Source organism: Anthonomus grandis, chromosome 11 (genome assembly GCF_022605725.1).
Source record: "Anthonomus grandis grandis chromosome 11, icAntGran1.3, whole genome shotgun sequence".
NCBI lineage: Eukaryota > Metazoa > Arthropoda > Insecta > Coleoptera > Curculionidae > Anthonomus > Anthonomus grandis.
In genome coordinates this window covers 4,777,982-4,850,070 of record NC_065556.1, presented here as the reverse complement: position 1 = coordinate 4,850,070, position 72,089 = coordinate 4,777,982, and the positions used below count along the sequence as shown (strand labels likewise).

Here is a 72,089-nt window from a genome sequence, read left to right as displayed (position 1 = left end):
TATCTGAGTAACAAGAAAAAGACGCGTCCTCTGGGGAAAAATTGTTGCTTAACACTCTAGGTTCTTCAGAATTCATAATTTTTCTTTTAATAGCAGAAGCGGTTTTTGCCTTTACGCTTTAATTATCTAAAATTTTTCAGTCAAAAAATATTGATTTATTTCATGCCATTACTCTTGCTGAAAATTGTATAGAAAAACTTAAGAAAGAAAGAAAGAAAGAAAGAAAATGTGCTATATTACGTAAGAATAATGTACGAAAATTACGAAAGAATAATCTTGTGTACAAGCATCCTACAAGCTAAAAAAAACAAAACAAAAATACAATTTCAAAAGTTGACAAAACAATAAACAAAATTAAACACAAGAAGACAAAACTTTTTGAACATACTTGAATAAAAGATAACTAAATAAAATAATCAATTACTAAATAAAGGTAAACTTGTTGACAAAACTAGAGAAGAAAAAGGAAAAAAAAACTTTCCAACATGTCCAAGGTTAAAACCTATCATTAAAAAAGTCATTCAGGTTATAATATGCCTTAGCTAATAAAAGCGTCTTTAATTCTCTTTTTAATTTCTTAACAACCCATATATGTCTAACACATAGAGGGACATGATTGTAAATTTTTTTACTTATGTAAATTAATGAGTTTTTAATAAGGGAAGACGTAGGAATAGGTAGGGGAACATCATTTACACAACGAGTTAAATGGCCAGTGTCAGAGGGTAGTTTGGGAATTTTGTGAATAAGAGCAGCTGTTTCTAAGATAAAGAGTGAAAAAAGAGTTAGGATTTTTTCAGAAATGAAGAGGGGTTTGCAAGAATCTCTTAACTCAGCAGAACACAGGTATCTAACTGCTTTTTTTGAATAACAAAGACAATGTTCTGCAAGAGGGAATTTTCGTCAAACATCAGACTTCAAGGATACAAGTCTTAATATAATCAGAATTTTTATGGCTTCATAGTATGGTGGTATCATCAGCAAACTGAACCCCCTTGCCTTGCAGTTTCAATGAACTCAAGTCATCCACATACAGTAAAAATAACAGTGATCCCAACACTGAACCCTGGGGAACGCCGCATTTTAGGGATCTAAAAGCAGACAAACGCCTAGACACTGTAACCTTCTGAGTACGATTTGATGGATAGGACTCAAGCCATCGCAACACTACGCCCCTAAAACCATATTTATCGAGCTTAGATAACAGTATTCCATGATCCACACAGTCAAATGCTTTGGATAGATCACAAAACACTGCTGCCGATGACTCTCCAGAATTCAAGGACACATAGACGCTCTCCAAAAAGCTAAAAACAGCATCATGAGTCCCTTTACCGGCTTGAAATCCAAACTGATTTGCAGACAAAATGCCACTATGATGTAAAAAGGACAAAATTCTGCTTTTTGCAAGTTTTTCAACAATCTTAGAGAGGTTAGACAAAATAGAAATGGGACGGAAATTACAAGGCTGATCCAAATCTCCACCCTTATGAAGAGGGATAACCACTACCTCTTTTAAACATGAAGGAAAAATGCCAATATGTAAAGAATTGTTTATGGCAGAAACTAAAGCATTTAAGCAATAAGCCTGAATCAGGCAAAAAGAGTAACTACCTCGAAGATATCCCATCAGCTCCAGATAATTTATGGTTTTTTAGGCGTTTGATTTCATTTTTTACTTTGGTAAGATCGACAGGATGAAAGAAAAATTAATGCTCAACCGACACTTGTTGAAGATAGTATAAGGGATCAATGTTACTACGAATGCCCTTGAGCAAGATATTAGGTATATCACAATAATAGTCGTTTAAAATTTCAGGTCTTAACTCCGGTTCAGATACTTTTCTATGGCAATATCTAAAATCTTTAATAATCCAACACTCTGTTTGCCTATTTGATGACATATTTAAGGGATCCCTATAATAATTAGATTTTGCTGTTTTAATTGTCTTTCTGTACAGACTACGGTATTTCTGATGATATACAAGGATATTTTTATTTGTGGTATATTTGCACAATTTAGTCAAAAAACGGAGGTTTTTAGCTGAAATTCTACGGCCTCTTGTAACCCACAATTTTCGTTTCTTAGTTTTAAGATTCATTTTAGGAAAGCTGATTGATCTTATCACACAGAACTCGAAAAAATAAAGTTAGTGGGTCAGAAGCCGTTTCAAGTGCATTCCAATTTACCGAACAGCAGAAAAAGCATTGAAATTTCTCCTACTGAAAATTCTTCCCGTATAATGAGATGAAAATAATACAGTATTATATGGCATTTTAGCAGGAATAGCTTCATGGTCGGAAATACCAGATGGGAGTACTGTGCATAAAACGTCATCAAAATTTGTACAGAACTAGTCAATTGTAGTTGCAGATAAAGAAGTTATTCGTATGGAAGAAAGAACGTGCATTTTCAAGTCGTAAGAATTTAAAATACTTAAAAGAGAAGTAAGTGGCAACGTTTCATCAGTGTAGTTGATATTAAAGTCACCAGCCAATATAACCTTAGAGTGTAGGGACAACTGGGATAAAAGAGAATCAAGTTTGTCCAGAAACATAGCAATATCTCCTGTAAGTGGCCTATAAACACAAAGAATATATAAATTAAAACGCTTACAAAAAGAAAGAGAGAATTCAAAAACATTCTCTAACAGAAGATTATGATACTTATCAATATTACAAAAAATCGTTTCAATTGTTTGCCTAGCCAAGATCATGATTCCTCCATGTATAGATTGTTGACGACAAAAATTTGATATAGGAACATAATTAGATATAAAAAAACATTCACTAGGCTTCAACCAGTGCTCAGTCAGAAGTACAATATCAGGAAAATTACATGTGTCCAGCAAAAGATGAAGCTCACCCATCTTGTTTCTTAGGGATTGTATATTAAGAATAAAGATACTTAAGCTTTTCGAAGAGCTAATTTCAATCTTACTAGTAGAATATGAAAATGAATGAGATTCAACCTTCGTGGACATGTCTATAAAAAAGAAGAATTCAATTCACGATCAGTAATCAGTTCAGACTCATTAATTGTCCATGTCTATTATATAAGTCTATGAGAAAAACGCCAGATGTGTTATTTCCTAGTATTTTTAAGGAAGCACAGAAGACTATAGAAGAATATGTTCAAACTGAGTTGAAAAAGCCAAGGTTAGCAAAATCTCAAAGAACTAGAGCAAGTTATGAAGCCGAAACACCGCAAGACTACTATAAAGTTTATATATTTATTCCATTTTAAGATGGTACTATTACTCAATTATAAGATAGGTTTCTTAAACATAAGGATATTTTAATAACTTCCCTTATCCCTGTGCAAAACAAAATCTCTAATGACGGGCTACAGCGATTTGCTCGTTTAGTGGAATTCTACAAAGTTGATTTAGGTAATCCTGGTTCGTCAATAACGTCTGCGGAATAGGCTTTAACTCCCTTGGAAATGTGCGACAAAAACCGTTTATCCAAACATTTATACTTTATTACAAATTTTTTGCACATTACCTGTAAGCACAGCAACGCCAGAGAGGCAATTTTCAACTTTGAAGTTGTTAAAATCTTATTGACGTAATACAATGGATGAGTATGGACTCAATGTATCGACACTTTTATACATAGATATATCCAACTGTATCAATAATACCGGAGGAAGTTCTGACGGAAATGCAAAAAAATAAAAGAAAAATTGACATTATTATTTAAAAAATGTACACCTACATATCCTCACTTCCATTTATTTTTTGTCTGCTTAAAATCTATTAATCTATTTTCTTACGCTTATTGCGGCTTAGAAATAATTATTTTGTTTTATATTTACTTCATGTATTACAATCTATTTTCTGTTTTTACTTATTTAACATAAATCTTTTTTACAAATATACTCAACCTAGAACTAAAGAGTAATGAGTTGATTAAAATATATATATATATAAACTTCGTTTAAATATTTAGTTATAATGTTACATAAATATTTGAATATATTTTTTCGTTTTTTTTACAGTTTATTATTTTATCCTCTACAAAATACGATTAATGTTTACGATTTGGTAGCAAAAAAAATTATGGGCCACAAAAATTTCTACATAATTTAATTTTTGTACTCTTCCAAATTCCTAAAAACTTAGGAATTTGGAAGAGTACAAAAACTGATTTGGCTAAAAACTGATTTGCTCCCTTCAGGACCTCAGTCTGGATACGCCACTGCATACGACGTCTCGGAAGACGCGTAAAAGCTCTTAGCAAATCTCCCGGTATCATGGTCAGCCTAGTATATAAGGAGCCGCTAGGAGTCGGTTGACAATTCAGTCAAAGTTCGGCTCAGAATATTGTAGAATATAATATGTGGACGCGAGAGTTGTGGGACATAAATAGCAATTTTTTTTACAAGTGCAATTCAACTTGTATCTAAAAATTATGTTAATTTATGTGCTTTTAAATTAAGGAGGAGAGTGTGTGATATACCCTGAATATTAAGCAACATAAAAACTTATTGTAACACATTCACAGGAATGTAAAATGCAAATACCGCGCTTCTCTAGTTAATCTTGAAATTGAAATTAGCGGTGTACATTTAGCTATGATAAGGGTCATCATAATTATTATTAGTAGTATTTCTTTAGGATTTAATAAGTCGATAGTATGAAAAGTCATATTCAGTTTTTCATTTATTTAAGTATATTACAGTTACATATTTTGATAAAACTTTAGTGAGTAAAATTAAATGATCAATAGCATTGAAGGCCTAATTATTATCCCAAGGTAAAAAAATAGCCAATAATTAGTACAATAGTATCATAAATAACTACGAAAAACTAGATTAATGCACAAGAAGGACACAACTACTTATGTATAGGATTACCTGCTTACGTTATAAAGAAGTTACGAATTTCATGTGTAATCCTCTTGATTTCCTTATTTTACTTTGGATATGATTTTATAATTAATGACTAAAGCGAAAGAAGGCTTGTGGATGGGGGATCTACCGTAATCAGACCGGCCAGACCTTTCTTATTGACTGACTGAGGTAAATTCAATACCGTACTCTACTTTACCAGCTTTTTAGATCCACTTCTTTTGCAAATATAGAAGTAAAGTAACTAAGGAGATAAACATTCCTTCTTCTAATTCATCCGCTGGATAAACAGCGCTATGTGTTGGATCATCTTACGAGATCTATTCTTTCAAAAGTTATACAGGGGATTGTGTATGGTATAACCAGATAATGCTCTACATCTGATGTTATGCCCATTATCCTTAAAGATTAAAGTGATAGAATTTATGCATTAATATGTCCCCCTGAAAACAAAGGTATACAGGTCTAATGATTAATATAAACGATAGATTAATATAGGCGATAAACTATGCTACCTTGTGTTTAAAGAGCCTGTATATCTTGGTTTAAAATTCAGTAAAACAACTGACTTTTACAATAATACAAAAAAGAATGGCTTGTTAAATATTTAGAGTATTCAAGTATAAAAGATTAAATTCTTTTTTAAATTAAACTTAAACTTAGATCCGCCTGTGCGCGGCCTTAACTCAACCCTTGAGAATAATACATCTGTGAATGGAATTTTAAGTAGTGCAGCCCATGCATTTCCGAATAAATTTTTGTAGCAAATTAGAAGTTCGGTACGTTCCCGCGATTACATATTCATGGAAAATTTATCAAACTCGAGAAAATTCTGAATCGGGAATATATTTTACGAAAACGCCGAGTGTGTGTAAAGTTATTGAACAAATTTTAAAAATCTTTAAGTAAGAATTATGCAGAAAGCGACACTTTACATAATCACTGTTTTCACTATCCAAATATTAAGATAAATAAATTTAAAATATGTTTATTATATACCAATAGAATGAATCGGTGTATTTAGATTTTCTTTTTGAATAATGTTCACAACGCAATAAGCTCTAAACGCTTAGCCTTTAGGGGCTGGCTTATTTATTTACTGCTTATCATAGCTATGTAGTGTAAGAGTCTGATAATGATAAGTGAACTCATTACAATGTATTGGCAACAAGATTGGCATTTTGTATAAATGTGCGCAGCACAAGGTCAATAAATTAAAAAAAAAAAAAAACGATCATTATTCAATCTTTCGAAAGATGACGTTACCAAGGAATTTCAATTTGAAAAAACTTTCCGACAGAAATTGACAGTGGAAGCAAGAAAAAGAATTTTTATCTGAGTTAGAGGAAATCCCAGTAGAAGTTACAAAGACTGCTTGAAAACCATTAACGGAGTAGATGGGTATCTTTCGAACGGAAATATATCATCACAAGATGAGCAGATATGATCCTTAAGAAAAACTACCTTAGACTACCTTAGACTTACCTATTTACTATTTTCTGAGTTAGTCAAATTTGTTATTGAACTTAATGAGATAGAAAAGAAAATCAGTATTAACCTAAAGTTGACAAGAAAAATATCAAGTTCTCAGGAGAAGGATTTTGCTGCACCATCACTCTTACGCCTCCGCTTCCAATGCACGATTTTCCCTCGCCTTACTTTAGAGCCGTCAAGACCTGGCATCTTCTCCTTAACCTGTTCACATCCTTATGTCTTTCTTCGATTCCTCCTTTTTTCCAGGAATAATTATTAAGTTCCAAGGAAAATTCTCTGTTACCAAGATTGGTCCCGCTGAGCACCTGCAAACGGGCTAATAGAACCTTATCTTGCTACTTTGTCAGCCCATTTATTGTCCTTAATACCCTGGGAGCCACCTATATCTCACTTCCTTGTATGCTGCTAGTAATTCCAATGCGTCTCTTCAGTCCTGGATAAACGCTGAGCTGATTCTGGGTTTTTGGATCGTCTGGAGGGTAGCTTGACTATTAGAGTAGATACAGTAGTTTCTTTACTACCTTAAGTATACCAAATAATTCGGCTTGCAAAAGTGTGGTCTGCTTTCCTAACAGAAAAGATTCTTCTGTGTTTGTTTCCATCCCGTATTCTCCGGCTTCGGCAGACTTGGTACATTTCATCCATGACTTATCTCTGTACCATGCCTGAAAATCGTTAAGCTCCTTGTTTTGATTTGTTGACCATTCTTCCCTTATCGCGATTTTCATCTAAAAGCCTTTCTTTGACCTTAATTTGCCACTCGCTGTAGTATAACTGAATGCCAGAATTAGTATGTTCTTTGTGCGGCCTTTCAACCCACACTGGGAGTTTCGGTAGCCCAAGAACAATGTTCAAAGATGTTGTTCTCATGGCTCCAATAATTCCCAAACCGCTTGGACTTTGTAGTCTAGCCAGTTTTTGAGAATCCGGTCTTCTCTAGGTTAACCGATAGCCCTATCTTCTGACTTCACTCTTCCACCATCTTAGACTGTGTTCACGAATCTACTTTACTATCCCACTAGTCCATTGTTCGCGTGCATCGAATCCATCATATTTTAGCTTCCTAAGAAGACGGTCAGACTCCATCATCGGACACAGGAGGAGTGGCAAAAGGCATCTGCTTTTTGGGCCTTCCTTCACCTTGGTCTTGACATGACAATCTCCTAGTGTAGCACTAATCTTTCAGTCTTTCAGCGCCGTTTGGCCGGCTCACCTAACCAGGTGAGCCGGAGTAACTATAAGGCGTGGCAGATGGTATCTGTTTTGACCTTATAGAATGCTACTTACTCGTCAAAGAAAAGGGGAAGTGCTAGAGAGCGCGGTGGTTTAACATTCTTACGTCTTTTTTAAAATGATCCAGAGTGTCATTCCAGTAGAGCAACCTCTTGCTGCTTAATCTCCTAAAAAAACATGCTTTCTTTTAGGATTTGATTATTATATTGTTTCACCTTACTACCTCTATATCTAGTTTCTCTTTGGAAGAGATGGTTCAACCTAGAGTACCCATGGACTCACTTAGGCCCTCTATAAATGTGGTCCAGTCGGTGGTCTCAGGTTTCTCTTGACGAGCGCTTTATCCTTAACCGAAGCTTTGGAAGCGGATCATCCTATGATCGGACATAGTTATGTCCCGTGAAATCCACTAGTTTTTTAAACCCTATCCGCAAATGACCATGTTACCCGCGTTATGTCGATAATCTCTTATCTAATTCGATTAACAAAAGTACGCTATACATTTACATTTACTACCTAAAGGTTTTTCGATACTACTTATTCTAATAATGCCGTACCCCTCGCGTTAGTGAATGTTCTTAGTATATGTACTAAAAAAAATACTAGTACTTTCCCAAAGAGCGTTATGCGCCTTTTGCGTCACACGCCGCGATTAGTGGCCAACCGCTGTCTCTACTATATTTTATTAATGTCTAAACCTGCATCATAGGCAAGAGGCTAATTCTTTTTTTTTGTCGGTGAAGAAATTTCTTATAAACACTGGTAGTTTGTTGAACTTCCGGAAGTGTGGAACTCCGTGACCGGTTACCCAATAAAACTTCCTCGCTTGCTGGTACCACTTGATTTCCTAAACTGCCGCCTGTCTGTTATAGTACTATTATGCTCCATAGATTTACTAGATTTACGTACCATCAGAATGAACGAAACCATTCAGGGGAGACCAAGGCGACAGCCCTGGTGAATGGTTCGCAGAAGCATAGAACTTGAAGAAAGCGTTTGTCCTCTTCCTTACAGTATCTGCACAGTGTATCTATTATAAATATGTATCTAATTTTCCGAATCTGTGTAGATGTTTCTTGCAAGGTTCATGGCCTGTGAGCAGCTCTGCTTTCTTTCGCAGTTGTTGCCTTGAGTGGCTCAGTATGTTCTCCCCCTTCCCGAAGATCAGGCTGCCCAAAAGTTGTTTGGAGAGTTCCAGCTTTGGCAGTTATTCCTAGTTGTTTTTATGCTCCAGGTCCAACCAGTGTCTAATACTCCTTTTTCAGGTTTTATCGCTGACGCAAAATGCTGGTTCTGGGCCTATGAGTCTGTTGCTGACCCCATGCATTGCAAGTTGACTGCCTTTTTGCAACACCATGGTTCTATGCTGGATTTATTTCTGGCCTCTTTTGATTTTTGGATAAGTCTGCGAAATCCTCCCAGCAGTTTTGTACAGTCTTTAACGTAGTCTCAAACTGCCCTAAAGCGTTTGTTGCTGCCTGGTCTCATGTAATGATTACGAAGGTTTGACCCCTTGGCGCCCCTTCCCTCATAAATTGGATATAAGATTGGTTTCCTATTATGTTCGCATATAAGTCTGTTGCTTCCAGACCCAGCTTCAATGTGAGTTGCCTGCATTCTCTAGCACGGCTACTTCTAACCCGATCTGCGATCATGTCGCCGCAATCTACCATACTAAGTAGTCGCCTTGCCTAAGTCGGGCGTTTAATTACAAAGGGTCTGTCTACTTGCGTGATCTTGGTTTTGTCCGTCCTTCGTGCCATACGCATAAGATCCTGTGTCTTGTCGAATAGGGCATTGTATCCAACTTTCGTTATGATCATTGTGCCATTTGATAGTAGCCTTTTGGCCCTGATATTGCTTCAGCCCGAATTACTAAGTGTAGTAGGCTTAGCCCTGTCAGCTTTTCTAGGGCAGCGGTTGGTGTTGTTGACATCGCTTCTGCTATTCCCCAGATGCGCTATTATTTGTGTTGCGTTAAGTGTCTGACTAACAGTCCTCTTTTTTGCTGCACCATATTGGTGCTGCATATGTACTGATAAGTCTCACTATTATTGTATAAGCCCAGTGTATAATTTTTGTTGATAGTCCGATGATCTGCCGAACATTCTCTTACAGTATATAAGAATTTTTTTTGGCCTTGTTTGTGTTGTTTGTTAAATGCATCTTTTAACAGAATTTCTTATCCAGGATCACCCCTAGATATTTAACCTCATCTTCGAGTCGCCGATATCGACCAAAGAGCACTATATCTATAATGGGCTCCAGTTTCCTCCTTTTTATTCTCTTGTTTTTGCCGCGCTTATTTTTAGTTGTTCTTTTATCTACCAATGCTCGACAACGTTCAGAGCTCTTTGTATTTTTTACATAAGCCTCGTTGCCTCCTAGTGGTAGAAGAACGAAGTCCCCTGCGTATCCCACAGAGAATATATGTTGTCTCTTTAGATGTAAGGTTCCACAGCAGCGGTGAGACTATTTCTTTTGTGGTGTTGCCTGCATACGTTGGCTTCTACCGCGGTACTCTTCAGACTCGTTATCACCTTCCTATGATTTAACATTGGGTTGACTCAACCGCCTATCCTAGGATCTCATGCCGCTATGGCACGATTGATTCAGTCATATGACGTGCTGTGCCGTCAAATGCTTCCTAAATATCTAAGAAGGCTCTTAGCGCGATTTCTTTGTCGTTTAAAGATTGTTCGACCCTCTGAGTTATCTCGTGGATCGCTGAATTCACGAAGATTTATCTATTTGATAGGCATATTGGTGTCCAACTCTTTGGTATATGAGCCGAAGCTAAACTGCCTCGCATTATTTTGCATAACGCGGGTAGCAGTAGTTTTTGCCCTACTGTAGCATGATAGTTATAATTAAATAAAATACTAAGATGTTTGTATAACGTGTATATTTTTTTAAAAAAATCTTATAGCAAAGCGCTTAAATAAAACGAATATTCCTATTCGGCCTGTGATTAGTTTTACTAATACACCACTGTCAATTATATCAAAATTTGTTCTTAACCTTGTTCAAGGCCTTACAGAATTGACACTTAAACATGCAATAAAAAACACGATAAAACTGACCACGGGTGTTAAGGATATTTTAATCGCATCTAGTAACATAAGGATTTCGTTCGATGTATGTAACCTGTTCACTTCAATATCAAAAAGTGAAACGGTTATGCTAGTGGGGAACATTCTTAGGTCGAAGTCTATATCAGAGGGCAAAGTAACCCAAGTTTTATATTTATTAAATTTTTGCCAATTTTACCAACAACCTGAAGGTCTTGCCATGGGAAGCTGTTTATCGCTGTTGTTAGTAGATGTGTTTATAGACAACTTAGAATGCATCCACATTATTAATAACTCAGAAATTAAATATTACAAAAGATATAATGATGATTGTTATCTTCTAATAGATGGAGACGCAAATGCATCTAATGTAGGGATCCGCTCTGTAAAACATCGCTATCCTCGTTTAATTATGTTTTCCTCTCTCTGCTGACGTGATGTTAGAATCTGTTAAGTTGAGTAGACAGTAGTGACAGATTGTACTCTGGCACTCTAGTACTTTTCTCTGGTCTTCCGTTTTGATCTCTCATCCCGTTGGATGAACACGATATTTTAATTCTCGGTTCTAAAAACCGTATTTCCATGAGTAATTAAAGTTGTTTTAAGCTAAATGAGTGCCTTTAATTTACCCGCGTTCAGTGAGTCCCAAGAGTGAACGCTTATGACGAAGTAGGCCGTCTTTTGGGTACGATTAGTGTTGCCACTTGACATAACCTCAACAGGTACATGTGGTGACTTTCTCCCTAAATTGGTGCCCCTGCCTATACTAACAACCTGCTTTATAAAATCAACCAGATACATCCTAACATCAAATTCACACTTAAACAGGAAAACAACAATTTTTAAAATTTTTTAGACTTTATAATTAAACGAAAACACAATGAATTAAACTTTAGTATATATGGACAGCCCACACAAACCGATTACACAATTCACTTTTTGGAACAAACCATTTCAACACAAAATGGCAATTTTTAACTCTGACATACGCAGGTTACCTAATGTACCACTTTCCCCAAAATATTACTCCACAAAGGTTATTACAATTAAACAAATTGTTAGCAATAATGGTTACAATCCAGATTTAATTAAGAAAAAAATAAACAAAATTAAAACTATAAATCTTGTAGTCCTAACTTTAAATTCAAATTCCAAATATATTTGTATACCCTTTATTAGTAATAATCTAATAAACAGCATTTCTCATATATTTAAACAACACATCCCTAATATCTAAGTTTCCCATAAAATTACAAACAATATTAGTAAGGCTCTAGTAACCTCAAAAGACAAGGTTAGTAAACTTAAAAAAACGGCGTATATAAATTAAACTGTTCAGAGTGTGAAACTTCCTATATAGGAAGGACTTGCAGACCTCTGAACACTTGCATTGAGGAACAGTTAAAAAACCGGAATAAGTCGCCCTTTGGGCATCATTTAAAAACATCAAAGCATAAATTTGACCCTGATAAGGATTATAAATTATTAATTAATGTTTCTAATAGAAATTTTATGAGGTTGGATTTTTTGAAGGACATCGAAATTAATAAAGAGATGAGAAATAATGATAAAAGCTTAAACACAAGTAGAATGACATTCTTTTTAGGTAACACTGGCACATATTAATGGCTTAGCAGCTGAAAGCGCATTGCTAGTTTTTTAAATATACACGTTATACAAACATCTTAGTCTTTTATTTAGACTTCACCTGTACGCAGCTAAAACTTCAAATTGATAGTTATAATACCACCTGTTCCGAGAGACTTAAATGGTTTCAAGTTTTTTATCGCCTATTTAACTTTCTCGTAGTTTACAACCTTTTTTACCAGTTCCCAGTTTTCTTTTTGCCCCTGTTTCGAATAACGGGAGCCGGGTATTGAGCCTGTGTTCATTGGGAAAACTCGAAATTTTTAATTCTTATTTTGTCTTTTTTATGACATCATTGTATCTAGTTAAGCTTTGTCTGTATTGATTTTACTTAACAGTTCTTCTTGCTCTATTAAAGAGTTTTCTTACTTTTTGTCTAAGCTCACTCAGTTCTTGGTTCCACCAGGAGGTATTCCCTGTCTAACAGTTTGCTTGGGGAACATGATTTTTTAAATCCATCTCTGTAACTGTTTAGAACTCTTTATTTTATTTTATTTTTTCTTAGTAAATGATTAGAGACTATTGAATGAATAGAGCATAGAAAATAAATGCATTTCAACCTCATATTAAATATTAATTTCAGCACATATTTATATTCAAAATATTTATGTAAAATAATCTTACTTTTTTATCGCATCTAAAATATAGTATCGCTCTGTATAATTTCTTTTAAATATACACACAGATCATCTCCTTCGCATCGAGCATGCCCATAAGTGATAAATTCGGCAAGCCCAATTTATGTGGCAAAAGAGAACGAGAACGGACTCCGGTGTGATAAGTGAGTTTCTTGCGTTGAGATTCCGAAACCACTAATTTCTGGATTCAACCCAAATACTTGATTAATCGTGTGCAGGTGATGAATTGACTAATCGCCATTCCAGTACCCAAGTCCGATTTAGAATCCTTATCAGGTAAGAGACTCGTGCGTATCGCGTCGCGCCGATTAAATCCAATTTTTCTTACTTTATATTTACTCATTCAATTTCATTATCTATTTCCTACATTTCAGTAACTATCAGCATTTCGTTCTCCAGGTTACTTTTAGCCTCCGTTGAACAGTTATTCAGGTTGCGTCCTATGTCTCTTTATAGATTATAGATTCCAGTTTGTTTTTCTCAGATTCCTATAATCCGCCACCTGGAGAGGCACTTCACAGGTTGCGCACAGATGTATACTGCGATGTCGGGAGTATAAAACTTAGTTGAGGAAATTTAGGAAACCCGAAGAAATCCCAAAGAATACCTCTGAAAGGAGAACGTCTTTCAGTTTCGTCGAAGTTCAGTTAAGACAGTCCAGGATATTCCTTGAAACCATTAATACTTAAAGGTCTAAAGGTCAAGTATATTTGGATAAAACTAACAATCAATTTTTACAGGTCATTGTCTTTTGCGAGAACACCATAGAAAATTAAAATAAACTGCCAAATGCAGACTCTGTTGGAAAGAGAATGAAGCTTCAGAACACCTACTTTCTAAATTTCTATTAGCCTTTATCAGCTTCCATCAATCCAGTAATACCATATAACTTGCAAATTATTATATTGAGAATTGTTTCGGGGCATTAATAGCTGCTAAAAAATATATATTTTAAATTACAGGTAACTTAAAAGTAATTTTAGCTGGAAGAACCGGTCTCTGACAAACATAAACCAAATAAACATTTTTAAGGGGCAGCATTAATATTATATCCGCACCCCATTAGAAATTTCAACACCAAGTTCTTGGAAAAATCGCTGATAAAGCTTTAGACAATTTATTACAGCAAGTAGCTGCTAGCCACAAACACTTTATTAGCCTAAAGGAAGTTTATTATAATAAAATGTAATTCCGAAAGAGACTAATCTCGGTAAAATGTCTGTTCTAGTCACCGAAGTGCTTTAAAATTTGTAAGGAAATGTGCTATTAAATTATACATTATTTATTAATGAGGGGGTTATAAAATTCGAAGGCTTTGCATTAATAAGTTGCGATCGGTTCTGTAAATATACAAAATTTTAGTTCTCGCTTTAGATTTTTTTTTATTTCCTATTATATTTAAGAAAAGCTTTCAACAGCTATTAGATTCCAAATTTGGCTCGATACTCTTTGTTTACAATATCTGCGGAACTATTCAGACTTTAAATTTTTTTTATTGATATATTGGATCTCTTAAATATGCAAAATCTTCTATATAGTTTATAGCCGAACAGCCTAAGTAATAATGCATTTTAAATTCTTATATAAATTTACAAGAAAGTTTCTAAATTTGTCCTAAAAAAAGGCTATCAATATAAATGAGAAAATTTTAAAAATATACGTCGTATCATAATAGGTTATGCATAAGAGAATAATTATTTTTAAAATTCGATTTTATTTTAACTTTAAAGGCTCCAAACTGATATCAGTGAATTATCATTTCAGTATTTCCAGTCCACAGTTAAAAAACTTTTTTATACTAAATTAATAAGTTATTTACCCGTTGGATTGAATATTGTTTAAATGTTTATTAGAAAAAAAGTGCATCATGTTCTATCTTAGAAATAGTTCGGTAGAGGGCAATTCTATTTTACAACTTTCCTTAGTAGAAAGATTTTGAGTTTTGAGTGCAGGCTCATGGTTAAATTTTTTACTGTACTTTGCGGTTTTGCAATGAACTAATTTTGGTAATTATTGCGATTATATTTAGATCGGCTTTTGGGGATATTTTATTTAAGATAATAAAATATATGATACAGTGAAAGTAAGACCATTACCAAAAGATTTTTTAGGTATATTTGATTTAATTTAAGATGAAATTCATTAACTGCAGTACTAATTTCAGTTTTGTTACCTCAGACATTATTGATAATTAATGTCTGGAGCCACCACAATACTGGTGGCAATGCTAGGTTTGAGTTTTGAGAGACTTATTAAGTATGGTAAATATTTATATTGTTTTTACAATAATGCCGAGTGTTTTTATAATATTAAAACTGAGTGAGTCATATATATATATATATATATATATATTTGTATATATGTTGGGCGCAAAGCCCGAAAACCTGTTTTTTTTGCTCAATCTTAGGATTGGCTTAATTAAAACGACCAAAGCCCGAATTTTATTCCAATTTCAGGCTTTGATCGTCTCCAACCAGCCAAACCTAGGATTCTGCAATTACGAAATGACCAAAGCTTAATAAGTGGCGGCATGAAGTGGTTCCATGGAACTCACGTTTCGCCGCCATGTCGATGTGTCCGGTTTCCAAAGGGGAAATGGAAAATAAAAATAAATGCATGATGGCGCCCTCACAACCAAAACTTTCCGGAGGTAAACTAGCCTCCCATTCGGATCTCCGGGCGGAGGCTGGTCGGGGGGGGTCCATCAGGCGGATTTAAAAGCCTAAAAATCAATTTCTGCAACATCAGAGGCCTAAACACCAATATTAATGCAGTACACTAACACCTGCAATCAAATAAGCCTCACATTCTGGCATTGGCAGAAACAAAGGTGAAACCTCCAACAACAAATGTTACATTTTGTACACATTGATACGGGGCATAAAAGAACTCGGTGCATGGATAAAGAGTTTAAAAAAAATACTGTAATATTACCCGTGATATAATTGATATTTATTTACGCTTATGTGGACAATGTCAGTTGAAGAAAAAACAGAAATGAAAAGAGCTTGTGGTTAGACCAATTTTGAGCAACAATATGAACTCAAGAGGGCAAGTAGACCTTATAGATATGCAAACAGAACCAGACGAAGACTACAAATTTATTTTAAATTATCAGGACCATCTGACAAAATTTGTGTTTCTACAACCTTTGAAATCTACAGGAGCTGCAGAGGTAGCTTACAATCTTTTAGAAATTTTTTTATAATAGGTGCTCCTTACATCCTCCAAAGTGACGATGGAAGAGAGTTTACAGCAGCTGTCATTAATGAACTTGCTGATATGTTCGAAGCTAAAATAATTCATGGTAAACCGAGGCACTCTCAAAGCCAGGGAAGTGTAGAAAGGGCAAACCAGGATGCTAGGGACATTTTGGTATCTTGGATGGCAGATAACAAGAGTACTAATTGGGCTAACGGATTGCGATTTGTTCAACTAAAAAAAAACTTTTGTTCAACTAAAAAAAGATCTTTTCATAGAGGTGTAAACAGAAGTCCGTATGAGGCTATGTTTGGGGTACCTATACGTAATGGCCTATTTGATTCAAATATACCTCGTAAGGTCCTTCAAAACATTACTGAAGAAGAAGAGTTGGAAAATATAACAAATGAAAATTCTAACGCAGACATCTCTAGCAGCTCAGATGTAGAAGAAGAAAATAATGCAAGAAGAAAATACAAGCGATGAAACCAAGCAAAAAGAAGTAAGTGATATTTCATTTCTTTTCGTACAAAAAATAAACAAAACTTCATATAAGTAAATTACTGTTTATACAAGGTGTTTGGAGGGTGAGTCGCCAAAATAAATATATGCGTGAAAATGCTTCGTTCTCGAAATAAGTACAGGGTATGAAAGTTAGCTTTTCGTTAAACTGTAACACCCTGTATCTTCATAATAATGCATTTAGAGGCAAATGCTCATAGGGAGTTTTTTCATTTTTTTGAAATGCTCTAAGTCCTCTTTTAGGGTGGTTACTCACCCTCCAAATCATGTATTATGTAGGCAGATTATTGACCAACATGTTTTATTCAGTGTACGTGTACACCTGAGAGGTCATGTATGCTTTGCACTCGGCAAGAAAAAATTACCGAAGCACGTAAAGCAGCCTCCGTTTCCCAGAAAAGGCAAGCCGGCGAAATGCTGCAGAGATCCAACAAAAAATTTGCTCCTGTTAGTATTGGGCAAAATGTTTTGGTTAGAATACCAGATGTAGACAGAGGACGAGCTGCACCAAGAAGCGTGATGGCTGTTGTTATGGAATGGAAAGAAGACAGTAAACTCTACAAACTGGGAACCTCATCAGGAGTACTTGAAAAATTATACGCAAGAAACGAGTTCCAAGTAGCTGATCATAGGTTCATAGACATGGTGAATGTTCCAGAAAAAAAATTAACGCTAAGAATTGTTGCTGCTGAAGATTCTCAATCAAAGCAAAGTTTTGTAAGATGTGGTTGTAAAAATAATTGCGCAAACAGAAGATCCAACTGTCTAAAAAAAGGAGTGAAATGCAACTCAAAATGCCACTCATCATTAAATTGCAGAAATAAATAATTAAAAAGAAATAATGATAAAACAATACATGTATTTGTTTTTTTTTTCGTTCTCATACATAATCATGTTCTTTTGATATAGAATTTTATACAATTTATGTTTACTAATTATTTCTTTTTTTTTTAAGTAGCCATGTGTTATGTAGGCATCATGTTTATATGCACGAAAAAATAAATTGTGCCTTGCACGATTACCTCTCTATATAAATTTTTTTATTGCCAAATTTATGCCAAAAAATTTCTTCGGACTTGCCATAGCTTTTGTAAAACTTTTTCTTTTTAATAAAATCAAAATTAAAACAAATATGCACAACTTTTTGCACTTAAAAAAGAGGGATTGTTTTTTAAAATATTACATAAATTAATATTGATTCGCTAAAACAAGATGTACAAGTACGTCAAGCTTGGGTTATATCCTAATTATCCAATCTTAGGTTTGGCTGTTCATAGACAGCCAAAGCCCGACATTAAAATGAAATTCGGGCTTTGGCCGTTTGGTCATTTTAGATAATTCGCCCAACATATATATATAGCCTGTATAATTTTTTTTCCAATCTCACCCTTTTAGGCATATTACCGACATCTATTTTAGAACGCCATACCGTTAATTGAGTTTTTGTTCGATTTAAAACCTTTAAAAAAGTTTGCAATAATCGAAACAATGATTAAAATGTGCTATTTAGCAATTTGTGATTTTTACTTTAATACTCATTAAATCACATCATTAATACAGTTGAGCACTAATAATAAATAAAAGAGATAAGAAATAAAATATTTGGTTTGATAGGTTCATTTCATTTTAAAAAAAGTCTCTAATTTTTGGCTTTCGATTTGAAAGCAAGTGTACCACAATTTTGGATTATTTTGGGATGGGTTTTGGAATGAGGCATTAAAGGTTAGGGCAATCAGGTTTAATTTCCTTCCTGTGATGAATGCAGCTAAATTATGATTTTAGAAAGGGTGAGGACTTAAACCTTAGATATCTACAGTTTTCTCCAAATTGGAAAGACTGAACTGAAATATTCACTATATTGTAAACTGGTTATGTTTGATTATATACATATCTTCTTCTTTTTCCTGTGATGCTTATCCGGTTTGGAGGCTAGCGATCACATTAGTCCAGATGGAAATGGAAATGTTTATTCATACATTATATAAGCTGTGTTTGTGTAAGTCAATGTAAATATAAATAATAATATGAAAGCTTTTCAATCTAACACCCTAATTATAACAAAACTATAATTTGAATGAAAATGTTTGCTTATACTCTATGTTCTATATAAAATAACAGAACACAAGCACCTCATTTACAAAAACAGAAATTATTAAAATATACAATTACAAAGTAGCTTACTAGATAATATTCAAATTCAAATGCTTTATTTGCCCATATTAACACAGCCCATATTTAACCAGTAACTGTGCTTTAATTCTTTAGAAAATATGTTTAAAGATAGTTGTTTAATGCTGGATGGAATAGTATTCCACATTTTAACCCCCGCAAATTTAAAAGAGCGCTGAAATGATGCGGTTCTATAGATTCTATAATATATAAGATAAAAACAAAGAATATATATACCCATGCAAAAACAACTATACAATTTAGAAATTTCATACGATTTTATACATAATGGCAATGCAGCTTACTAGATAATATATGTATAAAATGATAACAAAGAACATACATACCTTATTAAAAACAAATATATAATTTAAAATTACATTAAATTTTTCAGTTATAAAGGGCACACATCTTCTTTGGATTCCAAAAATTCTGTGGGCATGACCAGAAAGATCACGATTAAGTATTGCGAATTACCCATGATAAGCAGTACTAATGGTTACTTTTGATGTTATTGATCTCAGGAACCTAATTACAAAAGTGAATTTGCTCAATTTGTTTAAGAGTTAACAAATATGTTCTTTCCATGTAAGTTTTGCATCTAAGACAACACCCAAAAACTTTGCAAGTGAATCACAAGGTTGACCATTCGAATTTACTCTAAGGCTGAAGTTTAAATTTTTAGTCTTTAAAGCATTTAGTGAAAGTCTGTTGGACAAAAACCATTTCTTGTAAACGCTCTTTAACATGTCTACAATAGGATCACGAAGCCCATACTCAATAATATTACCAGTATCATTAGCAAAAAGAATGAGGAGCAAGTGTAGAATATTTGGAAAATCACTTATGTATATCAAAAACAATAAAGGTCCTAGGATAGAACCTTCTGTTACATCATTCTTTATATTCCTGTTAGTTGATGAGTTGTTATTGAAACTAACATACTAAGTACGGTGATTTTGATGATTCGCTAATATTTCAAGCACATATTCATAATAAATTAAAAATTGCTTATATAAGATTGAAAAAACTTAATTATTTAAAAAAATGGCTACCATCCAAAATAAAGTATCAATTATGTGACAGTTTCGACTTCTACAATTCGACTACGGTGATGTGGTTTATGGTTCATCTTCGACGATGCAATTAGCACACCAAATATAAAAAATACAAAACAGCTGTATACGTTTTTCTTACAATATTCCATTTAGAGAACATATTAAACCTCATTTAAATAATAAAAATATCCTTAATATGAGTTACCGTAGAAAACTTAATTTTTATACTTTTTTACATAGAATCTTAAAAACTGGATAACCCTCATACCTTGCAGCGTTATTTAATCCATTTTTACATCAGTATCATACAAGATTTGTTAATAAATACAGCGTACCTCAACATCGGACTGCAGCTTTTCAGAAATCTTTTACATTTATAGGGATTAAATTCTGGAATGATTTACCAGATGAAGTAAAGGAATTTACTTATAAAAGATTCCTAAAATACGCTAAGCAATTTCTTATTAATGACCAAAAATAAGCTACATTTCTTTCAAACCATGCGTGCTGTGCTGTTGTCAGATTTTCCCGCAAAAATAAAATAAGATAGGATATCCTGTAAAATTAATATATTTACTGTTAGCTGCATTTGTTTTGTCTCGCGCACGCCTTTCGCCCTTTTTTTTCTGACATTTGCTGTTCCATTAAAAATCCTATTGACTTTTTTATATATATAGTTTAGGTGATACAGGGTTACCGCGCACAAATGCACATGATTTGTGTATTTTGTGTTATCGGCCACTATAGTCACGCTGTAGTCCTTTTTGTCTTCGAGCTATATAGTATATAGTTGTAAAATTGATTGTGTATAATTTGTATATGTATATATTGGGCAAATAAAGAAATTTGATTTGATTTGAAGTACGGTCCTACTGAAGGACTGAATAAACCTTATGCTCGCATCATCCAGGTGGTAAGATTTTAGTTTCTGTATCTAAATTTCATGAGAAACATAACCAAATGCTTTGATGAGATCATAAAAAGACGCATACAAATCAATACCGCGCTCTCATCCCTCTGTTAAAAGTTTTATAAGATTGTCTATTACCAATGTTGTGAATTTATTATTGCGAAAACCGAAGCATGTTGGCAAATAAATTATTGCTTTCAAAATATATATACAGCTGGTCTTTTAAAACTAACTCAAATACTTTTGAAATTATGGGAAGTAGGGAATCGATAATTTGTCAGATCATCCACATTTGAGACTTGTGAAGATAGGAACAACCTTCGCTTTTTTAAGTATTTTTGGATAAATGCCAGCAGAAATACACTGGTTTATTAACTTTGGTAAAGGTATAACTATCGGCTCTCTAAGGGTCTGGATAATTTTAGTATTAAAGTCAAGGCAATCTCCACTTCTGCTAGCTTTTAGGCCCTAAATTTTATCTCTTACAACATTAAAGGTGGTCGACTAAAAAGAGAAGCAAATGCTTTCCTGAAGAGAAGGCATGTATCAGGGAATGATGTTGATGGATCTGGGATATTGTTGAGAATTTCATTTGTAATTTATGAAAAGAAAGAATTAAAGGATTCAACATTTGATATAGCACTGCTTGTTGCTATTTGATTGGACAAATTTTGTTTTATAACTCTTCACATTGACATTTGTTTATTGTTCGATTCATTAACATATGAGTCATAGGCTCTCTTTTTTGCTTCATAAATAGCTCTTCTAACCTACAAATAGGTTTTTTATGAGTATTTAGTTAATTCTCAGTGACTAAAATAAGGTTACATTTATTGACAGAACACAGGGTTTGTAATCTTTCACACATATCTATATACCCCCAAATCACTAAATCTAAGCCAATGTTCATTAATACAAACACACTGCACACATTGTTCTTTAAAAATTAATTCTAATTCATGAGCCTTATTTCTTATACTTATCATATTTGAATGTAAAATCTTTAGCTTGTCAATAATTTTATTTATTTTATTTAAGAGATTTATGTCTTTCCCTTTATTTTTTTTTCTGAATGAAGTAGATTTATGTTAGTTCCATTTCCCTTGCAAGAGACATAAAATTTGTACCGTTATTAGAGCCCTTATTAGGTGACGTCAAGTGACTAAAACTTGTTACATTATTATTATCTGTACAGGAACTATAACAGCCTTCAAGCTAAGACAACTCCTGTGGAGTATCTTGTACAATAATAACATGATTATTAACCTCAATAAGTTAGTTTGTTTGGTACCCTTTAACAGACTTTGCAGTGATTTGGAGACTATATTATGAGCTATTTGAGAATTAATCTTTGCAAATTTCTTGAAGAATAATGTTATTTCACTTACTAACCGTAAACTTATCTACAAATCGCAAAAAGTGACCTAGCTTGCTATTAACATTAATAATATTAGCCGCATATTTTAATGTCATTACAGGACATGATAAAAATATAAGATTCGTAGTCAAACATTCTTTAAGTTTATAATGGATATGACGAACTCTTGGATATTTGCCCTTACAAAAATCTTTAGAGAGATCATAAGAGCCCCACAGGTTAATATAACATAGTCCTTTTGGGTAAAATCTTTTGCCAAAATGCCCACATTTTAAATGCCACAAAAACTATTACCTATTAACTTACGTAGAGACTTACCTAAATTTTTATAAGAATTTTTTGGCGTCTAGTATGCTGGATTTTGGTTAGAGATCAGCATGATATATTTTGCTGAAGTTCGGTGCAATCTGTTTTTGCGATAATATCTTTAAATTTGCAGATTTCAACGAACTCATGGTAAGACGTACTAAATGAAGCTCTGCTTAGTAGGTATCATTTTCAGACTTGGGATGATTTTGTTTACGGCTGATTTTAATAATGCGGTGTTTGACATTCCACTGTCTGAGATTTTTTAACCAAGTTTAAAGTACAAGTACAAAATATGCTGCTTTCCTAGTTTTTACTGAAGATTTCTAGTCGTTGTTCAACTGGTTCTAAAACTGTCTCATTGGTTACACATTATCATACAACTGTTACCACTAGGTGACCTGTAAACATAAAAAAACATTATGGAACTATTGCTATTATAACAATAGTCCTTTTCTGTACCAGTTTGTAAACTATTTACCTCCTCTACTTGAACATGATTACTGAGATCATCTTTATAAAATATAACAGTGCTACCTCCTCTTGAACAAGAGCGGCCATAGTAACTTGAGAGGATGTACTCATGTATCTTTGCAAGTGATATATCCAGGTTTTTTTGCTCCGTTTAGTTATTGTGAGAATGCCAAGAGATAGTGTAGACAACAGAACTTTGAGCTCCAGAACTTTATTGGTTTAGCTTTGCATATTGTAGTTAAGTAACTTTAGTGCAGAATTACTGAAAGTATTTGTATTTGGTGACAAATGTTCTACATCAGAATGGTAAGACCCATATCGAGAATAGTTTTTATGTTTGTTAGGATGCATGTCCCGTATAAATGCGTTTAGATTAGTATGTAGCCTTATGTGACTTGTTGACTTCTCTGATGATAGTCTAAAAAATTACGACCAGGCGAGAAGTTGGATCTTTCGAAACTTACTTCACGTGGTTAGAAATCCTTATCATACCCTAAGTCTTTGGAAATAAGGCTCACGCCAATCATAAATCTATTCCGCTCAGATTTTGTTGTCTTGAGTAGACACTCTTTAATGGTTACATTTCCTGGAACTGTATCAATCTGCTTAGCTACGTAGGTTCTAATCACCTCGCAGGTGATTGCTTTCGAGATTATGCTTAGGTACGACTAAATTTCTCTGTCCTCATTTTTTTAGTAGCTTAGCCGAATATAGTTCCGCACGCTTCTATGTTTCCACACGCAATCCTATATTTCCACACGCGTTCCTATGTTTGGCCTTTTTCTTGCAGGCACTTTATGCTCAGAGATTAAATGACCATTGACTTTACCTTCAGTCGATAATTGTTGTCCAGCTCAAGTCTTCCGTCTTTTTTCAGCTAGTTGGAAACCATCGTTTGATTCGGTTACTACTTGTTTATGGCCACTTGATTCGCGGCTAACTTTAAGCTGCTTGGTGACAGAATCAGTTCGGTTTAGAAGTAATAGTAGTGGACATTATTCTGTTGGGATTTTTTGTTACCTTAGTTAATGTATATTTGTTTATTATTTTTGTATATTAGTTTTTTGTCGCCTTGTTTTCGTCCAAAAATTTAATTTTTTTCTTTAAAGAGGGCAGTATTTTAATACTAATAATAGGTTTTTTTCTGTAGTTCTTTAGCAAGAGTTCGTAATAGTTGTACCTCAGTTGTTTGGTCATCATTAATGGTTTCCGTATCCCGATAAGCCCAGGTATTTGAGGTTAAGCCATGATTACAGCATATTAATCGAAAGGCATCAATAAATTGTACTTTCTTGGAGTAGTCGCGTTTGGCACAAGATTTGTGAAATGCTTTTCCATACTTTATGTACACAATTGTACTTGACTTAGTAGATTTATGACACTCAAAATAGATTTTTATGGATGAGTCACTTGACGATGTACTGATGATCTGATACGATGAAAAAGTCATTTGCTAGATATGGTTTACCAGAATAAGTACGCTCAGGTAATGAACCCCAGTTTTAAACCGAATTAAAAACAGTTTTGACTTTAGGCATATAATACGCAGTGCCGAATATCCGTAATCCAATAGTTGCTAAAGATCTTATGACAAAAGGCAATTATTTGTTTATACCTTTATTGGCTTTATTGGCTTATAGATATACCCCTCTGGAAAATGGCTTCTCTCCGGCAGAGTTATTATTTAACAGAAAAATTGGTTCTACTTTGTCAATTTTACCAAAAATTCTTAATGAAACTATTGACACAAGCCCAATTTTCCAAATAAAGGGAAAACATTAAAAAAAAATTGACAAAAATTATAATAGGCGTCATCGCGCAAAAGATCTTTCAGAATTACATGTTAATGAGAATGTATGGGTAACAGATCTTAAAATATGCAAAGTGCAATCTGAACATATATATCTATAACATATATATATCTCAAATATTACTAAACAGTATTAAACCAACTATCTAGCTTTATTATTAAAAGAAGCCAACAGAACATTTACGATACTACAATCTCTTATTTCTCTAAAAATTAAGAGTAGTTATTAATAGATGCATGTGGAAAAATCTAAACAACACATGCATACAATTTTTGACAACTCTTCAGTGAGAACAATATCCATATATCCTCTATAATATACAGATCGTGTTATCGTGAGCTACGTATTACCCAAAATAATGGCAACACCGCACCGCTTGGTTGCGGCTTGCAGGCGGCGGAATTTTTCGTTTTTATTTTTTGAACCGGGAGTCAGCAGATCTTACTTTGCTGTGTTACTGCACGCTGCATTAATAATTTTTGAGCGTTACTTTCGTGTTTTTTTCACTATAGCTGTTTATACCCCTTCCGAAAGAGTTCAACTAATTTAATGGTTTTATAGAGGCAATTCGGCAGTACAATGTAGAGATTTGTTTTCAGTGACATTTGAGAATAGACCGATTCCTTGTGTAAAAACGGTTTTAAATGTGGTTATAAATTTTGAGACATATTTTTGTCTTCAAGATTGTAAAAAATGCCACACAAAACATCAAGAACTACCTGTTGAAGTGGTCCAGGATATAGAACGGTGAGAAGAAATGGTTTGCAGTACCCTAGAACTTCATTCGACACGGTCCACTAGCAGTGTTGGAGAGGAACTGGGAATGAGCAATAATACTGTTGCTCGTATCTGGACAAAATATGGGTACAAATGTTTCAAGTCTTCAAAAACTCAGGAAATATTTCCTGAAGACCAGTGGCGAAGAATGAAATTTTGTGAAACCATGATGGAAAAGGCAAATTAAAACAAATATTTTGTTTTCTGATGAATCTTCATTTCCATTACATGGCAAACACAATCCTTCCATTGTTCGTTATTGGTCTTAGGAAAACGAGCACAGAAGTTTTAAGTTTCGCACCCAGTATCCTCAGAAACTGAATGTTTGGGCAAGTATTTTGGGCGACAATCTTACAGGGTCATTTTTTATTGATGGCACTTTAAACGCCCAAAAGTACCTTGAGTTGCTGCAAAACCAAGTTCTTCCTGCCATTCAAATCCTATCTGCTAGTAGACCTGTAGACCAGAGATCGGTTTATTTTCAGCAAGATGGCTGTCCTGGTCATAACGCGGCTAGGGTAAAAGAATTTTTAACAAATACTTTTCCTAACCGCCTTATTAGTGAAACTGGCGATATTAAATGGCCTCCTAGATCTCCAGATTTATCTCTAAATGGCTTTTATCTGTGGGGTTACCTTAAGCAGACCATTTACAAGCATGAATTTAGTAGGCCAACAAATTTAGAGGAGTTGCGAAATAAAATTGTCGAAGGTGCCAGTTCCATTTTACCTGAAACTCTTTTGAAGGTGCGAAATAGCTTTTACGATAGGTTAAGTTTTTGTTTAGCGAAAGAAGGCGGTTTATTTGACCCTTTTATTAAAAAAATTATATGTTGTTAAGTTTGTTTATTAGAGTTTTATTTCTGATTTTTTATTATATTTTTATCAGACTTAATATTTTATTTTTTATTAGAATAATGCTTTAATTTTCATTATGCAAAACACAGCTTATTAAACATTTTAATATTACAATTCTATGCAGGTTTTACACATTGTCATGTCTGTAAAACCCGCATTAGAATAAATATTTTAAAAATGCCTGGATTTTCGCGTAATATTTTGGGACATTTTGTTGACAAAAGTCAGATGTTTACTAATCTCGTCCTCGGGCCGGCCGGGGCGGTGCTGTGTCGCAGGCACTCGTACACGCGCGACGTAGCAAAATTTTGCTTCTATGCGGTTTCCTATAAGTAACGAACGAAAACACGATCTGTATATAATTAGTGTTACATCATACATTAGCACAAGAGAAAATTCACTATGTATACGCAATCTAACACCACCACCGTCCATTTTTCCTCTGAGCGTAGAATCTATATCTCTTGGAGAACATTTTTTTAAATACGTAGATGGCGCTTGGCAGCTAGACACATTTGTGTTGCTCTGGTCTCAACTTTTGTTTGTTTTTCCGTGTAAAGCTTACGCAAAAATATTATTGCGATTAAATATATGTAGCTCTACTTGTGATGCATCTGTGAGCATAAAAATCCTTAAGTTTAGTATATTAAATATTTTATGCACAATTCTCAATCGAAACATGGTGCTTAGCTGTTTAGATCTCGAAGCTATTCAAAAGATTTTTGCCGAGGAAGTAAGCAGCGGTGAATTCTATCAAAGGTTGGTTGATGGTGTTTTTAAGAACATACAGAAAAAGTTTGCTGGAAAGCTAACCATTATGGAAAACGAAGTTTCTTCAGCCAAGAGGGAGATATCAGATCTGCACAACAAAAACAAAGACTTCCTGCGCATGATGGATGCCCAGGAACAGCACTTTAGGCGCCTGAACATCTGCATTTTTGGCCTACAATGTCCCAGTCGGACAAATAGCCGAACAATACCATTCGGTATTATATTGGCTGCGATTTCCGCGTTAAACAAAACACGTCCGATCTCACCGTTAAACCGCCGGTCGCAATGGTAGAGTTTACAAACTTAAACCAAAAATCGTTAGTGTTAAAGATTCGAAGGTACTTAAAAGGTACGGGGATTAGGGTAAAAGATAACTTAACTAAAATGAGACAAACCGTGTGGCACATGGCAATGTTAACATAAAAAGTCGGGGTTTTGTGCATCGTGTACAAAATGAGGACGATTTGAATTCTATTTAAAGGTACTTCAACATCCTTAGTAATGTCAAGTTCTTGGCATTTAAGATTTTTGTTAGCTTTCAAAAGAATCTATACTTATATCATTATTATTTTTGCGTAATATAGTGGTTTAAGGGACATAGAGCATAAGTGTAAAAAAAAATTTTATTTTATCTTATTATTAGTGTTTTTGTTATTAAAACACTTTCTCTTTTTAGTTTATATAATTCAGTGTTATTCTATTTTCAGTGATTTCGAAGTATATACAGGGTGTTTCAGACCTATGGGATCAAACTTCTGGGGGTTGTTCAGTGCAACAGAAGAATCCATTTGAGTATAGGAACCCATGTCCGGAAATGCGTCACTACGCCACTAAGGCCCTAAGACGCGTTAAAATTTATAAAAAACATTAGTTACCTAAATAGGATCTGCTGCATTTATTTTTACCTTTTGTACATGATACCATAACAACAATTATTTAAAATCAACGCTTATCAATGTCATGATTACAAATTTTATAGCTTACAATTTTTAAACATTTATTGCTAATGGAAAACTTTACCAATCAAGAATTGGCGGATATGAATTTGGCATACGGAGCAATAAACTGCAATGCACGAGCAGCATCGCGGTTGTATCATGAACGTTATCCCGAACGACAGCATCCTGGATACAAAAAGTTTATTGCGGTTCATCGGCGGCTCGCTGAGACAGGCATGTTTAAGACCAAAATGCATGATACTGATGTTGCTCAAACCGTAAGACCGGTCGAATTTGAAGAAGAGGTGCTTCAGTGAGTTGCCGATGAACCATCAAATAGCACACGTGACGTCGCTAAGAATATGAATACGAGTAACGCTTCTATCTGGCGGGTACTGCACGAGCAACAACTCCATCCTTACCACTTCCAGAAAGTTCAAGGTATGACTGTAGCCGATTATCATCCTAGAGTTCAATTTTGTCGATGGCTTCTGGATCACATCATTGCACAACCAAATTTTTTATGATATGTTTTGTGGACCGATGAAGCCTCTTTTACAAGAGACGGTATTTTTAATAGTAGGAATAGCCATGTTTGGGACGAAGAAAATCCTTATGCAATTTTTCCAAGAAAACATCAGAATCGTTGGTCTGTCAACGTATGGGCAGGCATTGTTGATGATTATTTAATTGGGCCTTACCTTCTACCGGAACGGTTAACAGGACCTATTTATCTGCGTTTTCTGCGTTCTAGACAGCAAATGTGGTTTCAGCATGATGGAGCGCCGGCTCACTTTGCTGTACAAGTACGCGAGTATTTGGCTTAGCGGTTTGGACACCGTTGGATTGCCAGAGGTGGAGCAGTTTCTTGGCCTCCTAGGTCACCCGATTTAACGTCGCTCGATTTTTTCTTGTGGAGAGATGTAAAGTCTTTAGTCTACGAAACTCCAGTAGAATCAGAGCTAGGCTTAATAATAAAAGCATTTGAAATCATTTAAAACGAGGATCAAATTTTTAGTGTAGTCCGCCGAAATCATGTGCGGCGTTTAAATCGGTATATTGAGGTTGGAGGAAGACATTTTGAACAATTGTTGTGATGGTATCATATACACAAGGTAAAAATAAATGCATCAGATCCTATTTAAACAAAAATTGCATCTACCGGATCCCATGTGAGTGCGGTGACTCATACATAGGTGAAACGAAGCGCCCCCTAGAAATCAGAGCGAAGGAACATCGCAGCTGGACCCAAAGAGGAGAGGTTTCCAAATCCGGAATAGCAGAGAACGCGTGACATAATGGAGACAATATCCATTGGTCAGAAGCCAAGATTCTGCACAAGGAACAGCACTGGCGGAAGAGGAAGTTCGTAGAGGCAGCTTTCATTTCACAAAATCAGAGGATCTTCAGCCAGCCAAGCGTCGATATACCCAACATCTGGAAGCCTCTACTCTCAGGACAGTGTAGGATCTAGAGAGAGGCGTGTTCTCCCCCCCCAACTCTCTTCACAAATGACTTTCCTTTCCACATCGCTGCACACATCTAGTATATAAGCCTATAGTTGGAGATACTTACCAACCGAAACGTCGTGTTACATTAAATAAATAAGACAATGCAAGCTCGACAAGATGTTTTCACTGTACCATTGTCTATCACCTTCAAAAAACAGATCCTATTTAGGTAATTAATATTTTTTCTAAATTTAAACGCGTCTTAGGGCCGTAGTGGCATAGTGACATATTTCCGGACATCGGTTCCTATACTCAAATGGATTCTACTGTTGCACTGAACAACCCCTAGAAGTTTATTTTTTCTTTTTTTTTGGTAGTTTTGGAGAATAAGTTATTGGCCTTCTTTGATCAACTTATAATAATTAGCGTTAAATTTATAATGCCTGAAACCTTAAGTAATATTAAGTTTAGTCAACTTAACGTGCGTTCACTGTCTACTGGTTTTGATCACCTCTCGGATTTGATTGTATTAGCTGGAATTGACGTTATGTGCATTTCTGAGACTTGGCTTAGTGATGATAGATCTTACAGTTTTTCAATTCCAACTTATAAGTTATATGTGGAGAATAGGGGGGGTAGGGGAGAAAAGGTTGGTATATATGTTCGGCAGTCTCTTGAAAGCTCTTTAACCTTCGATGATTTTGATTTCTCCCTTGATCTTGATTGCTTATTCGTTAAATTACACTTAGGAAATGAACTTTTTCTTGTTGGCTCATTCTATAGGCCTCCTAGGGGAGAGATTGTGTTTGTTGTTTTGACGATATTTCATCCCTTGCATGTTAATAACACGATAATGTTATTATTTTTTTAGACAATATTTTGTTGGATTGCTTTTCTGCATATTATGATTTTGCCCAGATAATAAATGAGCCTACTCGTGTAGCAGCTAATACACAAACTTTAAAATGATGTGATTTATTTTAACAAACCCACAAGTGTCGTACATTCTTATACTTTGAATGCTGATTTAATTTCCGATCACCATGCAATAGTTTGTGACGTCAGGATTAAGGTTGAAAATGAACAAATAAAATATAGGTCTCACCGCAATTTTAGGTTTTTTGACAGGAATAATTTTCTTGCTGATCTAGAAGTAATAAATTGGGATAATATTTACTATATTTATGGTCTGAGTGAAAAATTCCTTGTCCAGCAACGTTTGTTCATTATTTGAGACACATGCCTTATTAACTACCTCAAGGATTTCTAAACCTTATACTCCATGGATTATCGAAAGCGTTAAACTCTTTATAAAAAAAATAAATAAAGCGTTATCGAGATTTAAAAAGACTAAAGGTTTACCCGGTTGGCTATTCTAGCAACTACGAAATTCGGTGGTGGGGATGATTAGGTGGAAAAAGAAAGCATATTTGAAACTTCATCAAAAAAACAACAATAGTAAAAAACTATGGAAAGCAATAAAAAACCTTAGGCTCAGAAATTCTTCTAACCGGTCTATACCTGTTAACCTTTAAAATCCTGACAAAATTAATGATTATTTTTCGTCAGTTTGTAGTCCTTCAGATAACTGCCCAGAGACAGTCAAATATTTTCTTAATCATACATTTAGTCCTGATCTCCAGTTCTCATTTCGCTTAGCCACTGAAGCAGAAATTTCAAAAATAGTTTTAGACCTCAAATCTACTGCCTGTGGTAGTGACTGCATCTTAGCGAATATGCTCCAACATTGTATTCATCATCTTGCTCCTCACTTGGCTCATGTTATAAACTCCTGTTTGGAAAGAGGTTATTTTCCTGATGTTTGGAAGACTTCTCTTATAATGCCTTTAGATAAAATCAGTACTGCGATCTTAGACCTATATCCATTATTCCAGTAATTTCGAAAGTTTCGGAAAAGTTTATTCAGCCACAGATTTATGATTTCTTTCAATTCCGCAGGGCCAGTTTGGTTTCCGAAAGCGGCACAGCACCACATCTGCCTTGTTAAAAGTTACTCAAAAAATCATCTTTCTAAGAAAAAAGCAACTGGTGGTATTAGAAAATCAAGCTCAGTCAAACCGCTCCTATATAGGTTCTGGGGTACCACAAGGATCTGTCTTGGGTCCTATCTTATTTCTAATGTACATACATAGCAGACATGTATAAAGTTGTTTAATATTGCAGTGTTCAGGGCTTTGCGGATGATACGCAAATTTATTATTCTTTTAAAGCTGATGACGTATTGGGGGGTTGTAGTAGAATAAATTTAGAAAGATTTGTCAAGTGTTTCAACTTTCTCGTTGAGCAATAAATTAAAATTAAATCCTAGCAGGTGTTCTGTAATGTGTTTCTCTTCAAAAAATTAAAAAAAAAAATGTCTTGGTAATTTACAACTATTTGTGGGGGGAACGCAGTTAAAAATAGTTGATAACATTAAGAATCATGGTGTAATTTTTGAGGAGGACTTGAGATTTAAAATGCACGTTTCTGACGCAATTAAAAAATCCTACTTTGCACTTAAACCATTGTCCGCTAATATAATTATCATTAATTACAAAGTACGCAAGAAATTATGCGAGTCCTTTCTACTTCCTATTATGAACTACTGTAATATTGTTTATGTTCCTTGTTTACATAAAGTCATCCTGTATTGTTTACAGAAGCTTCAAAATCAGTGATGTAGATTCATTTTTAACTTAAGAATATATAACAGAGTTTTAGAAAAAATGTGTATTCTTGGATGGTTGCGTGTAGAGAATCTTTATCTTCATCAGTTGGCATCAGTCGGCTTCAGCAGTTGGTTTTTGTGCATCAATTGCTTGGTACATCCTCCCCTGCTTACCTTCATGAAAAATTCAGTTTTCAAGGAGTCACATTCGATAATTTACAGTCGATAATCCACACAGCATGACGTCAATCTAAGATGTATAAGTAAATTATCGGCTCCTCGTTTATATTCTACCTTATTTCACAGATGTTATCTTTTTAATTTTGTTTCGGTGTATAATGAACTTCCTAATTCACATGTCACATGATAGTGCATGTCCATTAGATGATCTCCTTATAATTTAAAGGGACAATGTGTACAATTTTTCTTCTTTTTTAGTTTTATGTCATTGCTTATTTTTCAACTCAAGATAGATTTCATGGATTTTACGGATTTTCTATTATTTTCTTTCTATAACTGCTATCTATGTAATTTGGTATATATTTTTGTTCATGTAATTAGAGGTTAAGTTGATTAGCCTCAGGCTAAAATTCGCTTTTGTACATTTTGGTAGAATAAAGACAATATTTATTTATTTATTTATTTATTTATTTATTTATTTATTTATTTATTAAATTTATTTTTTATAATATTCATTTACTATTTTTTTGTCTACAATTTAACTATCTAAAGCAATAACCGAGTAAGGTAATGTAATATTCCTTCTCATAAAACATCACCCTCACAAGCCAGATAAACTCGTATTTTATTTCATTTTATGTAGGTCGCCGAGTGAAAATAAAAATTCCACTCACCACCGTCCTGCCCTTTTATGGACTCTAAATGGCCTTTCAATGAACTGTTTTATAATTAAAAGTTATTCTTTGTTTAAAAAAAAGGAATATTGTTAAATTAGGCTTTATTTACATTTCAATAAATACTTTAAAATACCTAGGCAAAAAATTAAAAACGCTTATAAGCTTGACAACTAGCACAATTTGAAGACCCTTGATCTAGACATTGTGTCATGCACTGAATCCAAGTAATGTAATTTGGCACATTAAGATATACTCCGTATCTTCCAGCTTGTCCACAGTTTTTTCCCCAAAGGACCAAACCTACTAAACTGAACGTGGTTTGTGAAGAGTAGCAGACCAGAGGAGAACCACCATCTTGCTACAAAAAGGGTAAGACATAATGAAATCCTGTACAAGGGTTAGTAGTTATAAAAATACTCACTGTGCATGCATCTAATTGGGCCTGTCCTCCAGCGCAAATTTCATTTGGAAAATCTAAATAGGCGGCTGCATTAGTGGCTCCAAGAACTGAGGTATATGAAGTTTGACATTGTGTGTTTGTCACTATAGGAACATGGACTTGCTTAAGTGTTTGAGTTGGTGCATCGTCCGTAGAAAAACTTGTCTGACCCCATCCAGATACGATACAAGCCGAACTAAAATTAAGACAAAATAAGATAATAAGGTGAAAATGCTACTTGACGATTTACGTTTGTATTTTTTAAGGAAACGCAAACTAGTTCAAATAAACTATTTTTATGCTTTAATATGGTAGACGAAAACAAAGAAAACACACAGTCACGGTCTCACATCATATATTATATGGCTACACGTGTTTCGCTCGTTTTGTTTTTATTTTTATAATTATTAACCTAAAAATGTTTGTTTATTTCTGTAGTAATGGTGTGAAAAGGCTTTTAAAGGGTTTTAGTTTTTTTTTATTTATATTTTGTTTATACTGTTAATCTGTTATTTTCTGAATTGACAATTGAAGGGGGGATGAGTATACTTTATTTATTCAGTATAACTCAACTGAGTAAAAGATTTTACTCTCTTCTAAGTCTACCACTAAAGCTTTTTATTTGTTTGACTTTTATTATGATATGTCAAAGCTACTCACTTGACTTTTAGAAGATCGTGACAGGACAATAGCAGTCTTTTTGTATTTTTAAGAAAATATTAGGAGGACGAATACTGTTTTAAACAGTAGCAAATAAAAGGCAAGAAAGAATACAAAAAAAACTTAAAACGAAATTGATTGATTGTTGAGGCAAGAACAGAGAAATATTTTGAGATTTTCCAAGGTGCCTTACTAGTAGAAGATCATCATCTTTTTGGACATATGCCTCCTCTAAGAGTTTGCAGTTCTCTCTGTGCCGAGTAGGAGGTCTGCCTCGGCTACCCTTGTCAGCTCTTGGTCTCCATTCCAACAGTTTTTCCATTGCTGGTTTTTCATTCTAGCAACGCGCTCAGTTCATTTCCGTGTAGCAATTCGTTGTATAATATCATCTACTCTAGTACGTTGTCGTATCAATTCATTTCTCACGCGATCCCTCAGGTTAGGCCTTGACCTAACTTGACTATGATCACTCCACTCGCTCTGTGTTACTCTTAGTTTTTGCGCAATAGGTCTGAACTGACAAGATGCACCAAAATGCTTTTTATTTTGAGCAAATTGAGATATTTCCTTTAAGGATGTCCTTCATTTTTTCATACTCCGCTTATCCCAGTATAATTTGACTCACTAGCTTGCAAGTGTGGTTGTCTCTGGTTATTCTAATTTCATAAGCTAAATAAATATACTTGTCAACTAATTCTACCTTGTTGTTATTAATTTGTATTTGATCACTAGGATCAATGTTAGTCTTATTCTATAGGTCTTTTCAATATGTAATGTCAGTCAAACTTTTTGTATGGTATTGTCGGGCTAATAAAATAACAATATGTAATCCGTGAAGCGTAGATAATTGATTCTTCCTTGATGAGTATTCCTTTTTGTTGCCATTCCAACCTTTTAAATGCATACTCGAGGATAGTAGTAAACAGGACAGGATGTTTCCTTGCCTAAATCCTTTTCATCTTTATCCTGTTGATTGTAGAGTGTGGATTTACAGTTTTTATAGCATTTTTATATTTATTTGTAATTATGTAGCAATATCGGCTGTGGATTCCTCAATCTTGCAATGTTCTTAAAATGGCCGCTAACTTCAACTGTATCGAAACCCTTTTTTAAGTCAACAAATATCAATGCTACTATAATATAATAAAGACAGTGATTTAGGAAATATATATTAATGCTATTTGCCTTATTCAAGGAGGTAATACTATTAGAATTAAGTCTGTTTTTAATGCCTTAAAAGGTCCACTGTCAACCAACCATAAATCCTGGATACTAAATATTTTCTAGCACATAGATTAAACAAACTGGTTAAGGTAGTATCAAATAAAAATCAATTTTTTTGATGGAAGTGATTAAAAAAATGTACTAGTAAAAATTTTGCCTATAGTAGAGAATTTATTTTGACATGATTACTGATAAGCTTTTAATGTTAACAATTCTATAACAAGTTTGTTGCACATTCCTGATATACCTTTAAATCATAGGAGAAGAATTTTAATTTTGAAAGAAAGAGAATATCATCATTAGTTAGACGATTTATATTTTTTACTTCAGAATTCCCAAAGTCCCAAAATCGATCCACAGTAACAATGTTATAAAAGAAAGTATACATCTATCGATACAAGGCAGCAAGTTTAAACACCAGTTGTGTTTTTAGAGGTAACATAATAGGCCATGTTTTTATTTCTTTACGTCTAGAAAAGCTCTTGAAAAGATCCCCACACCGCATTTGAAGCCGCTTGCAACAATAAATAGAACATTTATTTCTTTAAACAAAGATTTTGGTTTATAATCAGAGGTTTTCGTTTATTTTTGAAGTGGCTCATTTACTGCTTTGCACTGTATCGATAGAAAAATTAAGAAATATCGTGAGCAAGAGGGCATTACATCCAATGGGTTTTAAAGTTTTGAAAGTCCTAAACAATTCTCTTAAAAAAAATGGTCGAAGGGTCCAAGCTGGATTTATGAAAATTTTCTTTGTAGCCACTTTCCAGTGGGAAAAAAATCGACAAGAGAAAAATAACATAGTGTTTTTGTGAACTGTTTCAGTTTGTATTGCCTATTATAATGAATATTTTTAATTTGTTTTAAATATAAAAAAATCTATGAATGATGAGATGTGTCTTTAGGTTCTTATAATACGAGAAACAACCCCCTTTCAAGGAAGTTTTTTTTTGTAGAAAAACTTAAAGTAGTAGAGACTTCGATCGGGTAGTTTGGCAGAATGCAATTCAATCCCAGCCACCCAGATTGATTTGAAATTCTTACATTTTCTGGTAATATTTTCTACGCCTTGGCAAACATAGAATGACGTATTACGTGAAAAAAGACCTCAAAATATGGTCATTTAATAAAATGCCTCTTTTGTGACGACAAAATAACGTAATTTAAATGACAATAAAAAAGAGGACTCACATTAATGTTTTGACGATTAAAAGAAGATGAAATCACACAGTTTTATTGTTATTAAATGATTCACTCATTAACAAATAATTTAAATCCATGTTTACATTTCTAAGTATGGAATTGACCTGCCTTTTATCGGCATGGCGTTCTGTGTTGCCAAATTAGATATTTTCTTGCTAGATCCAGTGAATTTAGTTTCGATTTAGGTTGGTGCGGCATGTAGTAAAATGCTATATATATGCTGGTGTGTCTAGTTACCACTTTCTGGACACTTAAAATTTATGGACAGAATAAATCATTCCTGCAAAAGACATTACTAAATAGTAATAAAACTCCATAAGTTTTAAAGGTTTAAAATTAATAATAATTAAGTATTGGCAACACTGTGCCTTTTCTGTGTCGTCCATCGATGTCGATCATCTTAGTTATCGCCACGTGCTCTTCCGTTTGTGAGTGGCGTTCATGATGGCGACGGCGTCGTTGGTGCACTTGTGCGTTTGGATGCAAATTATTGTTTTGTTATGTTTATTACAGTACACTTATACGGGTAATACCTACTTACCCGTAAATAATCTAATAGAAAATATAAAATAGTACTCACGTTTGTGATCCGACGTAGCTACTTCCTGCCGCAGGTAAACAAATTGGAGCAGCGTTGTTGTTAATAAGAATAGGTGAGGCTAATCTTAAAATAGCGACATCGTTTTTTAGATACTGTTCATTATAACTGGAATGGATCCAAGCTTGTGATACTTGGGAGGTCTGTACATTAGCTAAATTTGAAGTACTATAGACACCCATTAGCACACTTACGCTTGATCTAAAATCAAAAACTGTTAATGCTTTAATTTTAAATTATAAAATTTTTGCTTACAAATTCGAAATTTTGTGTGCAGCTGTTAAGACATGATATTGGTCTAGCAATACGCCTCCACCGGCATATCCATTTTTAGAGTTTAAATTATTGTTGTTTCTAAGAAATGCCTGCCATGGAAAAGCATTTTGGGTTGCAAATCCATCCTGAGTACTGGGCTGTACTGAAGGAGTTCCACACGTGACATTTTGGCATCTAATATATGGACTGGAGCAACTGGCTGGGGAAACTATACTTACCTTAAATGAGATTTTTTATATTTAAAAAAGTTGGTAATTATTTATAATTTATTATTTTATTATAAATCATTAGATTATTTTATTATAAAACATTAGGTAGTTTATGGTAGAAATTATTTTATTTGTCATTAAAAAAAAAACATATTACTTAATTGTTGCAAGGTTTGAAAATGATTTGCTAAAAAATACTGCAAAGTTACTTAAAAATTCTGCATAACTGTAATAAAACTATGCCGCACTAAAATAAAATTGTGCCAGGTTGGAAGAAAAGATTTTGAAAAAGAAATACAACATTTGTGCTGAACACTGACGTTAGCAATGTAGGAATAAGAGCTATGTTATCCAAAATCTAGGATAGCCATGAAGAAAAAATTGGCTATTTTAGTAAGACGCTGTCCAAGCTAGAGCGCAACAATTGCGTCACTCCCGGAGAGTTAGAGCATGGTTATTGTAAGAGCAATGAAGCAGTTCTACAAGCACCTCTATGGGAGAAAGTTCCTGCTGTGAAGTGACCATGTAACTTTAAAATGGCTCCTTCAGTATAAAAATCCGGGAGTCAAGTTTCAAGATGGATAAAGAGGCTACAAGAGTTTAACTTTGACACTTGGACTTTGAACATCGAGTAGGAAGAAGTTATAGAAATGCAGATGCATTATCAAGAAGACTCTGCCCAGAGGACTGCAAGCATTGTCGGCAGGTAGAGGAAAAAGATGATCAATTGTAAAGAACCAGCATCGTCTATGATACTTGGCAAAATGGAGATTTTATTAAAGACTAAGAAGAAGATTTCGATATCTAGATAGTCCTAACCTGGATGAGGGAAGGGAAGAAGCGAACTTGGGAAAAAAGTTGCCAAGTATTTTCTCAATGTCAAGTCATATTGGGTCACAATGGAACTCCCTCATTTTGGAAGATGAACTGTTGCGGCCGAAAATGGTTGACCACGACGGCAAAGAGGTAAGAGGGCCAACCGTTTCACTCAAATATCAGATTTTGGAGTAGCTAGAGGAAATCCATGCCGGTTTGTCAGTAGAATATCTTAGCGTAATAAAAACTCTGAGAAAAGTAAAGAAAATTTTTTCTTTACTTTTCTCATTTCATTAATCTGTATTTGGCCAAAGTAGTCTCTTGTGTACTCCGTCTTTCGTGCGATATAGAATTTGATTACTCGTCAGGAACCGAGGTTGCCGGGGAGGACTAAGCTAGTAAGCAGCGTAAAAGAATAGATGTTATTCATAATCATTCGCACTTCTATTCGAGATGCTAGCGATCGAATAAAGAACCCATATTATGTCAAAGTCAAAGTCCAGAGTTATAACAACAGATTTGTTTTATTTGGCTTTATGACCCCACAGAGAAGGAAGGATCTCTCACCGAAATTTCCAAGATCCTAGGGTGGTCATTACAAAGTGGTAGAAGCCATTAACGACGTTCTTTACAGAATACAAGTGCAACGCCAAGAAGTAAAGCTCGAATCATTCACTCTAACCGACTGGCTTGACGCTGAGCTACATCAAATCCAAATAGAGTCAGATTTAACATTCGATGAATTCATGCTCCATCGTTATAATGGCCGAAAAAGTCGGTACGACGTGAATGTGAAATGCAGAAAGACCTGTTTACTGTTCTAGCTGATTAAGCTTTGGCATATTGTATAGCTAAGGACTTACAAATATCTGAAAAATTAGCTGAGGTTTTCCGTAAAAAAAAATTAAAATTCAAAGCAGTCAACCCCAGAATTAAGCTAAGATAATTGTTGAAGAGGATAAAAGAAAAATTGTCTGATTACTGGTTACCAAAGAGGCATCACATCAGAAGCCAACCTGTAAGGACGTTTGGTATTGGCTTTCTGTTCTGTAAAGGAAGAGTTACCTGCTGAGGATCTGAGAAGTTACGCAAATCCTAAACCTGCATGCAGACTCGATAACCTGGACTAAAGGATGATTTAAAAAAAAAGTCTGGAAAAAGTAAAAGTTCATTACTATTTCTACAAGAATTCCAGTTGCAAGAAGCAAACTTTCTGCCGATATCGACATCTCACTATCTTTGGAATCATTTTGTGATGAAACAAGCTTTGGGCGCGTATGACATCTTTGAAGACGCACGTAAGGTTATCGAATCTTTCAGTCAGTGGTCTGCCCAGTATATAAGGATTCGCGTAGCCGCTGGATGGCCAGTTAACAGTTCAGGTAATTTCGAAATATTCACGCAATATTTAAATTGTTTATAAATAGTAAATTGTAAATAAATATGGTGTAAATAAATACTTCTAGCAGTCGAGTGAGTGAAGTGATCGTGTTTAGTAGTGTCAGTTTGTAAATAAATAAATTTATTATTTTTGTGCACCGAGTATTTTAATTCCCACCTAAAGCACGTTAAAATGGTAATAAAAAATTTATTGATGTTAGTGTGTGGTTTTTGTATTTAGATAGGTATGTCTTTTCTGTTAATTGGCGTTCTGTCCTGTATCATTTAATTTTAATAATTTTATTTAGGTCTGATGATGCCCTAATACGGCGAAACGCGTAACCTAAAATAGACGCTTGATTTAAGACTTAGACTTTGAGTTTACTTTCTCCCTCCTTTGTTCATATACTTAAGTCTCTTTGGGAGTAATGGATGATTATTTTGAATTTTCTGATCAAGCTTGTGGCTGGTTCTTATCATATCTAAACCATAGAAGGCAGGTTGTAGACCTTGATGGTGTATAAGGTCTGGCATGTAACAACTGTAACGTGTAGTGCCACAGGGTTCTATTCTTTGTCTCATACTTTTTGCCCTTTTTACTGCTGACTTACCATCTCAGATTCATCAACGCTTATCACATCTATATGCTGACTGCTCCTTTGGGCATGGTTTATTGCTTAATGCCAGAAAAAGTGTACGCTTGATTATTGGGTATGAGGCTGCCAGAGCTAAGTTCATTAAATTTAATTTTACAACCATTCATAAAAAATGTATAATTCCCTTTTGCTAAAAATATTAGAAATTTTGGCTTTGTAATGGATGTTGCGATTAAATTTCGGCAGCATGTTTTAAAGAAGCTGTGCTCTGTTTAATTAAAATTAAAGAGTCTTCACTTTTTTTATTATGCTTTTCCCACTCATATTAAATACCTCTTGATAGAATCCTTAATTCTGCCATAACTAGATTAGTGTGCTATTTGATGGTTCATCGGCAATTCGCTGAAGCACCTCCTCTTCAAATTCGACCGTTCTTACGGTTCGAGCAACACCAGTATCATGCATCTTGGTCTTAGACATGCCTGTCTCAGCGAGCCGCCGATGAACCGCAATAAACTTTTTGTATCCAGGATGCTGTCGTTCAGGATAACGTTGATACAATGTGATACAACCGCGATGCTGCTCGTGCATTGCAGTTTGTTGCTCCGTATGCCAAATGCATATCCGCCAATTCTTGATTGGTAAAGTTTTCCATTACCAATAAATGTTTAAAAATTGTAAGCTATAAAATTTTTACATTAATAAGCGTTGATTTTAAACAATTGTTGTTATGGTATCATGGACAAAAGGTAAAAATAAATACAGGAGATCCCATTTAGGTAATTAATGTTTTTTATATAAATTTTAACGCGTCTTAGGGCCGTAGCGGCGTAGTTACGCATTTCCGGATATGGGTTCCTATACTCAAATGGATTCTTCTATTGCACTGAACAACCCCCAGAAGTTTGATCCCATAGTTCTGAAACACCCTGTATATTATTAAGTTGGATTGCGTTTAAGTGTATAGTTTAAATATATTATGATAATAAATAGATTCTCTTCTTTAATTTAGATATAAAATACTCAGCATCCATGCGGTTTTTTTGCAACAGCTTCTTTCAGGTCAGAATACTTGTCATCCATCTAGTTTAACTAAGTTAACTTTGTTGAGGCCACAGATATCGATTCATGTTTTTGCTAAACTGTCGCGTATGGCTTAAAGTAATTTATTTGAATAGTTACGAAAATTAACAGACACAGTGTAAAGTTCAAAGTGATTTACCCTACTATTTTAGGAAATAGCGGTCAAAATAAGGTTAAAGCTTAATTTTTTTAAAGATGTTCATATACAACTCAAATTGAACCACCAGTTAGAAGAAAAAAATGAATCCAAAAAATTAATATTTGGGAAATTGCTTAAAACTATTTATCCTTCTCTTTTATTTTTTACTTATGTAATAATAAGATCTACTATAAAGTATAGTTTATTTAGATTAAATAAGATTGAAAGAAACGATTCATTGATTCTAGTTATCTAGAAATAATGATAAGAAAGTTTTGATGTATTTCTTTCTTATAACTTATAATTTTTTTAAAGGAATGTATACAAAAAAAGACACAAAAATGTATGAAAACTTGTTTTTATTCAAGGTAACTTATCAAAAATATTCGAATTAAATTCTTGAGACTTGAGTCAAAAAATTGTTAAACTATCCTTCTTCCGCAATGGTGTCATCTGAGGCGATAGTAGTTGACCATGTAAGGATATTCTCATAAAATTGTTTCTTGTCTTCTGGAATATACTGAATGATTTTCTGAACGTCTTCCATCTTTTTCTAGTTAATTGGTATTTTTTCAGTGTAGGCTCTGGTAGTAGGCAATGCAGGGGTCACTCTATTTTTTTGAAGAAGGAACCTATATTTCAGCATGCCATCTATTTGTTCTGAAGCTGTTACGTAGCTTTTATGGGAGGAACAATACTCTAAATATTTATATATAGAAATCATAAATGTACAACTTTTTTCCACCGACTTACTAGTTTTTTTGTAATAATTTCTCCAGAAATTTTTAAAGTCAAATATATCTTCTAAGGTGATTTTTGTTGGTGAAAATCCTCTTGTTTTAGCAGTCGAGATCATTTATATTATACTCTTCTGGTACGTAAATCCTATCTTTCCTTCTAATAAGTCTTTTTGCTGTTCCGAAATTTTGATCGCACTGTAAAAAGGAATGTCCATTCACAGGAACATACTGGTATCTTTTATCGAATCGTCCAGTTGAAACCAATATGAGCATGAAGCATATCAGGGTATTATCCCTGTTCTGACCGTCGCAAGCGTCACTGAACACGTGAAACAGGATCCATATGCTGGATTGTTTTCTAAAGTAGGCTACAGACTTCGTCAGGCTCTCTCTTCGCTACTCCTTCATGATATGTGTAAAAGTCTGCACTATTTGTTTTGAAATCGTGGACACAAAACACATAAAGCCATAATTTCCTGAGATAGAACATTTCCTGGAACAGCACTGGTATTTTTGGAAGCGGAAGGTTTTCCATGTAGTCAAAAACAATAGCTCCGACATTTTCTTTTTCTTGACATAATGTCCACACTTCTTGCTGTTTCATGTAAAACTTTTTAGCTCATCTCAGATGCACCATTTTTTCTACAACTGCTACACGCTTAGCGTTTTCATTCAACGTTGGACTTTTTATTTTAGATTCAAGTTCTTTACAACTTGAACAAACATCAATCTGCGGTCTTCCAAATCTGTAGCCATGGTTATCATTATAGTATTTTCTAAAAAAATCATACTTAACTGTATTCGCATGTTCCGGATACTTTTTGCAAAAGAGTTCATGCATGATTTTCACATTAAGGCTGGCATCCAAATATTTATTGATTCTGGTGCTGTTGTGTGATTCTTTTAAGGGAAACAATTGAATGTGTTGATTGATCGCAAGAACTATATCATTAGGTAAAATGTTGCCACGATATAAATGAATACCACGGTGATCTACCGGTAACTTTCCTTCGGCAATGAGAGATGTCAATCGAATAATTGCTTTGCTTTTTATAGCATACAAGATCGAAAAAGCTTACATGTAAACCTCAACTCTCATAGAGTTTATTTGGATAAAATAACTAAAAGTGTTCTCACGCCTTTTGGGATTTTCTTTTTTGGATCGTCTTCGAAAAACTTCCGATCGGTTTACGAGGCCCATAAGAAAAGTATCTCGTTATCGTTCATTTTTTGGACGTCCACTGTATAAGCTTTGTATAATCCTCTGCTTTTCTTCTGGACTAAAGTTTTGTTTGCACCGTTTTTTACACGTACATTCACTATCAGTATTTGATTTAGCCGGAACAATACGCCCCGTAGTAGAACTAATATAGATTTCGCCATGTAAACGATGTAATTTTTGTACCTCGTGTTTATATAAATGTTTATTTCTTAAAACCCGTTTTCTCTTCCGTGATGTTGCAACGTCACTAATTACAATAGATGCTATTATCACTACTAGACATTTTTTTATATAAATATTAACTCATAAACAAAACAAGAACTAGACACATGTGAATGTCAACATTAACTGAATTGTTCATTATTAGGATACAACATGCGCTGCGCCGTTAACCCGAAAAAAATCCACGTGACAAAACAATCCAACCATAAGTTTGAAGAAAGAAATAATTTCGAGATTTATTTCCTTCTTAAAACTCTCGCATATTTCACTCTTCAATATCTCTGTTATTTATATGATGTTTATTCCCTACTTAGCGCTGATGGATGCGGCATGCTTTAAGAGTTTAACTTCTGATAAAAAGTAGTTTCACCATGTTTTGGCGTTTATTTCCTTCTTCTAACTGGTGGTTCAATTAATACTTACATTAGGAACACCTGGATTGCCACCTCCCGAAGGAGGCGCATTTATTCCAGCTCCAGAGGGACTACCCCCTCCGGAAGGAGGTGGTCCCATACCTCCCGCGCTCGGAGGGTTTCCTGGATTATTAGAAGGTGGGCCTAGAGCGCCAGTTCCTGGTGAAGCTGCCATGCCAGATGAAGGCGGTCCTAAAGCGCCTACACCTGGAGGTCCACCAGCTCCAGTAGCTGGCGGCCCAGCGGCACTTGATCCTACAGCAAGAATTCTAGGATCTATTATGCTACCATCCTGGCATAAAGATGGTAGAACACAGGAGAAAGTTTGTGCTTGAATCCTTAGGCTTTGTCCTAGTAATAATTATATTAAGTTATGTGACTATGAAGTACTTATTTATATTTAATTTCTACCTAATATTTTCTACTAATTACTTATTTACTAATAAAAATGGTTAATTAAGCATAATATTTTTTATTCTATAATAAATAACTCCTTAAAAATTTCAGTAGTCATTGAGTCTACTTTTATAAAACTTAAATTTATTGAAAGGGTGCACCAAAGAACTAAAAATGCAAGGTTTTTTTGTGTATTTATGACATATCGCACATGTAATCCAAAAGTGGCACTATACAAAATATTTGCAAAATGTACTTTTTACAATAAAACTCTTCCGAACCACACCGGCAACAATGTCACTATACAAAATATCTTGAATAATTACATTAGAGACCTCTAGATGGCGCAAGTGTCATTATGGCTTACGCAATATTAATACGCTTGTGGCGGGCAATAGTGACATTTTTTGTTTAGTGACGGTTTAGCCAAACCCAAATTGAAATTATATTACAAAACTTCATACAGTGACCAAACTTTTAAGCAAATTAGTTGTTTGGCGCGTCGTTCAATGCGTCAAAATCGCAAAACTTTACACAAAAAGATTAAAATTGTCCGATCGAAAAAAACAAGACATCAAAAGTCTTATTGAAAATTCCTTAATACCTCAATGCTATGTACACTCCTTTTATAATAATATTTTGTAATGGTAATTACCCACTATATTTAATTTACCGAACGAAAATATTTTGTTTTTTCATAATGGAAGCTGTCCATATTTAAAGTTGTGTTTATGTTGTATTTACCAGGTTTTTGAATATTTTGTTTTAGGAATTAATTTTTTGTTTTTGCAGTTGTTTTTATAGCCATTAATTTGGCTTTAGTGCCATTTCTGTATCAGTGATGTAAATTTTTATTGGCACAGTGTAAATTTAACCGTAGTTTAAAATTTAAACGTAAATGACAGCTATTTTGTATGAATTTGAATGGAAAATAACAGTGATGGTTTAAATTTTAAGCTATGGTTAAGTTCGCGGTGCGTAAGCGGTCATTTAGATGGTCGATTTAAGTTAAGTTAGTAGTTAGGATAAAAAATATTTTTTAGAAGTACCTACCTACATCATTTTTTTGTTCAAGCAGTTGTGTGTAAAAATAAATCTTTTATGTTTCATTTAATATAATAATATTATGCTTTTCTACATATTTTTTTTTTTAATTTCATGCTTTAAAAAATTTTGACAAATTCTAAAAATATTGCATATAATAAATGGAAAAGTGACACTATAAATCAAAAAATTAAAAAATAAACAAATAAAAGAATTTATTTTCCATTTCTGTTTAGTAAAATGGTTAAAGCCAAAACATCGTTCACTGTGATAAAAAAATCGTTCATTTATTATCAATATAATCACCGTTATTTGTCTTTCCATTTTGCCGAAAACTTTAAATTGCTCTCCTGAAAAATTTACATTTTTCGTATAGTGACACTTTTGGATTACATGTGCGATATATTTAAAAAAAAAATTAAGAAATACTTATTGATTAACCCCTTGGGTTAAGGCAAATTACTATAAATATTTTAAATATTCTAGTGCAATAATAAAAACTAAAAACAGCCACATCTGAAAAAGGGGTAACTTTAGCGTCTTCTAGCAAGAGCATTTAAATATATTTAAGGCTCTATCTTCTAGACAAAAAAGTATGTACACAGAGAAAAAGTTAACTCAATATATAACTATCTTAGATTAGAAGTTCAGTGTAAAGCATTCTTTAAAGGCCAATGTAAAGACCTGTACATATTTGAAAACAAGAAATCAGTTTCACTATCTCTATCTATGTCTCTATGCATATAAAGTAATTTTTTAAGCACTTTTGTTTATAAACTATTTGCTACTAATTTACACTATTAAAACCTTATTTATTTTTTTTATTTTTTGAATGTCATTTTTATAAAGATTTGTAACTGCGGGGACTGTAATGCCGTTTACATTGGTCAGTCTGGAAGGAAAATAAAAACGAGAGTGCAGGAACACTTAAGAGAATATAATAAACACAAAGATACCGAAATCACCGAGAATAAATCGGCGTTTGCAAGTCATTTATTATCCTCAAAATACTTTCCTTCCATCCCGGAAAATGTAAAAATCCTTCATGAGTGCCCCAAGGGAAAGAAGCTTGACTTATTAGAGAAGATGGAGATCACAAGGGCAAAAAGGAGTCCTATAGTGTCTTGGGTGAATGATGTTTTTACCTTTGAACCGCATTTAATTTTTAACAATATTTATCACGACCTGGATAGCACGTAAGTTTAGCGCTTGCCTACGACCCCAAGGTCGCTGGTTCATTTCTCGACCAAGTCATATTTCACTTTTTATTTTTTATTTTATTTTTTGCTTCATTTCCATTCTCCCGTTCAACTTAACCTCATTCTGCTTGTTTTGTTTACTTTTATTTTATTTAGTTTTGATACCGGATTTAATGTGAACGTCAGCATTATTTTTTATGTATTTATTTTTGTTTTAACTTAAATGTTTGTCGTGTTAATCCAATAGCTTTACCGGTAAGTCATAACTCAACATTGTAATTTGTGTCTATGCATTGTTGTAATCGTTTTTTAAAAAATAAACATAATTTGAGATCATTGACTTTGTGTCCCTCTAATCTCTGAATTTTTAGAATGGGATGGTACGCGTAGTTTATCAAGTTAGAAACATTTGATAATCCATATATCCCATAATTTAAATGTTATGGTATATATTTATAGCAGAAGAGCTAAATAATAATAATAATTATAATATTAATACGTTTATTTCCAAAATTACAAAATTTAAATACAAAATATATATTCTACTTCACGTACGTGGTTTTTCAACACATCTTGTACAACACATACAATAAAAAAACACAAAATTATTTAAATACAAATACTCACAGTAGCACATACGAATTAACAAAAGAACACAAAAACTATGAAACGTTTAATAAAAGTTATCGCTCTGTTATTACAAAAATAATAAGTATTTACCAAACGATGAAATATAGCCGCATCTTTCTGTTCAATTCATTGCCCTACATAAACTTTAAACGTTGTTGTAGATATTTCCTTCTCTATGGGTCTTGGTGTCATATTATAAAGTTTCGGTGCTAAATATTTGAAATGGCGCTGACTAATTTTTTTTTATATTTAGTTTATTTTTATATTATATTCAATATTTAGTATCCAAGACATAGATAGAGTAATGATGGTTAATTGCTGTAAGTGGCAATTCTGGATACCATCCCAACCGAATAATCCATAAGTCAAATGAAAGTAATGCCTGTAAGAGATATTACGTTTTTATATGATCTAGAAAATATGCCCCTCATATCCATTTAAATTATGCATCAAAGATTGATTTTTGATAATTCAATTTTTATGATGAATGTCATGAGATCATCAATTTATATGTCTAGAACAAAAACTGTAATTGATGTCAGCTATTTAATTAAAGCATCAATAAAAATTACTATGTTACTAAATAGAAATTATTTATATTTTTCATGATGTTATCGGATCTGAAATCTGGAGATACTTATAATTGGAGGCTGCAAATTACTACTGCGTACATGGGGTTATTTAGGAGATAAAGGCCTTTGGGTTCAATAGTCAAAACTATCTGGACAAAATACTTTCTCAGTTCTTTTTTTATCTAAATTTAAGGTAATGGAACATAAAACCTTAACATGACGGAATATTTTTTGATCTGAGATTTTGAAAAGTAATTGGATAATTATTTTTAGTAAAATGCCACTAGGTGTAAGTATTGTTACATTCTACTTCCATTGCATCTTTAATCTTAATATTATTGAACCCAGATTAAAGATGTAATGATGATCAGAGTATCAATGATAGAGCTGTTCTAGTCATACGTTAGACTTATCCATATTGCAATACTATAACCACTCTAAAACCTATAAACATGAGTTAGAATCTTTTCGTATAAATTCTTAAGATATCTTTCTTACAAGCTAAGATTCAGAAAGACTTATCTTCTAAGTAATAGTAGGAAATAACTAGATCTGTTCTTTTTTATACAAAAAAAAATTATACACGGTGTCATGCTCAATATTAACTTTCTTATTTTAAATGCGATACCTTATATACTATTCAATTTTTGAATTCTTAGGATATTTTCGTCGTATTTCGCTCATCAAATGCTCGCGCGACCGTAAAATTAAAGTTTCTTATACGTCTTGCTATTTAAAAAAACGGAAAAGTTGGTGATAGAATCGAGAATATTTTGGTAAAGCCCTGGAAGTGTTTGTGGCTCTGGTAATACAGAACAAGTAACAACTGATAATATATGCCGATTTTTATTAACGAACAGCTTGCCGGTTTTTCATAACCTACAACAATAACATAAACAAACCAGTGTCATTTATCAAGAGTGCATCTAACCACATAATTTTTATTTTTCTCTGTGCATTAAACCTTAAGTAGTGTTAAACTGCAATATCGACACAGTTTTTCCTCCCATGACCATGTGGCGTTTTCCACTTGCCTTAGTGGTGTGAGTAGAGCTGGGCGAGGGTACCGATATCGCAATGTCTGGCTCTTGCACTAAGTGTAATACTGCAGTTACTTGCAGAGAACCTAAAAGAAATGGGGAGGTTTTTGGTTACCCTTGCGACCATTGTAGAAGCATGGCCTGTCAAAGCTGCAGTGATCTAAGTACTACTGAAATCAGGGCAGTGGTGTTAAGCAAGAGATCTATGCCCTTTTACTGTAAAGAGGCAGCGTCAAGCAGCTGCTGGGACTGATCAATCGTGTAGGAGTACTTGAAAGGGATGTTGGAGTGCTGAAGACTGAAATATCTAAACTGTCTGTTGTACTGGATGAACTTGAAAGTTGGATGCATTACAGGTGGAGGTTACCTCACCTAAGATGCCATGGCAAGTCTCAATAACCACCACTTACTCAATCAAACGCCGAGGCTAGTCATGTTATGTTGCAGGAAATTATGGAGAGGCAAAAATGTAACTGCAATTTAATGCTTTTTAACCTAAAGTCCGACTCGTCTGAAGATTCGACTTTGACAGCAGACATCTCTACTCTGCTTAACGATGTGTGTGGCCGTAATATTCCTATATTCAAGGCGTCTAGATTTGGAAAACCCAACTGTAATGGCTGCAGACCAGTTAAGATCACACTGGTGAACCATAGGGATGTCGGATTCCTACTGAAGAACAGGAGTAAGTTCTCAGGAAGAAAGATATACATTTAGTCTGACCTTACCCCAGCTCAGTTGGAACACCTTAATAAAGTCAAGGAAGAACTAAGGCTGCGCAGGGACCGTGGTGAGGATAACCTCTTCATTAAGTATAGCAATGGCATTCCCTTAAGAGCGGCAAAAAACCCAGGGCAACCACCTCCCACTCCTTAAAAAATCTAGTTTCTTGCTATTACAAGAACACCCGCGGCCTGTGCTCCAAGACCAATACCTTCTTTGGTGCTGCGTCTACTTCTGGCTATGATATTATCTCCATCACAGAAACTTGGCTCCAAAATGATATACTTGATGGTGAAATTCTTCCCAACTCTTACGTAATGTACCGTTCTGACAGAAGAACTGACCTTGTTGCTGCTTCAAGGGGTGGTGGTGTTCTACTGGGGATTCTGAACCACCTCTCCTCGGAAGCCCCCGACTTCTCTGCGATCAGCCAAGAAATACCGGAAATCGACCTGGTAGGATTTAGAGTCAAATTTAATCATTTCATACTGTATATTTTTGTATTGTACGTTCCTCCTTCCATCGACTGCGTGCAATTAGAACGCTTTCTCGAAGCCTTTTCCATGGTTAATGTAATCTATTCTGAACATGTGATTATCCTGGGAGACTTTAATGTCCCCGCTTATATTGAACACTCGGTATCTCCCAATAGTAAACGTCAACTTCTAAGTAATTTTTTTGATTTCCTAAACTATAAGCAATTCAATAACGTGGTAAATAACAATCTTCGCTCTTTGGATTTAATCTTTGCAAGCTTTAATATCTCTGTACTTAACAGCGGTGCATCTCTTGTCCCGGAGGATACCTACCATCCTTCTCTGTCATTTAAATTCCATGCAGGCCTTACCTCTCTCCATAACCTAACCCTTAATAAAGCTGAAATAAAGGAATTTAATTTTAGAAAGGCTAACTTTCCGCTTTTGTATCAGCTGCTGCTAGATACTGATTGGTCGCCTGTCATGGTGCAGCAGAACGTCAACTCTGCATGTGATGTTCTTTATGATATACTGAACAACATTTCGCTAGAGCGGTACCCTTCAAGGTAAAACGTAAAAGACGTTTCCCTCCCTGGTTTTCGGGGGACATTATTCGTAATATATATAAAAAGGAAAGAGCCTTTCGTGATTTTAAGATTTCCAAGTCTAATCATTATCTAGAGATATTTAGGTCTCTGCGCAAGACAATTAAAGCTCTAACTGCATAAGCCTACAAAATGTACATCCATAGTTTTGAGAACAAAATAACCTCCGATCCGAGTGAATTTTGGTCTTTTATTCGAAGCAAACGTAATCAGTCTCAAATCCCCGGTTCAATGAAGCTTTCTAACCAATCATACAATACGCCTGATCGCATTGTGTCCGCTTTTGGAGATTATTTCAGGAGTGTATACACGAACTCACTTCCCAGCGATCATCATGTCGTCTCTGAACCTCCCTTAACTTGCATAGACGTCGTCGCGCTCGCGGCTACCGACATTATAATGGCGAGCAAGTGTCTCACAAGCAAAATGACCTCTGGCCCAGATCTAATTCCTAGTTTTTTAGCTAAGGACTGCTCTGTTGCACTAACAAACCCTCTGCTCCACATTTTTAATCTGATCCTTAACACAGGTATTTTTCCCAATATCTGGAAGCAAGCCAAAGTTTACCCTATCTTTCAAAAGGGCGATGCTAGAACAATAGAGAATTACCGCCCTATATCCATTCTGTGCAATTTCTCAAAGTTATTGGAGTTGGCTCTTTATAAATTAATTTTTCCCAAAGTCCATGCTGGCCAACGATCAACATGGCTTTTTTTTCTGGGCGCTCATGTACTACAAACCTAGCATTCTTCTCTCAGTTCGTGTGCGAAGCACTTGATGAAATGATAGAGGTCAAATGGATGTTATCTACACAGACTTGAGAACAGTATTTTAATGGTGCGTGCAATATAGTCAATAGGTAAAGGTAATATCTTGACCTTAAAAAAACAGTTATAAGCAGGAGCTGTAAGTTCTACAGCTGTAAGTTCTACACTAATGTTGTGACAGAGATTTAAATAGACTAGTGATGTGAGAGAAATATATCCTGCTTTAGCAAGACAAACAGAACCTATACATTTATACGCCATCAGGCATTACGAGACCTTAATATTATTGCTTGCTGGCTAGAATTGAGCTTCAAAATGGTCATGGCTTTCTTTACTGCAAAAAAAAAGGAATAGGTTACATGAAAACAATCTTTATGCCAGATGTTTTGTTAAAGCTTCAGTAGTATCCCGTGGAAATCGCGTAAGGAGATTAAGGTATTCTCTTTTGAAATCTGAGGCCTAAGAATATCAGAATTAGCAGGAGCGTGAATGGGCATCCATTCTTTTTACCGTGGTTTGAGCTGAGATTGTGATAGGTTTTCTAACTAATTTGATTTCCAATTGAAAGTTTTTAACAGCAAACGAATATCGGGAACAAATTTTGGAACCCCTTGATTATTTACGCGCTTAAGAAATTAGTGCTTTCTTTTAGTTATTTTATACTTTATTTTTTCCATAGTACCAAATTTAACGATATGCTCCTTTAAATAAATAAATTAAATAAATAAAAGCGCCTTTAGTTTTAACTCCGCGAAATTCACCTAAGCTGTTGGTTTAACCGAGCATGTAAAAAAAGATACAATTATAAAATTACAAATAAGATTTGAACAAAAATGACTACTTTATATGAAGTCTCCACATCAAATGATATACAAAAGCCAAAAAGATACTGGATACGTAAACTTAGATATTTGCACCCATGTTACTTAAATAAAATAAAAAATTCCTTTACAAGACTTATTGTTATTGCTTAAGCAATTGTACTAAATAGGCATAATCCTTAGGACCGAGTTGCTCGAAAAAAGCCATAGAGTATAAAAATGAAGGTTTCTCGTTCTAAAAAAAAAGATTTCCTTCTGGTGTGAAATGAGCCCAATAAATCTTTAGCGGGAAACAAATTGCGAGTAACTATAAAATACGGTTCTGTGGGTTCTATTTGAGGGTTGAGGGTCATAAAAATTTACATTCCATTGGCGAAATAAAAAATAAAGAAGTATTTTTAAAAAGGCAATATTAAACAAGAGGAAAAATGGCGTAAACCATTAAAAGAAATCAATGAATAAGTTTAAAGAAAAAAGTTAAATAAATGTAGTCAATAATTATTTCGGGTTTTTTACTTAAGTGCTAACAAAACTATTCCAAGGAAGTATCGAATCATCATGAAAAGTATAAAATCTGCTTGTAAAAAATATTTCCTTAAATTTTTTGGTCTTTAGTATTTATATTAGTATATAACTTTTAGTCAAAATGACATTAATGTTTAAGATTACTGACCAAATTCTTGTGTTTAAAAAAGCAGAAAAACTATTTTGTTGATTTTGTGTTTTGCCAGTCCGTAAATTGTTCCTTTTAAGACTGAAATTTTTTAACTAAATCATAAATTTTTAAAAAAATAATAAATATTAATTATCGTACAAAAAATAACGTAAATTTAACAAAAGCTCAAATGATCAGAATAATTTCACTTATTGATGATAAACGCAACAGTATATCGCTAATTTAATAAACGTTCATAAATTGACGGTATCTCGACTGTTTATTAGATATTAAGAAACATTTTTATTTACTCCTTTCAAGTTCTCGATATAACCCACTATTTTAGGAAAGCCGTTACCAGGCATCGGATGTTGGTAGCCTCCTCCTAAAATGCTAGCTATGTGCATAAACCCATTCCTCTTATAGTAAATGTAGGCATCTATTTGCAATATAAGCAGTGTTAGCATATTCTATTTCATATTTTCTTAAAAGGTTTTCATGGAATTTAGGAATCACTTATTATCATACAGTCATAACGTAATGTACGAGTTGTAAGTTTACTTTTATATAATACTTTTTTTTTTAAAGTTTGAGTTAAAAGTTTGCGACCAGTTTTAGAGCTAGAACGCTGCCACTATCCGCGCCTTCCTAAACATTAGCGGGAAAGAAGCCTGTTCTATTTTATTTTATTTCTTGATTGTTTATTCAAAATTTATACAGAGATTCAAGATATTTTTTACAATAATGCTCTTACTTACTACTTATGGTTTAAATATGCCTCCAAATAAATATAGTTCGAATATGCTTTAATTATTGTTTTCATTAATACGTTTATTTAACTTTTTACAATATTTACAATCCTATTATTGGGATCTTTGTCAGTGACCTTTTCTGCTCAAAATTCTTTCTTTTGTATGTCTCTTATATTGATCTTCACCATAGTCTTGTCTTAGTTGAACTTGTAAGTCTCCATCAATATCTAATATATCTGTCTGGTTTGTCTTTGTTACCTAGCTATTTCTTTTTGGCAATTGAATATTATATGTTGGCTGTTTTCTATTAAGACATTGTCACATTCGCAAAAACCCTCTATTTCGTCTAGTTGGAATCTAGCCAAGTATACATTATTTTTAAAATTTCCATGCCCGGTAATCATTTGAGTGGCTTTGCTGGGACAGGCTAATTTACTTGTGACCTACTTCTTTACATAAATTGTGCGTTGTTCTTCCTTGGTCCGAGGTATTGCGGTATTCTGGCCAAGTCATCGTTATTCGAGCATATCTGGAAATTTACCTGTCTTTTATCGTTTTGTAATTGTATTGTTCGTAAAAGTAATCTCTCATTTCCATTATTGCGTATCGTCTCGCTAAATTTGTGTATTTCTTTTAGTTTTGATTTTTTTTTCGTGTCCATTTAAGTTATGCATGTATGCCATCTGTTTTTACCTCTAGTATACAGTGTGAGTCTGTAACTTGGAATAAATTCAGTAGTATTTTAAAAAAAAAATCCTCAGACCCGTCGATTATTACTTTCAGTTGCACTCTTTTTTATTGAAAACCAAGTTATACAGTGTGTCCTAAAAATTAGATATGACGTCATCGAACATTTTTTTAAATGGTAATACTAATTTTTTATTCTATACTTTTAAACAGCATATTAAATTATACTGCAGAATTTCAAGTTTATCATACCCTTTTTAAAATAATTAAAATAAATTTTCTTATTTAATATGAATTATACAATCAAATCAATTAGCAAAATATTTTTACCAAAATTGTGTTCCAAAATTGAAATACATATTATAATGTTATTGATAATTTTTTTGAAAATGGCTTTCATTACTTATTTCCAAAGAGCATATCGATTTATATAAACATTTCTGTGAACATTTTTTGTGACCTGTAATTTCCAAGATATGTAATTTAATATTTTTTATTTAAAAATTTTAAACCACTTTGTTTTACTATAAAATACGTTATTGTTAATAGGTTTTAGAACCATATAATTTTAGGAGCATTGCTTTTTTGAAAAAATTTTTTTGTGAGGAATTTCATAAAAATGGAAAAATGTGGCATTCCATATTTTTTTAAATAGTAAAAGCAGTAAATTTCAACATGGTTTAAAGACTTGTCTTTTTTACTTTTTTTTTTAAATGTAAACGCAATGCCCTATTTAACTGATACATTATTTGAATCTTAATGACGATTGGATACTAAGATAAAACAAGAACCCAAAAGGAGGTTATGGGTGTATTAAGAAACATGTATGTATACTGATTTACCAACGATATCGCAAGGTATTGTAAGTAAAATTGAAAATTAGTTTCGAAAAATGGCCACGTTAAAAGAACATCTATTTATCGTAAATTTACACTCAGTAAAAATCCTAAAATTATTGTGCTAATAATTTCCGGTCAAAAAAATCCTAAACTTTCCACTAGACAAGTAGCGCGCGAATTGAAAGTGACTTGGTCTTCAGTGGTAACAAACGTTCTGAAGGCACAGAAATTTTATCCCTTTCAATTAACAATTCTGCTGCAAGAATAATACTGTTAAAATAGAAAATATTTTCTTTTCTAATGAGTCAACGTTTATGCTGAATGGAAAAGTATATCGAGAAAATTGCCGTTACTGGGCATAGGAAAATCCATTTTAGATCAAGCAAGGCCATACACAACACCTTGCGCTAACAAGTTATAGATCCAATCTTCCTTGTACAAGAAGAACTAATTCCAAATTTAGCTGCTCTATTTTCTAATCAAATAGAAGCTGATATGTGAAATAGGAACATCTTATTTAATCAAGATGGTGCGCCTCCCTATTTTGCACGTCATGTTCAAAATTATCTGGATACTATATTCCTAGGCAGATAGATTGATAGAAAAGGACCTTTTCAATGACCACCAAGATCTTCCGATCTAACTCCTTTAGATTTTATCCTATACGGATATTTGAAATCCAACGTTTATGTGTCCAAGCCCACAAACATTGAGGACTTAAAAATCAGAATAAGGAATGAGTGTATAAGAAACGTTCAAAACGAATTTTAAGTAATTTATGATAATATTCAAGTAAGTTTAAGATAAAATCGTTAATGAACTACATTATAAACATTTGTTAAACAACTTTTTGAGTAAAACAGATTTTATATATTATAATAAAACTATTTTTTTAATTTTAAATATCTTGAAAGGTTAATCACATAAATTTGAAATTGAGCAATAAAAAATAGAGTTGCTATTTACACAAATCGTCGATGACGTCATATATTTTTTTGGGAAACAGTGTTTAACTTTATTTTTACAACAAAAAAGAGCGCAACTAAAAATACTAATCGACGGGTCCAGGGATCTTTTTAAAAAAAAATAGTATATGAACTACTGAATTTATTCCAAGTTACAGATTCACACTGTATGTCTTATTGGATCTATAGTAAGTTTGTCTCGTTATTTATAATTGAAGTTCAGTGCTTGTATAATTTTACAGTCTATGTTAATAATATTATATCGTATTACCCTATATATTTATTTCCCTTGTTTTTTGGCACTTTCAAGCCATTTAGTATTGCTATGACGTCCGTTCTTCTACTGTTGTTGCTTTTTGCTATTGCTTCACCAGTAGCTATTATTTTTCAACTGTTAATAAATTAGCAGTCCCAGACCACTATTTGTCTACCTGTTCAAGCGTCTACCCAAGCCTCAATTTGGTCGTGTTGATTGTCTAGTATTTTTGCGTCTGCTAAACTAGGGTAATGCCTGTCTGTTGTTCTAATTTCAGTTTTTTGTATGTTTTCTTTAAGCTGAAAGTATAAGTCATGTCTTTCATTTGCGTCAATTCAAGCTATAGGATCCCCGTTATTGAACGCATATTGCATTTGAGGTTGTTCTGTATGCTCCGCTACAAAGTAGAACTAGGTGCAACGCGTCATCGAGGTGCCGCTTTCCCAGCACCAACACTGGATGCATACAACACTACTGGAAAGATTTATTTCTTTACTATTTTTCTTAAAATTTAGCATTTAAAACCAAATTTTATAATAATTTATTCTGTAAGTCTCATGCTTACCCTATTAATTTTTGTACGTACGGTCTTTATATGTTCATAAAAACTCAGTTGTTTGTCCATTATATGTCTGAAGTACTTTATTATCTTTTTATCTTCGAGTCTACGGTCCTGTATTCATACTATAGCCTCTATTATGTTTTCTCTACAGGGAATGAACATCGTTTTTATCTTTTGTTCATTATAGGTCAAATTTTCGTATGTCGCTTATCTCTTGCTTGCACCCCAGATGATCCTCCATTTGCTTTCAATAACGCTTGCTGATTTTCTCGTTATAACAATCAGCTGGTGGTCTGCGTACGCTTGTGAGTATTCTAATGTGTCTATGTATATTTCATCTAAGCCTTGTTCTTAGCTTGTTCTAATCTTTACTTGTTTTTTTCTTGATCTATCTTCCTGACTCAACTTTCCATGACTAAAAGCCACATCGTTGGCCTAAGGCAGAAACCTTGCGGGCACTCCCTACTTATGGGTCTAGTCAAGTCTCCAATGAAGATGAGTCGTATTCGTATGATTCGTTCCGATTCTCACTTTACTGTCAACTCATACGAATCGTAAAAACCTTTTCGTATTTGTATAAATTAGTATCGCACACACTCCTAGCTCTACCAACTGCGTTTCAGTTTAATCGATAATCGTAATTCGTATGCATCATATTAATCGTATTTGTGGTACATACGGCATATTGTATAATATCTATTATTTAATTTTAGTACGAATAATACGAATCACTATGCTAGTACCAACGTCTTGCATGTCTCAGCATAACGGGTTCAACTAGAGCGCTCTGCTGAGTCTTCCGCCTTTGGAACTCGTTGTGCAATTCAAGGCAATGAGAACTGCGTACAGGCTATACGTCCTCGGCGAACTACGTGCTGGCGAGACCGGTCACGCAAAAATTTGGTCACGGGCCATACAGCAATGTCCTCTCCTTCTGATGGGCAGTGACTGCATGACTCCAGTGACTGTGGATTGCGAGGGATTCGTGACGCACATTGCAGGTAGAGAGGAGTGGCAGCATTCCAACAGACCTGCATTGCTAAATAGGGGGACCATCTGGTACAGAGGTGGCTCCAGAATGAATAACAGAGCTGGATCAGGGCTTTGTGGTGGAATCCCACATACCAGTAGGGCATACTCGCTGGGGACGCACGCCACTGTCTTCCAGGCCGAAGTATTCGCTGTATTAAAATGAGGACAGAAAATCCTAAGCTGCGGACACCGCAATACAGTCGTATTAATATGCTCGGACAGCAGAGCTGCCATTAAGGCTATCACGGCCGCAAAGGTAAGCTCCAAGCTTGTACTAGAGTGCATAAAAGTCGTGAAAAAACTGGTGCAGGTTGGCTGCAGGGTCCAGCTCGTCTGGATACCTGGCCACGCAGGCCATGCAGGTAATGAGGAAGCGGACTCTCTTGCCAGACTGGGATCCGCGAATGTGCCGATGGGGCCGGAACCCATAGCTGGTATCGCTAAATGCGTTGCGGTCGCGTCAATGAAGGGTCTGCTGGACAAGTGGACCCACCAAAGATGGACTGAGTCCCCTGGTATGAGACAGGCCAAAGCTCACATGGGTGGGCCCTCTGCCTGTCTCACCAAAAATCTACTACGCCTAAAAAGACGCGAAATTCTCCATACTATCGGTATTGCGGACAACCCGGAATGCCGATGGTGCTGTGAGGAGGATGAAACCGTTGACCATGTAGTCGGGGAGTGCCCAGCACTCACGCGCGCCAGGTTCAAATACTTAGGTAACACTTTCAGTGTACCGAGTGACTTTAAGTCCTTCAGACCAGAGAGCCTTATCGGTTTCTCTAAGGCCGTTGGGCTCTGGTAACTCCCGGTGGGGCATGACGGGTCCATTACGAGACCTATATGCATAACTGCCTTGGCAGCCCACTATTTCGACAATTCAATTCACTTCAAGCTAGTATGATTAGTAAGTTTCGAATCTCAATAAAAAATTCGAATCGCACAACTCCAAGTCTCCAATTAGTTTCTGTCTATTTGTCATAAAGTTTTTACATAGTCTTCTTAAGTCTCCGCAGACCGCAGCCTTTTCAAGCTTTATGTTGACATGTTGGTTTTCTGCGCTGTTAAATGCATTACAAAGGTCTAAGGCGACTACTACTTAATGCGTTTTGTTTCTTTTGTTCGAGTTTATTTCTGTCATTATTATGTCTAGTGCGTTGATAGTACCAAGTCTTTCTCTAAAAATAAATTGTCTATTGTTGTGCGTTATTATGTTCTATGTATGCTTGCAGTCTTTTGTGAATTACTTTATCCTATAGTTTTCTCAGCCCAGGTAGCAGGCTTATTGGTTGGGTGCCCACGTCTTTTTATGACAGTCAGAATGTTTTCCAACAGCACTATGTATTTTTATTAGTGTCTTCTTGATTTTTTTCCACATGTGTTTAAGTGCCTCGATGAAAATTTTGTCATCACCTGTTGCCTTGTTTGATTTCATGTCTGTTAGTAATTAATCGATTTCCTTTTCTTTCCTTCTTTTTCTTCTAACGTTTATTTGCTTACTTATGTAAGTCTGAGGGTCATCTGTTGGAAAATACTTATTCATTAAGTAATTGTGTATTTCTTCGTTAGTTTTCGTATATGTTCCGTTTACTTTTTTAATAAATATGGTCGGTATTTTTTGTGTTCTTTTAAAGAACTTCCACAATCGGTCCCATGAAATTTTCTCTGTGACCTCTGTAATTTATTCTTGTATTGCTTTAAATTTAGCCATCCTAAATGTTCTTTTTATCAATTTTTTGCTTCTATGTACTTATTTCTTTGTATTTTGTTTTTTTCCCTGTGTTTTTTTAAAGCTGATCATATTTGTCTATAGTAATAATTGTCATAAGGAAAGCTTTTTCCTACTTAGTTCGTCTGCCCACCCTGTCAGTTATTTTTGTGTTAGCATTCTTGCTTTGATATTCGTACAGGCTGTTGTGCAAATATCCCGTAATTTTTATTCCCTTAGTCATTGTTAAATCTAAATAAATTTCGCCTCTGGTGTTATTAAAAGCCGGCCCCTTACATAAATCTATGTTTCGCGGCCCAGTCTAGTAGTTTTATTCCTCTGTCGTCATTTATTTTCTCCCACGGCTTCATTGTGTGCGTTTAAGTCACCAGCTAGCTATTGTGTGGCAGTTACTAATTTAATTTAGTAATAGTGAACTTATTCTGATTCTGTTGTTTTCTTTGCCACATGACTCAAACAAAGTTGTTGTTTACTAATTCTCGTATGTCATTGTTCTAAGAAAAGATCATAGGACAGTATTGCGCATACCAAAAAATATAAATATCATTCCCTTAAATATCAAAAACATCAGAAACTAATGCAAGGCGGTGAAATACGAAGAGTAGATTTTTGCTTTAAAGTTACGGAAAGAGAGTAATCCCTGTGGTTAATTTCTTATGAAATGTTAGTTCTACGGACGAGTGCACCTTTACTTTAAATAATGAGCTAATTTTTCGTTACTGGTGTAAAGAAAATTATTACAGATATGTTCTCACAAGAATTACAGATATGTCCTCAAAAAGTAAATGTTTGGGCGCGTGTTTTCGGTCATAAAATCATTGGACCTTTTTTTTTGGAAAAATATTTGGAAAAAGACGTATTTTTGGAACTTTTACAAAATAAAATTGGATCAGCATTGGGCAAACTTCCACCTAAAAATGAGATTTGGTTTCAAATGGATAGGTGTCCTGCGTATAATTCACAGCAAGTCAGAAAATCTCCTAAACGTATTTAATGGAGGCGTAATTAATTGGTCAACCAGGTATCCGAACTTTTCACCAAACGACGTTTTTTTGTAAGGTCACCTTAAAAGTTTTATTTATAAGGATGTGCATTATCAAAAGTTAAAGATGGAAATTTTAACGGCATGTAACTAAATAAATGTATATCAGCTTAGTAACGTAACAACCGATTAGGATATTATTTGGCGATAAATGGAAGATTGTTTGAGCATTTCATTAAGAAAAATGAATGTATTAGTTTAAAAAATTATTTTGTATTTGTTAATAATACTTTCTTGTTTGTTTTGCTTTGCTTTTTTGTTGTTTCAAAGTAGTTGCTTTTATTTAAAACATTGAATAAATAAAATAACACTGAATAAAAAGTAATGAAATTTGATATGATGGCTTATCCTACTCGTACCTTTAAAAGAGTCTTATCCAGTTTTTTTTATAAAATATACAGGAAAGCCAATATTTGAAAGTATCATAATTTTATTTATTAAGGATTTCCTATGGCCGGTATAGCCTTTAAGATTTTTTTTTAGGTTATTAACGAAAAATTTAAATATCTTTTTAAATCAAAATATATTGTTTAATAAAAAATACACAAATAATAGCCTGTTATCCTGTCTACCCTATTAGATAGAAATGTTAGTTCTATATTAAGGTAATGTGTTTAATAATAACAATATGTGTGTTTCTTGTTAAGTAGTACTGAAATGATTTACCATTGAGAGGAAGGTGTTGTTTATAAATACAAAGATATTGAATCCGAATCCTCGGCGTTCATAATCCCAACATATTTGTGAATCGTCGGCAAATTTGTGTAACTTAAAATTTTGTATGCACTCATTTAGGTCAGCAACATATACAGAAAGAAAAGTAGGAAGCCCAATATGGAATCCTGGGGCACCTCTACTTTACATGGCAACAACTTGACAAATTTAAATTCATCGCAATGTACAGTACGAACAAAATGAAAGCGATCTTTAAGATAAGCAAAAAACTATCAACTATTTTTGTCCCTGTTATATGTGTTTTTTTAATTTGACGAAAGAGAACTACGACTTCGAGCCCTGAAGATGAATTAAATATAATTCAAAACGTTGGCGAGAAACAAATAGTTTTTTTTAACAATTAACCAATACACCCACAAAATACCATTTCCAATACAAAATCTCTCGTCACAAATTCACAAGAATAATCTTCTTATCTTTATGATTTATGGAATACAGGAACACTTCTTGAACCTACGGAAAGAGTTCATTTAAACCATTTGTTAAAAAGCAACTATTCTTAAGTATATTAATACCCCAAGTAATGCACGCAGAGTAATATTCGCTGCATTTTTTACTGGTTGTATATTTTTAATTTTTTGAAAATCATTTTATATATAAATAAACACTAAAGACAATATAGTCGCAAACTTGTTTTATTTTTCTGAGTTTTCTGAACAGTAAAAGCTAGTCCGGACAAAATAACAGTGCCAAGATGATAGCTCATTGTAGTTGATATTATCTTCCCTGTCCTGTTTGTTAATTGTATCGTGATTTTATTTTTGTCTATGTACTCTTTTCGTGAAGTAGCATGAATCCTTTTGTGTAACCATATCTCTATTTTTGTCCTCTCCATCTCCCTTTTCTATGTGTCTTGTGTATCATTGTAAACAGTGCTTTTTGTATGGTTCATGTACAAGTATTATGTTAGGTTTCAATTCTTGTACCTTTTCTTGAGTTAAGAAAGAAGTCCTCTGTCCAAGTTAATATGTAGTACTTTTAGTGACATTCTTGTTTTAGTGTTCGTTTGTCCATAGACTACCTAAGATCTACGCCACTCCTTGTACTGTTTGTAAACTGGGCAGCGCCTATTCCTTACTGTATATTTTCAGAAGTGTTTTGTTAAACTCTTTTGTTGCCCTCATGTCCCTGTTTATGCAATTTCTGCAATCCTAGGAATTTTTACATTCGCTTGGTCTTCTGGTCACTTTTTAGCTGTGTGATTGAAATGTTTTATTTGAAGCAAAGTGCTACGCTTATGTTCTCCTTCACAAAGTAGGATTTACAGTCTAGTATTATTAGTTATATATTATTATTGGTTCTCTGTCTTCAGTATGAGATTCTTTTAATTTGTTTGTTGGCAAAGTTTTTTGCCACGAGCTTTTAAGTCACAATTTTACACGGGCATTTTCTGTCCACTTCCAAGTATCATGAAACAGAAAAATACAACAGGCCATCAGTACCAGTTTGGCCGCTATTAACTGCACCTCTAGATAATCCACTTTAAAATCTGCAAGCTTTTCGTCGAAGACATAACTATAACACAGCTCCAATATGAGTTATATATATGAGTTGAGATTTTGCTTATACACCTTATGTATCGCTATCTTTTTAGAACGTCAGAGGACTGCGTACTAAAATATCTACGTTTTTATCATCTGCTGCTGTCTGCGGTTTTGACATCATCGCTTTAACAGAAACATGGCTCCAGTCAGACATTTCTGACTCTGAGCTCTTTACTGGAGCATATACTGTATTTAGAGCTGACAGACAGTTAAGGAGAGTAGAAGCCTCGCGTGGAGGCGGATCCTTGATGACAATCTCCTAGTTCATTAAATCGGAGAGAGTTGATCTTGGAATCATAAACAATTTGTTACCATCTATAGATGTTGTAGGTTGTAAGATTACTATTGACTATTTTGTACTTTATCTACTTGTTGTCTACATCTTACATACCACTTGTGCTAGCGACTTCGACTTTCTGTGGGTTGGTAGCCTCCTTGGATCTACTTGTTTCTAAGTGACTTATAAAAAACAAAATGATCGCTGGCCCAGATGAATTTCCCAGTTTTATAACTAAAGATTGAGCATTAATTCTATGTAAGCCCTTATGACATCTTTTTAACCTAATCCTCAAAACCAGCCAGTTTTCCTCTATTTGAAAAACTGCCAAAGTACTTCCTATACACAAGAAAGATGACCTACCGAATATTAAAAATTATCGTCCCATATCCATTGTATGTAACTTTTCCAAAATTTTTGAGATTATTATTTACAATTCCATATTTCCTTAAGTTCAATCAAAACTGTCAATAGATCAACATGGTTTCTTTAATAAAAGATCATGTACAACTAACCTTTATACCCTGTCCCGATTTCTCTCCTCTACTCTTCATAAAAAAAGCCAAGTTGATGTAATATATACTGACTTCAGCAAAACCTTTGATCAAATAGATCACTATATCTTACTGGGAAAGTTGAGGAAACAGTTTAATTTTTCTGAAAAGCTTACTGCTTTGTTATCATCTTATCTGATTGGTCGTCAACAATTTGTCGAAATTGAAGGCTACAAATCAAAATACTTTATGCCTACCTATGAAGTTCCACAGGGGTTCAATCTAGGTCCACTACTATTTAACCTGTATGTTAATGACCTGATTTTAAGTATCTCTTGCTGTAAAATAGCCTACGCTGACGATAACTGACGATACGCTCACGATACTGCTTAAAGCAATATCAACCTGGTTAAGAATTGGTTTGATCGCAATCATCTAAATCTAAACGTTTCTAAATGCTGTGTTATGTCTTATCATAGAATCAAAACCTTAATAATATTTAACTATACCATTGCTGATTTCACTTTATGCAGAACGAAATTGTTTAAGGACCTAGGAATTTTTTTTGACAATACCCCGGTTCAACTTAGAAGCTCTTGTTTTGAGGAGAGAAACTCACTCTGTAGTATTCTTGTGGAAATTGCTCAATGGTCACATAGACTCTGCAACTCTTCTTGGTCACATTTCTTTACAGGTGCCGCGCCCTTCCTTCAGAACAAATGTTACTTTTGCTCTTGATCGTGCCAGAACTAACATTAAATACCAAGATCCCATTTTCATCATGTGCAAAAACTTCAACAAATTTGCTTCCACCTGTGATATATTTTAATGCTCTTTGAGGCACCTAGTTTCAGAGGTGATCACGAGGATTGTTACACAGTGAGTTGTGAGGTTGCTGGAGGATGGGTTGACTTTATCTCCTTCTGTTTTGTATAAACGTTTTTTTTTAATATTGCTCAGAATTTTATTCTACTTTGTATTACATTTTATAATTCATTTCAACTCTGGCTCTGTCAAATAATTTAATCCAGAGTTTAGTTTTATTTTTTTTGTTAGTTTATGTGTGACATTTTACCATTGCTAATTTTGATTTTCCTGTAATTGGGCTCTGGCCTGTTGAAATATAAATAAATAAATAAATATCAATAAATTCTTTTTTCCAAACGAGATGATGAGCGCTATTTTCAGTGCATCAAAAGCCCTTCAACCAATAATGGTATATTATGCTCTGGCAAGCCATATCTTTAGGGCGCAACACGGAATTGGTACTGATGGAAGTTCTTTCACTGCCGACAGATATATTAGAGATATTAGATAAGAAGTCTTGAGGTATGGGCCTTGGTAAAACTTTGTAATATTCTTTTAATTGATCACACAGTTATTATGTATATTCTATTCAGGATAAATAATTATATTTAGAATAAAGCCTATTCTGAAGTAGACTCAATGTAATACAGAAAATTTTGGTAGAAAATATCTTTTCTCCAGAAATAAAATGCAATGTCAGGAGGGATGTATTTCTGCAAGTGTTCTTACCATCATTATAGTAAAAAGCTACTATCTTTGTCTTGACACATTTACTAATGAACAAATGAAAATTCTGTGAACATGTTAAGAAAAGACTTCCCCTACTAAACTTTTCTATAAATAATTATTTTTTTAATGATATCGAAGTATCTTCAGGTATGCCTCAGGGTTCGCATATTGCTCCTTTTAACTTGTTTATAAGAAATTTGAGTGAAGTTATTGTTCATTTAAAGCATCTCGGCTTTACTGATGATTTTAAACTATATAAACCCATTGAGTCATATCTCTGCTGAGCCATTTCAAATGAATTTAAATAGTATTACTGAGTGATGTAATGGCAATATTCTGGAACTAAATGTAAAGGAGTGTGTGTGTATTTCATTTGGCCATTCTAATTAAATTAATAATTATTAATACACAATCAACAATAATAAACTTCAGGTCAGTTGATACAGCAAAAAAATTTAGGTGTTCTTTCCGATACCAAGCTAAATTTTTTCACACATTTTGGATATTGTTAACAGCAGTATGCATAGTCTTGGTCTTCTAGAAATAGTGTACATCTACAAATAGTTACTGCTACAAATTACTTTATTGCTCTTTGGCTTGTCATGTGGTGTACTGGGTTTTTCCTGCATAGCAACGGTGGCTTTTGCCGGTTTTTTAACTGAACATTCTATCAAGATTACGCCTCTATCCTGTTATTATTCTGGGTCGCATTAGAGAGCTTCAGGTTTTTGACGGCTGGAACATGGGAATCGACTGTATGGGATTTTGGTGTGTTGGTTATATTTATAATGTAGGAAGTGACCTGGCATTGGCCGAGAGCCTCGGCACAGACCACGTCCCCATAGAACGAGAGGCTTTTTGACCCATGTAAAACGGTCGGGCGAAAAAGTGAACGGTTTTCGACCACTTTGTTTTAATTCTTATTTATTTGTCAGGTTGTTAAAATAGCAACACTGATGTTTATGGGAAGGATAAAGGATAAAAGCTGATAGGAGAGGTATCCTCATTAAAAATTATTTTGCCCGGCCTCAGAGGTACTTATAAGATAGAGGAAATGAAACAAAGCTACTTCGTAGTGTAAAGACGGATTTAACCCGTTTAACCGGTCCCCAGCAGCAGTTTGACCGCCGGAATCTCACTAAGTTTGCCAAGCTTCGTCGATCTTTTTGCTTAATACTGTCTGGTAAACTTACCAAATATATAAGTTTGTTTTTCTGGTCGTTTTGGATAGGCATCCTGGTACCCTTTTTTTAGAGCCCGAGGTACCCGCCAAACCATAACAGGCTGCGCCCCCCTACATGCAGGACTCGTGTCAGAAGTTTTTTTTCGGAAGAAATTTGCTATATCAGCAAAACTCTTTGTTTTTTAAATTTTTTATAAAATTTGATATCTTTGGGCAGCGCCAATAACTTGCCGGATGGTAGCCACCGTAATTGCAGCATTGTGCCGGTGTTGTTTATTCTTTTTTGCACTTTTTATAGAGATGCTCGGCCCTACATTTTATGCAACGGGGTTTAGTTTTGTTATTTTTTTTTGTTTTACTTATTTTTTCTTTTAGTTTTAGTTTTTTTTCGTCTAGAGCCGGTTCGAAACTGAAGAGGGATTTTCGGTGTTTAGCAAGTTTTGTACTTATATTGGATGTGCTGGGAGTTGGATTTTTTAAGGTTATGGGAGTGGGATAGCCTCATGAAGACTTACTCCGCTCTTTCTCCTTTTTTTTCGCTCTTGGTGAACCGGTCAGTCAGGTAGCAGTCCGAGCTGTCCATCTCGCGTCTTCTTCTTTCGAGAAGGAGGCGGTGGTTTGGACCCGCTGACAATGGGGGGCGAGTTGATGTTTTTGAAAAACGCCGTTGGTGCTCTTTGCCTTTTAAGTTTTCCGTGCGCTTGGGGTACTTGACTTTGTCTGTACTCAGCTCTCATAAACGAATAATGAATAAATGAAAATGTTTGCTTGTTCCTTGCTTAAATATAGGTCTGTAATTTAATCTTCTTATTATGATTGTCATATTAAACACCTTAAGCTGTACAGGGAACATTCTTACAGTCCCTTGCTTATAGAGCTAAAGTTAATTCGTAATTATTACATCGACTATAATGCTATCGGTATCTAGTGTAATATCCTTAATCCTAAAATCGGACGGCAATCTTCAACAATTTATAAAAATTTGCTGAAATCATTACTATCTTGGAAGCAACATCTGTCAAATAAGGGTCAGCTCCCCTATATTTCGTTTAGCTTTTTATTTAGCCAAACATGTTTTTTTCTCCGCTCTATATCCCTTCACATTATTTATGTAAATTGACTCTATCGTATATGAAGGTGAAATAATGTAAATGATGAAATATGTAAGATGAAAATAAATAAATAGATAATTTAGAACAATATATGGAGCCTTATGCTCAAAGACTTAGAACATTGAATACACTAGAATAAACAATGGCTGCTTTGGATTGTGCGCAACATCTACACAGGGGGCAGAGGGAATATTTTGTTGATATACATGCTTAGTATTCCATGTTGCCAGTGATTACTCAATTTTAACAGAAGAAAATAAAGTGATATAATAAATTATTATAATTAGCAGAAACTGAGTTGCATTCTTTATTATAAAGCAAAAGAAAGAGTGAAACTTGTTTAATAACCAAAACTATTTTGTACTATATTTACACTAGACACTAATAATAATTAATATTTTTAATTTGGATTCCTTAAGTCACTAAATTTCCACACACAGCGGCAACGCTGTAGATTTTGCCCCGAAATATTCTCGCGACAAAGGTATTTGGCAACTTCGCTCGTTGTTTACTTTTGGATTGTGCACCTTTCGTACAGTATTAGTATTAAAAGGATGTTTTGAGTGGTTTCAGTGCGTTTTTTAAATTAATAATTAAACTAAAAACTCCCTTTTTACTGAAAAATTATAAAGAAGTCTGAAGTGGGTCATATATATTGGAAAAAAAGGAAATTCAAATCGTTCCTTTAACAGGCGAGTTAGGTTTCAATGGTGTCATCCTTTTAAGTTATAATATTATAAAAGACGGCATATTTGTGAAGTATCTATTAAGTATTGGATACCAAAATATTAACAAAAATGTTAAATTAAGTATATTATTATACTTTAGCAAATTTATTGCTTATTCAAACCCGATATGTCGAAAATCGGTAATGTCTGGTCGATATCCAGCAAACAAAATCGAGAGCGTGGCATATGTCGGTTGCCAACAACATATTTATAGTCTGCGCCCATTATTATTTAATCAATATAATGCCCGTATCTCCTAGAATTCCAAGGGAGTTTTAATAATTTTTTGTCTATATATTAACCACGGATAACTAAATTGGTTTATAGTGGATATAAACCGCGACAAACCAAGGTTCTTTTGTAAAAATTAATTAAAAGATTAACTTCCAAAGGACTTGAATTATACTTAGATTTTTGATTGAAAATTATTGAGTTAGATGTTATAAATGGCTATAACTGCTAAAGGATTTGGATTAAACTCTTCTTTATAGCCGTTAGGAGCTACATAGCCCTTTATATTTTTTAACATTCAGCAATTCAATAATTATTACCAAAACACTTTTGTTTGTAGAGGTTTGCAACCATCTCCATATTATAGAAAAAATATTAATTCAAATCCTTTGGGAGCCTCTTTCATTTCTTAAACATTCGACTTTTTAGGTAATTTTCACAAAAAACTTTAGTTTGTAGAGGTTTATTTATAACCACCATAAATCGATTTAGTTATTGATTGTTAATATCTGGACAAAAATATTAAAATTCCTTGGGAATTTTAGGAGATACGGGCATTATATCAATTAAATAACAGCGGGCGCGGACTATAGTTTGCTGGCAAACGACATATGCTGCGTTCTAGATTTTGGTTCCTGGATATCGATCGGGCGCTAGCTTTACAGATGTGAAAAAATATCTAGAGAAACAACACAAAGTGGCAACATCGAATAATTGTATTGTAAACATAGAGGTATTCTACGTTGTCAAGTTGCTTTTTTTTCATTAACTTTTTTGTCAGGCTAATTTTTTTTTTATTCTGAAAAATTTGTTGATTACTCTCAAAGTATATATTATTAGTCAGCAAATAAACGAAACTTTTAAAGAGTATATTTTTTACCTGTTACAAAATACAACATATTAAAAAAATATGTAGTGGATATTTTTTATATATTGAATGAAAAAATTGGAAAGTCGATTTGACATCAATGTCTGAGAGATGGTGAACTCAAACAACCTCGCCTATGGTTTGCAGCTCGCTTATTCTAATGCATGATAATGCATGCTCTCACGCAAACAGAATAATTACTACGTATTTTCAAGAGGTCGGTTTCACAGTTTTAGAGTGGCCAGAATGCAGTCTAGATTTGAATCCGATAGAGCGAAAGTGTTTAGGACCTGCTCTACAGAAGGATGCGATTACATTTTTAATAGAGTTACAAATTCCTAGTGATTTCTTGAATTAAATTAAAATTTTCTTGTAATAAGTAAAAATGTCTTCCTCAATAGTACTCCAGAAAAACACTTTAATAATCATAGCAGCATTATCGTTATTTTATTGTTAAAAATATTATAATTTTTAACCAGAATTATTTTTTAATATAAATGGAATAAAGGTAAAACTACTGATTTTAAAATGTATGTCGTTTTTATTTTAATCGAAACTACACTCATTTTGAATTTAAATTAAAATTTAGGATATATAGCTTACCTAAAATAGTAAACAGCAAAACTAAAAAATTCATGACGAACTCCAAATAATTCTTTAAAATATTTATTTACAAAACGTTAACAGCAAATATATATATTTCGCGCCAGATTAACAAATGATGAGCGTGTAACAAAAAGGCAAATATTTATTCTTCCGACACAGACAATTAATTTCATATGATGGTCACACATTTGTAAAAATCCCATCACTTACCGACCCGGCCGTCGGCAATTATTCATTTCATTTTATTGTATTATATTAGTCATATAAAGTTCTATTTAATTAAATGCATTTATTTGCGGTGTACTAAATAAATATTATAAATTTCAAATAATAATTATAAACAATAAATATGGCATATTGAAGTCTAGATCGATTCATTAATTGTTTATTGATTTTAAAATATAGTGTTATTATGCAGACATTTTGAAAATAATTAGAATTTGATATTTTAATTTATAGTATAAATTTAAGGGATTGGATCAAAATATTCTTAGTTATTTCGAAAAATTGTCTTAATAGGAGGCTGTTGAATATTAATTAACAATTAAACTTAAAAGCGCATTAGTGAAAAAATCATTGATATAAGTATTGATACGATTGTAGATATAATTGTGTTAACTATACTTACTAACAAAATATTTAGTGGTTTTCTTATGCCGAAAACTAATTTTTCGTTTTTTTTTTGTCGTTAATATTTAACAATACTCGCATCAGTACTATAATTCGCTTTTTCAAATATCCAGTAAGAGCAACGCAATACGTGGATAAAAGTTGAACAATGAACCGTTTATAATTTAAATTTGAACTAATTTCAGTTGTTCTGGTAGAAGTATTTAAAAGTTTATTTTCCGTATATTTACAGTAGTACATATTGTTTTAATTATACCGTCCTCTCCATTTTAAATTCTTACGACTTGAAAATTCACGTTCTTTCTCCCACACGAATAACTTCTTCATCTGCAACTACAATTGACTATTTCTGTACAAATTTTGTTGACGTTTTATGCACAGTACTCCCATCTGGTATTTCCGACCATGAAGCTATTCTTGCTAAAATGCCATATAATACTGTATCATCTTCATCTCATTATATGGGAAGAATTTTCAGCAGGAGAAATTTCAATGCTTTTTCTGCTGCTACAGCTTCGGTAAATTGGAATGCACTTGAAACGGCTTCTGACCCACTTACTTTATTTTTTCAAGTTCTGTGTGATAAGATCAATCAGTGCTTTCCTAAAATGAGGCTTAAAACTAAGAAACGAAAACCATGGGTTACAAGAGGCCTTAGAATTTCTGCTAAAAACCTCCGTTTTTTAACTAAATTGTGCAAATATACCACAAATGAAAATATCCTTGTATATCATCAGAAATACCGTAGTCTGTACAGAAAGACAATTAAAGCAGCAAAATTTAATTATTATAGGGATCGCTTAAATATGTCATCAAATAGGCAAAGAGAGTGTTGGTCGATTATTAATGATTTTAGACATTGCCATAGAAAAGTATCGGAACCGGAGTTAAGACCTGACATTTTAAACGACTATTATTGTGATATACCTAATATCTTGCTCAAGGGCATTCGTAGTAACATTGATCCCTTACACTATCTTCAACAAGTGTCGGTTGAGCATTCATTTTTCTTTCATCCTGTCGAACTTACCGAAGTAAAAAATGAAA

The 72,089-nt window shown here is 33.9% G+C and overlaps 1 protein-coding gene across 1 annotated transcript; it reads right to left on the bottom strand.

The window, feature by feature from the left end:
- Positions 1-33,170: 33,170 nt before the first annotated feature.
- LOC126741938 (phenoloxidase-activating factor 2-like) lies at positions 33,171-70,556 on the bottom strand. The gene is made up of 6 exons (XM_050448415.1): positions 70,410-70,556; positions 44,317-44,657; positions 37,466-37,704; positions 37,193-37,411; positions 33,508-33,721; positions 33,171-33,444 (listed from the first exon to the last, which is right to left on the bottom strand). Exons 1-6 carry the CDS (start codon positions 70,441-70,443, stop codon positions 33,232-33,234), a joined length of 1,260 nt encoding a protein of 419 aa, XP_050304372.1. The 5' UTR covers positions 70,444-70,556; the 3' UTR covers positions 33,171-33,231.
- Between the last annotated feature and the right edge of the window lie 1,533 nt (positions 70,557-72,089).

Excerpts from the sequence above, each read along its gene's own strand:
- LOC126741938 (XM_050448415.1), bottom strand. The coding sequence starts at position 70,443 with ATGAATTTTTTAGTTTTGCTGTTTACTATTTTAG. Across the intron at positions 37,412-37,465 it reads GCACACAAAATTTCGAATTT|ATCAAGCGTAAGTGTGCTAA; the intron begins GTAAGCAAAAAT and ends TTTTGATTTTAG. Across the intron at positions 33,445-33,507 it reads CCCAATTAGATGCATGCACA|CAAGATGGTGGTTCTCCTCT; the intron begins GTGAGTATTTTT and ends CCCTTTTTGTAG.